Source organism: Tachysurus vachellii, chromosome 7 (assembly GCF_030014155.1).
Source record: "Tachysurus vachellii isolate PV-2020 chromosome 7, HZAU_Pvac_v1, whole genome shotgun sequence".
NCBI lineage: Eukaryota > Metazoa > Chordata > Actinopteri > Siluriformes > Bagridae > Tachysurus > Tachysurus vachellii.
Genome location: NC_083466.1, coordinates 18,815,293 through 18,887,381, shown reverse-complemented (window position 1 = coordinate 18,887,381; position 72,089 = coordinate 18,815,293). Strand labels below are relative to the sequence as shown.

At 40.4% G+C, this 72,089-nt stretch overlaps 1 protein-coding gene, 1 long non-coding RNA gene and 1 pseudogene across 2 annotated transcripts; all 3 read right to left on the bottom strand.

The window, feature by feature from the left end:
• Positions 1–28,709: 28,709 nt before the first annotated feature.
• LOC132848779 (interferon-induced very large GTPase 1-like) lies at positions 28,710–34,070 on the bottom strand. The gene is made up of 2 exons (XM_060874775.1): positions 33,810–34,070; positions 28,710–33,700 (listed from the first exon to the last, which is right to left on the bottom strand). The coding sequence occupies exon 2, from the start codon at positions 33,540–33,542 to the stop codon at positions 29,019–29,021; it is 4,524 nt and encodes a 1,507-aa protein (XP_060730758.1). The 5' UTR covers positions 33,543–33,700; positions 33,810–34,070; the 3' UTR covers positions 28,710–29,018.
• Positions 34,071–43,687: 9,617 nt separating this feature from the next.
• On the bottom strand, positions 43,688–47,160 carry LOC132847979 (uncharacterized). The gene is made up of 4 exons (XR_009648689.1): positions 47,127–47,160; positions 46,562–46,932; positions 45,898–46,009; positions 43,688–45,743 (listed from the first exon to the last, which is right to left on the bottom strand). It is a non-coding gene; the product is annotated as an uncharacterized LOC132847979 (long non-coding RNA).
• Positions 47,161–57,563: 10,403 nt separating this feature from the next.
• On the bottom strand, positions 57,564–58,386 carry LOC132847978 (ufm1-specific protease 1-like; annotated as a pseudogene).
• Positions 58,387–72,089: the final 13,703 nt, after the last annotated feature.

Below are 72,089 nucleotides of genomic sequence, written 5' to 3'. Positions count from 1 at the left end.
TGATTATTAATTTTTTTTTACTGGACAACTCATCACATTCTTCAAAATAATGTGTCATACCTAGTAAGAGGGTTTAGCCTTGCTGCAATTGGTCCTGAATCACTCTTAAGATAAGATTCCTAGTTAGGAATTTTTAAGCTAAGTTAGTAGCTCCATGAGATCATTCTTAGAATCATTATGAAGATGGACCCTGATATTTTGTGATTTTTACACACAACAGTTACTATAGAGCAATAAAGAAAAAATATGCAAAGGGCTCTCTCACTCTGCCACTCAAGGCCTCGATTGGCCTTCCGGTACCTATCAGCTGCCTCCTGAGTCCCCCGAGCCAACCAGGCTCGATAGGACTCCTTCTTCAGCTTGACGGCATCCCTTACTTCCGGGGTCCACCACCAGGTATGGGGATTGCCCCCACGACAGGCACCGGAGACCTTACGACCACAGCTCCGAGCAGCCACGTCAACAATGGAGGTGGAGAACATGGTCCACTCGGACTCAATGTCTCCAATCTCCCTCGGGATCTGGTTGAAGCTCTGTTGGAGGTTGGAGTTGAAGATCTCTCTGACCGGAGACTCTGCCAAACGTTCCCAGCAGACCCTCACAGTACGTTTGGGTCTGCCAAGTCAGTCCAGCTTCCTACCTCGCCATTGGATCCAACTCACCACCAGGTGGTGATCAGTTAACAGCTCCGCCCCTCTCTTTACCCGAGTGTCCAATACTTACAGCCGGAGGTCAGATGAAACAACCACAAAGTCAATCATTCACCTCTGACCTAGGGTGTCTGGGTGCAACGTGTACTGATGGACACCCTTATGCTTGAGCGTGTAGCAGCAGCAGCGGGTAGCAGCAGCAGCGTGTAGCAGCAGCAGCGTGTAGCAGCAGCAGCGTGTAGCAGCAGCAGCAGATTTGGAGCTCTCGCATCTTCCAAGCTGCGAACTTGTAGCTGTCCTTGAATTTTTTTGTTGGTTTTGTGTTATGCCATACTGAACCGGGGGCCACTGAACCTGCATTAACGAGGACAGTTGGGGCTCGCCGACAGCCTTAGCTACCGGGTAGGCTCGTATGGTTGTGTTGCGGTTAGATTGTTGGTTTTGTGTTATGCCATACTGAACCGGGGGCCACTGAACCTGCATTAACGATGACAGTGGGGGCTCGCCGACAGCCTTAGCTACCGGGTAGGCACGTATGGTTGTGTTGCGGTTAGATTGCAGCATCTATGGTCATATAACGCAGTGTTTGAATTGTTTGCGCGTCGCATTTGTTTGCTTGTCTGAGTATTTTTATTCAATTCCAATTTATCTTGAGTTAATACTTCAACTCCTTACCTTTTGATATCTTTATTTATTTGTTTTCCCAGTGCCCGCTGCTAGTGGGTTAGCATCACTAGCCTGTTAGCCCGGTTCCGCTAGTACACATTACACTCTGACTCCATACTTTCAACAAGGGCGAACACATCGGCAATACATCTTAAACCTAGAATAATCGCTTAATATACGTTTTGGTATTGCCACATCCTATTTATTTGTTTTCCCAGCGTCCGCTTCTAGCCGGCTAGCATAACTAGCCTGTTAGCCTGGCTACTGCTAGTACACTTTTTCACATCAGTTATCTCTGTTGTCCTTGCTCTATAACATCATGTCGGTTACGTCTCTGCCTTTGAGTGCAGGTGAGGACACATTCGAGCTGCACTCGGTGGAACTGGACCTGGAGGCCATGGAGAAGCAGATCCGTGACCTACAGGTGAAGCAGGCTGAGCTGCAGGAGCGTAAAACCGCGCTGGAAGCTCCCCGGTCGGTCGCTCACCTGTCTCAGGTAAACTCCCGGCGTGTAATTACTACTCCTTCCACCTCTATCCCAGTGTTTCTCTGTCCAGGCCCAACGCACCCAGGAAGTGGCCTGACCAGGCGCTGTTCACTTCGGCGCCAGGGCACCGCGGATCCTGGGTGCAGCAGCGGAGGACGCGTGCCAGACCCCAGTCGAGGACCTCTCCCCCTCCACCACTGCCGGTTTTCCAGATCCCCGGAACCGCTTCGCCCGGAACCGCTTCGCCCCCCTTCGCGAGTCGGACCACGACACTGTGATCATCGGAGACTTCATCGTCCGCCACATCCGTGCTACTGTGGCTAAAGGTAAGGCCCACACTCACTTGTGAATAGGGACTTCCTATTCACAAGTCCTGAATAGGGACTTCAACACCCTGGTAGAAACGGTTTGCACCACAGCGCCCACCGCGAGGATCATTGTGTCCGGACCACTTCCACTTCCAGTTGGAGCAGAGATCCTCTCGGACCACATCTCCAGGGCGCTGCACACCCTCTGACTGGTAAACTACGCTTTAAATCCAAAATTCTATAGCCATCCTTCACCTCAACACACTGACACAAATGCACACATAGCTCATCCGATAGAAACTGTGTCTGTTCCCCGAGTAGTGAGATCAAAAATTAAATACGTGAGAAATTCTTGAAATAATCTTACTGCAATCAGACCAGAAAAATGCCAAAGAAACATACAAAAACAGTTACTAAAGTTTGGGCTCCTGAACACAGATCACTTGCACCCAAAGCCCTTATTGTAAATGAAATCATCTCAGAAAATAGCCTTACCGCACTCTGCCTTACCGAAACTTGGATTAAGCCAAATGACTACATCAGTCTAAATGAGTCTACGCCATCAGGATATACCTATAAGCATGAGCCTCGTCAGACTGGTCGTGGAGGTGGTGTTGCCACTATCTTCAGTGATTTTCTCACCGTTACCCAGAGAACACAGTATAGATTTAATTCTTTTGAAGTGCTTGTCCTTAGTGTTACAATATCGCACATGCACACAAAAAAATCCCTGATGTCTCTTGCTCTAGCGACCATGTACAGACCACCAGGGCCCTACACTGATTTTCTTAGAGAATTCACAGATTTTCTTTCAGACCTATTGGTTAACTTTGATAAAGCATTAATTGTAGGAGATTTCAACATTCACGTTGACGACACAAACAATGCTTTAGGACTCACTTTTATGGACTTACTAAACTCATTTGTTTAGTCTCAAAGACATGCATGGTAGGTTGATTGGCATCTCTGGAAAATTGTCCGTAGTGTGTGATTGCGTGAGTGAATGAGAGTGTGTGTGCCCTGCGATGGGTTGGCACTCCGTCCAGGGTGTATCCTGCCTTGATGCCCGATGATGCCTGAGATAGGCACAGGCTCCCCGTGACCCGAGGTAGTTCGGATAAGCGGTAGAAAATGAGTGAGAGTGAGTGTTACATAAAGCTGGTGAGCCTCTTCTTTATATTATTAACTCCTCGCTGTCTTTAGGTTACGTCCCTAAATCCTTCAAATTGGCAGTCATTAGGCCACTCATCAAAAAACCTAATTTAGATCCAAATGACCTATCAAATTACAGACCTATTTCACATCTTCTGTTTATGTCTAAAATAATTGAAAAGGTAGTGTCTGTTCAACTGAGCTCCTTCCTACAGGAGAACAATATCCTTGAAGAGTTTCAATCAGGTTTCAGGCCCCATCATAGCACAGAAACTGCACTTGTGAAAGTCACAAATGACTTGTTCTTAGCTTTGGACAAGGACTGTATGTCACTATTAGTCCCTCTTGACCTTAGTGCTGCATTCGACACTATAGATCACAACATTCTCCTAGATCGCTTACAAAATTACACAGGTATTCATGGACAGGCTTTAAGTTGGTTTAGATCCTACCTGTCTGATCGATACCATTTTGTATCAGTTTATTACCAGTTAATCATGGGGTCCCTCAAGGATCAGTTCTAGGACCTCTGCTTTTCTCGATATTATTGTGGATATTATCGATGCTTCCATTAGGGAACATTATTAGAAGACATGGGATTAGTTTCCACTGCTATGCTGATGACACACAGTTATATATCTCATCAAAACCAGATGAAATAGCTAAAGTGTCCAAATTACCTCAATGCCTTAGAGAGATAAAAGACTGGATGAGCTGCAATTTTCTGTTGTTAAACACTGATAAGACAGAAATACTACTTATAGGTCCAAAAACCAGTACAATTTAACTTCCATTTAGAGGGATGTACTGTTACTAGTAGCTCGACAGTGAAAGACCTGGCTGTTATATTAGACAGCAACCTGTCTTTTGAAAATCACAGCACCCATACCACAAAAGCAGCCTTCTTTCACCTTAGAAATATTGCCAAGCTGAGAAACATCCTGTCTGTCTCTGATGCTTCTCAGCTAGTTCATGCTTTCATGACCTCTAGACCTCTAGACTGGACTATTGTAATGGATTACTAGGTGGTTGTCCTGCATCTTTAATAAATAGACTACAGTTAGTCCAAAATGCAGCTGCCAGAGTTCTCAATTCAATTCAATTCAAGTTTATTTGTATAGCGCTTTTTACAATGGACATTGTCACAAAGCAGCTTTACAGAACATAAACATAAAACAAAAGATAAACATAAGGAGAAGTATAAAGAATTAATATAATAAAAATTCAAGATATATACAGTTCACAGTGTGTATGTATGTATGTATGTGTGTATGTGTATTTGTCCCCAATGAGCAAGTCTGAGGGCTCAGGCAACAGTGGCAAGGAAAAACTCCCTTAGATTGGTAAAGGAAGAAACCTTGAGAGGAACCAGACTCAAGGGGAACCCATCCTCATATGGGTGACACTAGATGGTGTGGTTACAAATATACAAGTATCACAGAGTCCAACTGGAGCCGGTAGATCTGTAGATGTCTCAGGGTTCTCACAGAGTCAGCCTTGTCTCAGTGGAGGTCCAGAAATTTCAACGCGCGGAAGACGATCTTAGCATGGGTGTCTCAGCATGGGTAGAAAAAGAGAAGAGAAGAGCAGTGCATAGTTATTAACATATCTGCTGTTCATAAGAATGCAAGTCTAGTGTGATAGTGCACAATATTTATGGGATGTATTATGTGTACGCCTGACTAAAGAGATGAGTTTTCAATCTACATTTAAACTGTGAAAGTGTGTCTGAGCCCCGAACACTATCAGGAAGACTATTCCAAAGTTTGGGAGCTAAATAAGAGAACGCTCTTCCGCCTTTAGTAGACTTAGATATTCTGGGGACTACCAGGAGTCCTGAGTTTTGTGATCTCAGAGAGCGTGAAGGATTGTAACGTGTTAGAAGACAAGTTAGATACATGGGAGCTAAGCCATTAAGAACCTTGTACGTAAGTAGCAGCAGTTTGTAATCAATTCTAAACTTAACAGGTAGCCAATGTAGAGATGATAAAATTGGGGTTATATGGTCATACTTTCTTGTCCTAGTGAGAACTCTGGCCGCTGCATTTTGGACTAACTGTAGCCTATTTATTAAAGATGCAGGACAACCACCTAGTAATGCATTACAATAGTCCAGTCTAGAGGTCATGAAAGCGTGAACTAGCTTCTCAGCATCAGATACAGACAGGATGTTTCTCAGCTTGGCAATATTTCTGAGGTGGAAGAAGGCTGTTTTTGTGGTTTGGGCGACGTGATTTTCAAAAGACAAGTTACTGTCTAATATAACACCCAGGTCTTTCACTGTCGAGCTACTAGTAACAGTACATCCCTCTAATTGGAAATTAAGTTGTGAGAGTTTCTGTGTACTAGTTTTTGGGCCTATAAGTAGTGTTTCTGTCTTATCAGAGTCTAACAACAGAAAGTTACAGCTCATCCAGTCTTTTATCTCTCTAAGGCATTGAGTTAATTTCGACAATTTAGTTATTTCATCTGGTTTTGAGGAGATGTATAACTGTGTGTCGTCGGCATAGCAATGGAAGCTAATCCCATGTCTTCTAATAATGTTCCCTAATGGAAGCATGTATATCGAGAAGAGCAGAGGTCCTAGAACTGATCATTGAGGGACCCCATAATTAACTGGTAATAAGCTGGAGGATTCACCATTTAATTCTACAAAATGGTATCGATCAGACAGGTAGGATCTAAACCAACTTAAAGCCTGTCCATGAATACCTGTGTAATTTTGTAAGCGATCTAGGAGAATGTTGTGATCTATAGTGTCGAATGCAGCACTAAGGTCAAGTAGAACTAATAGTGACATACAGTCTTTGTCCGAAGCTAAGAACAAGTCATTTGTAACTTTAACAAGTGCAGTTTCTGTGCTATGATGGGGCCTGAAACCTGACTGAAACTCTTCGAGGATATTGTTCTCCTATAAGAAGGAGCTCAGTTGAACAGACACAACCTTTTCTAGTATTTTAGACATAAACGGAAGGTGTGAAATCGGTCTGTAATTTGAAAGTCCATTAGGATCTAAATTAGGTTTCTTAATGAGTGGCCTAATAACTGCCAACTTGAAGGATTTAGGGACGTGACCTAAAGATAATGAGGAGTTAATAATATTAAGAAGAGGCTCACCGGCTTTATGTAACACTTCTTTCAGTAGTTTAGTTGGAATGGGGTCTAGTGAACAAGTTGTTGATTTAGCTGTAGTAATAAGTTTAACTAACTCTTCCTGACCTGTACTTGTAAAGCAATGTAGTTGTGTGTTTAGAACCTTAGGTGAGACCGGGATGCTAGTTGCTCTTATGTGTTGAGCGTCACCTATTTTATTCCTGATACTTTCGATTTTATCAGTGAAGAATCTCATAAAATCGTCACTACTGAACTGTGATGGAATTGTGTGTTCAGATTTTTGGTTTTTTGTTAGTCTAGCTACTGTGCTAAATAAAAACCTGGGATTGTTCTGGTTATTTTCTATGAGTTTGCTCAGGTGCTCAGCCCTGGCTGCATTTAGAGCCTGTCTATAGCTGGACATACTTTCCTTATATGCAATTCTAAAAACCTCTAATTTAGTTTTTCTCCACTTTCGCTCGAGGTTACGGGTCTCTCTCTTGAGGGTGTGAGTATGACTATTATACCATGGTGCAAGCGTTTTATCTCTAACCTTCTGTAATCTGATTGGGGCAACAGTGTCTAGTGTGCTAGTGAATATAGCGCCTATGCTGTTAGTAATTTCATCTAGGTCGTCTGTGTTTAAGGGTACAGTAAGAAGTCCAGACAGATCAGGCAGGTTATTTGTGAATCTGTCTTTAGTGGTCGGAATAATAGTTCTACCGAGACGATAACGTGGTGAAACGCAGTTAGCCTGTTATACAGGTAGTGTGTACATTATGAGATAATGGTCTGTGATATCATCACTTTGAGGAATGATATCTATATCAGTGACATCTATTCTGTGTGATATTATTAAATCTAGTGTATGATTACGACGGTGAGTTGCTCTAGTGACGTTTTGTTTGAGCCCAAGTGAGTTTAGTAAGTCCATGAATGTGAGTCCTAGCGCATCATTTGTGTCGTCAACATGAATGTTAAAATCTCCTACAATTAATGCTTTATCAAAGCTAACCAGTAGGTCAGAAAGAAAATCTGTGAATTCTCTAAGAAAATCGGTGTAGGGCCCTGGTGGTCTATACACGGTCGCTAGCGCAAGAGACATCAGGGATTTTTGTTTCGTGTGCGATAGTGTAACATTAAGGACAAGCACTTCAAAAGACTTAAATCTATACTGTGTTCTCTGGGTAACAGTAAGGCAATCGTTAAAGATAGTGGCGACACCACCTCCACGACCAGTCTGTCGAGGCTCGTGCTTATAGATATAACCTGATGGTGTAGACTCATTTAGACCGATGTAGTCATTTGGTTTAATCCAGGTTTCGGTGAGGCATAATGCAGTAAGGCTATTGTCTGAGATTATTTCATTTACGATAAGTGCTTTGGGTGCAAGTGATCTAATGTTCAGAAGCCCAAATTTTAGGAACTGTTTTTGTTTGTTTCTTTGGCATTTTTCTGGTCTAATTACAGTAAGATTATTTCGAGAACGTCTTACATAATTACTTTTTAATCTCACTGCTCGGGGAACAGACACAGTTTCTATGGGGAGAGGTATGTGTGCATTTGTATCGATGTGTTGAGGTGAAGGATGGCTATTGAAATTTAAATTTAAGGCATAGTTTACCAGTCAGAAGGTGTGCAGCGCCCTGGAGATGTGGTCCGAGAGGATCTCCGCTCCAACTCTGCTGGGGTGCAGGCCGTCAGCGCGGAACAGCCTAGGACGCTCCCAGAAAACATTCCAGTTATCAATAAAGTGTAGATTCTGAGCCGGACACCATGACTGAAGCCATTCTTTAAAAGCAAAAAGTCTACTAAACCTTTCAATTCCTTGCTGGTACGTTGGAAGTGGTCCGGACACGATGATCCTCGCCGTGGGCGCTGTGCTGCGAACCGTCTCCACCAGGGTCTTGAAGTCTCTCTTCAGGATCTCCGACTGCCTCAGGCTGGTGTCGTTCGAGCCGGCGTGAAGAACCACAGCTCCGGTGTTTCTGCTCACGACCCTAGGTACCTGTGCAGCGACATCAAGAACACGGGCACCAGGTAAGCAGTGAGTGCGAGCCTTACCTTTAGCCACAGTAGCACGGACGTGGCGGACGATGGAGTCTCCGATGATCACAGTGTCGCGGTCCGTCTCACGAAGGGGGGCGAAGCGGTTCCGGGTGGGGATCTCGAAGACCGGCGGTGGTGGAGGGGGAGAGGTCCTCGACCGGGGCCCGGCACGTGTCCTCCGCTGCTGCACCCAGGATCCGCGGTGCCCCGGCGCTGGAGTGAACTGCCCCTGGCCAGGCCACTTCCTGGGTGCGTTGGGCCTGGACAGAGAAACACACGGAGTAGAGGTGGAAGGAGTAGTGATTAAATGCCGGGAGTTTACCTGAGGCCGGGGGGCTTCCAGCGCTGCTTTCCGCTCCCGCAGCTCGGCCTGCTTCACCTGTAGGTCGCGGATCTGCTTCTCCACAGCCTCCAGCTCCAGTTCCACCGAGTGCAGCTCGAACGTGTCCTCACCTGCACTCAAAGGCAGAGACGTAACCGACATGGTGTTATATAGTAAGAGCAACAGAGATAATTGATGTAAAAGGTGTACTAGCGGTACTCGGCTAACAGGCTAGTTATGCTAGCCGGCTAGAGGCGGACGCTGGGAAAACAAATAAATAGGATGTAACGATATCGAAATGTATATCGCGCGATTATTCTAGGTTTTAAGAAGTATTTGCAGACGTGTTCGCCCTGTGTAAAAAAAAATAGGTAGTTAGAGTGTAGTGTGTACTAGCGGAAGCGGGCTAATAGGCTAGCGGTGCTAACCAGCTAGCAGCGGGCACTGGGAAAGAGGACAAGAAAGTATGACCATATACAGTAACCCCAATTTTATCATCTCTACACTGGCTACCTGTTAAGTTTAGAATTGATTACAAACTGCTGCTACTTACATACAAGGCTCTTAAAGGTTTAGCTCCCACGTATCTAGCTAGTCTCCTAACATGTTACAATCCTTCACGCTCTCTGAGATCACAAAACTCAGGACTTCTGGTAGTTCCCAGAATATCTAAGTCCACTAAAGGTGGTAGACCTTTAGCTCCCAAACTCTGGAATAGTCTTCCTGATAGTGTTCAGAGATCAGACACACTTTCCCAGTTCAAAAGCAGATTAAAATCTCATCTCTTTAGTCAGGCATACACATAATACATCCCATAATCATGTGCACTATTACATTAGACTTGCACATTTTTATGAACAGCAGATATGTTAATCCCTCTCCACTGCTTCTCTCTTTCTACCCATCCCGAGACATCCAGACATTGTACCAGCTCCGATCGTCTTCCGTGCGATGAAGATCTCGGACCTCCACTGAGATGAAGCCGACTCTGTGAGAATCCTGAGACATCTACAGATCTACCAGCTCCAGTTGGACTCTGTGATACTAAGAGGAGATCTGAACTCCATGTGATCCTTACACCAATACAGCATTTTTTTGACTGTATATTTGTAATCACACCCTCTAGTGTCACCCATATGAGGATGGGCCCCCTTTGAGACTGGTTCCTCTCAAGGTTTCTTCCTTATCAATTTAAGGGAGTTTTTCCTTGCCACTGCTGCCTAAGTCACCTCAGACTTGCTCATTGGGGATAAATACATATACATACATACATACATACATACATACATACATACATACATACATACATACATACATACTGTGAACTATATAATGTATATCTTGAATTTTTATTATATTAATTCTTTAGCTGCTTTTAGACAATGTCCATTGTAAAAAGCGCTATACAAATAAACTTGAATTGAATTGACTTGAATGCTTGAACATGGTGTTCGTTATGGACAAACTGTGACTAGCACAGAAGTCCAATAACAGAACACCAGTCGGGTTCAGGTAGGGGCGTTCCTCCCAATCACGCCCCTCCAGGAGTCACTGTCACTGCCTATGTGAGCGTTGAAGTCCCCCAGTAGAACTACGGAGTCCCCGGTCGGAGCACTTTCCAGCACTCCTCCTAGAGACACCAAGAAGGTCGGGTACTCTACACTGCCATTTGGCCCATAAGCGCAAATAACAGTGAGAGACCTATCCCCGACCCGAAGGCGCAGGGCAACGACCCTCTCGTTCACTGGGGTAAACTCCAACACATGGCGGCTGAGCTCGGGGGCTATGAGCAAGCCCACACCAGCCCGGCTCCTCTCACCATGGGCAACTCCAGAGTAGTAGACCTTGATTTCGAAATCTTCATAAGGGGGTATTTGAACCGCTCTTTGTCTGGCCCATCCCCCAGGACCTGTTTGCCTTGGGAGACCCTACCAGGGACAGAAAGCCCCAGACAACATAGCTCCTAGGAACATTCAGGCACGCAAACCCCTCCACCACAATAAGGAGGGGTGGCGGTTCAAGGAGGGATATACACATATATACATATATATACACATATATACAAATATACGTATATATATATATATATATATATATATATATATATATATATATATATATATATATATATATCAAGTAGTATTGATTGATCTTTATTTTAAGCATAGTCGTGCTGAAGTGATCTGAAATAGTTTTATGAACTAATATTTTGAAATATACATTTTATAATGGCATTTTATATATTGCCAGATGTGCAAAACAAATAACGTTTCTAATCATGTTTTATAAGCCTTCGAATCACCTGTGACCCTGCCTTTCCATCTGACTTTTCACCTGCCTCTCCACCTACCTCTTAACCTACCTCTCCACCTGCCTCTTCACCTGCATCTCCACCTGGGCTACAGTTTGACGAGACTGCTTCTGACACCTGATAAAATCACAATTGGTGCATGGCTTCTGAATAATTCAAAGCTTTTATTTCAAACACACCCTGAAGAACTATACTGTAGATTGTCAACTTAACATTTGTCACAGTAATAAATTTCACAACCAACATACTACCATGTCATTGATTGACCTCACCTGTGACCTCACCTGTGACCCTGCCGCTGGACAACAGGACTGCTTGTGTCACATGACCTCACAGAAACATGCATTGATGCATCATTGCATATGAACACCGAGGAAAACATTTATGGCTTAGCTAACTATAATCATTATAAAAGCCATAAAGGTTACTTTGCTTTGTTTTAAAATAACTCTGAATGTCTAGTGTTCTTCTTTTGGCCTGCAAACAGCATCAAATCAACTACAGTAATTACACTAATTGGCAAACACACATACAGATAAACACACACATAAATAAACACACAAACTGGTGGGACACAAAAAATGCCAGTATCCCATATATATGGGATACTGTATCCCATATATATGGGATACTGCTCTTCTGTGTGCTTAAACACATTTTGAACACCGGATAAAGTTTTTAAATCAAGAGTCTTGAAATATATTCTCAGGACGATATATTCTCAAATATATTCTCAAGCTGAAATTCTCCCCTAAGATGACGTTGAGAGTCTGGATGTAAAGTGTTAGGACAAGAACTGGACAATTGTAATGAAAAGGCAATCGTTTAGATGTAATGTTCCTTTAGCTTCCAGATTTACATTTCTGGTATTTAGCAGACGCCGTTATCATGAGTAAATTACATTTTTAAGTCAATTTATATGTAACCCTCTCTCTCTCTCCACGACTCGTACTGGTCTCTAGCACCACCGCTGGTACTCTGCGTTGTGTTGTGTATGGTTGTGGGTGGTGGTAGAGGAAAGAGGATGCAGACACAGAGGGGTTTGGGATTGTGGCTTGACCATTTATTCCACAGCACTGCATCTATATTGTTGATAACATGAACTCAACTTAAGGATAGCTTAATAGATAGCTTTGCATTAGCTATGAAACAATAATCACATTTAAGAGAAAGAACAAAACATTTTAACTCTCAATATTACTCCGCATCTAGGTCCTTAACAGTTTAAAACACAAAATATCTCAATAAATTAGGTCATGTTTATAATAATAAATTTTTTTTGTCCTATTCTGAGTTCTGGGAGTGAAAGGGTGGAGATATACACTTTTGTCTACAAGCTTATATGTGGATGAACTTATTGACTGCTGTTGTAGCTAACTGAGATTATAGTGTGAAACAGCACAGTGCATTGTAACATATAGAAATGTCCATAGCATTGCCTGAATAGCATATTGGTGATCCTGTATGCTGGACAACATATTGGATTCAGTTCATATTGGATTCGAACTTAGAGGCACACAAAAACATCAATACATAAAATATAGCTGCAAGCAGCGATTGCGGGCCCTCGCACGTTTTTTTTATCGCTATACGGTGCCTCCCAGAAAACAATACACGGTGGGCAAGTGCATCAAGTGGGTAAATATCATTGGACTATTTTATGTTGTTACTAACCCATTTGGGGACTGTAGGTAAATGAAACCCCACATTTTAGACAAACGGGAGCGCTAGTGAGCCACTTAAGAGACACACCTTTGTCTGACCTTTTTGTCCACACTTAACAGCAAAAAGCAGGAGAACAATGGAGCTGTAGGGGTCCTAGGAGGTGTGAGGTCCAGGGATTTTATGCAAATTTGCGCAGCCTTAGTAAATCTAGTTTAAGAGACACACCTTCGCCATAACTTTGTCGCCTCGCCATGGCAGCACCGTTCGAGATATCAAAAATGCCTTCGCAATTTAGCAAGTGCAATGTCTCGGCATCATGTTCACCACGTTTGATGTCAATCGCATGAATTCCCTAGGAGGAGTATTTAAAAGTTCACCGCATGCACTTATAAAACAATCCAAAATGGCTGACTTCCTGTTGGGCGGAGCTCATAGTTTAGAGCGCGAAAGTTGTTCGGGTCGATGAGATCTATATGCGTACCAACTCTCGTACATGTGCGTACATAATTGCCCGATCTGTGCACCAATGTTTGTTTTTGCATTACAGGGGGCGCTACAGAGCCCCCCTATTATGCCCGTATTCCAGCCTTTGCCCGAGCCTGGCGTCGCACGACTCTGACGTGTGTGCCAAATTTCAAGAGTCTTCGAGCATGTTAAGGGACCCCAATTGGCCAATGTGTGGAAAAAAAATAAAAATAAAAAAAATAATACTCCCAAGGAAAAACAATAGGGCTTCTCACCATTCGGTGCTCAGGCCCTAAAAATAATACTGCCGAGGAAAAACAATAGGGCTTCGCACCATTCGGAGCTCAGGCCCTAAATATAGCTGCAGGCAGCGATGGCGGCTGTCGCACATTTTTTTAACGCTATACGGTGCCTTCCAGAAAACAATGGGCAAGTGCATCAAGTGGGTAAATATCAGTGGACTATTTTATGTTGTTACTGACCCATTTGGGGACTGTAGGTAAATGAAACCCCACATTTTAGACAAACGGGGGCGCTAGTGAGCCACTTAAGAGACACACCTTTGTCTGACCTTTTTGTCCACACTTAACAGCCGACAAATGTGATGTATGTGTCAAATTTCAAGTTAATCTAAGCATGCCAAAAGCCTTAAATATGCCTGAAATAAAAGTAAAATTTGACACGATGCCATGGCAACAGTGTTTGAGATATCAAAAATCCGTTTGCAATTTCGCATCTGCAATATCTCTGCGTCATGGTGGCCAAGTCTGGTCTCAATTGCATGAATCCCCTAGGAGGAGTATTTAAAAGTTTACCGCATGCAGCTGTCAAAAAATCCACCTTTATGACTGACACACTTCCTGGGGCCTGTTGGTGGCGCTATACCCGGGACTCACAATAAGCACATCGATGCGATCGGAATCCTTGGCCGAACATACACACCACGTGTCATCACAATAAGACATTTTTTGTTTTAGATATTAGACACTTTCTGTTTCTCTGAATTCGCCATAACTTTGTTAAGGGACCCCAATTGGCCAATGTGCGGGGAAAAAAAAATAAATAATAATAATACTCCTGAGCAAAAACAATAGGGCTTCGCACCATTCGGTGCTCGGGCCCTAATAATGACCGTTGGACCGTTCTGACCATGTGATCATTATTTGTGGTAGGAAACATGGCCAACCTTAACAAATCACACCAGAGTGGAAATGGACATGAGGTATACAAAAAAAAACACTGCTTAAAAACACTAAAAGACTAAAAAAAATTCTACTTTATGCTGAACCACTAGAGGGCGAAATTGTGAACAATGGAGACTTTCTCCTCCTAATGAAGCTCCGGGTTTTCAGAAAGCATATACAAAGCAAAGATCATATACAGAGAAGAAGACTTAACTGTACATTTTCAGTGTAAGAAATAAATAAATAAATAAATAAATAAATATTTGTAAATATTCCGTTTATTGTTTGTTTGATGAGTGAATGAAATGCTTAATTTTTTGAACAGGACAACAGGTTCAAGTTTAATTCAGCCACCACTGAGATCAGCATATAAATCTTTTCTGATCTTTTTTTTTTTTTCAGTTTAAAGATTTAAAGAATTTACAAGGAACAGGAAGGTTGTCTGCTCTTTAGAAAGAACCAAAATGTCCAAGCCCTAACAATCTTATTCTGGCTGTTCATTCAGTAAGTTATAGTCACTGGTTTCAGGTGATGAGTCACTGTGTGTAATGAAGGCAAGTATGAAGTCCTCTTGTTCTTGGGCCTCTTGCAGTGACATTTAAACTAAAAAGCAGCATGGTGAATGTGATTGCCTCCATTTCATTAAAAAACAGAATGTATGTTACCACTGCTTTAAGCACTGGCCAGTTTTGTTCATCTCATTTTAGAGACACTCATCTTCATAAATTAATAAACCTTTCTGTTTTCCTTTTCAAAAGCAACTGCAGGATTTTTACCATATTTCTGACTACTATTTGGTAAATACTTAAATTTTCTACATTAATAATCATGGCAGCATTATGGTTTAAAAATGGGTTTGACTAAAGAAGCACAAAAATTCACATTAGGGAAAACTCTTTTTTTTTTTTCAGATTAAATCTGCTGTGTACCAGAGCTTACATTCTTTGTTGAAAATCAGAAACCTGATAAGATGAAAAAAGTGTATTAATAATGGACTTAAAATGATTATTATAGATGATTATTTAAAAAAGAAAGAAAGAAAGAAAATATATAAATAAGGAGATGATATTTCTGTTTGATTTAGAAATTATTCCACACTGTATGCTGTGACTCTGATCTTGAAACATTAAATACATTCATAGCCCCTTACTCTTCACTGTTTGTTTACTGAATATCCATGCTTCCTAATCAGCTTGCAATGTCAAAGTGCAGATTTATTTACACTACACTGGAAAAAGTGAAACAATTAAAAACACATCATTCTATATGATTTGGTTTTAAAGGCTAAAACATTTATAATAAGGTTTTCTCAGGACATGACATCAGTATTTAAAATGGGGGTCAGGACAGGAAAAGGGGATTGAAGAAGAAATACAACATACTGTAACATGAGGGAAGGGAGGAGAAAAAAACAACCCCCAGACTATGCTCTTGTGGGGAGTACAGTATGGGAACAGGAAAAACACCTCAGCAACATAAACACATAATCAGTACACCATAAACACACAACTTGCAACAGGGGAGGGTATTGGGGGTGGAGGTAATCCAGCACAGGCAAGCAGCCATCCAGTCCTACAGCCATTCTCAGCACTGGTCACAGACCCACTTCTGCCTGCATAAATATCTTAACCCTTCAAACTACTCCTTGCTACAAACTATTTGCTATGTTTTGCTGCAATGACAGTTTTAAGTGTGTGAGCTCCTAGCAGCTTTGCACACAGATTTGGAGTCGTGTCACCCACTTTTTCTTGCAGACTTGATCCAGATTCTTGATTCAAATTCAAGCATTCAATTTTGAATGTTTTTTTTTTTTTTTTTTGGTTTTTGCCCCAAACAGTACCACAGAATCAAATCTGAACTTACAAAGTACAACATTCATTACATGTATTACATTTTTATCTTTCTTTAATTTGTGCCATCCATTTTCCCTTCTATTTTAACAAGACTTTCAGACTCTGAGACTGAAAATTAACCCAGAGCATGATGCTTCTATCACATATTCACTGTGAGGATGATGTTAATTGCATGGCCTGTGTTAATTTTGCACCACACACAGCATTTTGAAACTCGCTAAAATAAAGTCATTACTGGGTCACACTCAAGCTTTATACGGCTTTTGTATTTTTTTCGTGTTGATTTTTGAAGGATGGCCTTGTCTAGGCAGTATTATTAATCAACTGCCCTAATATTGTAATTTTCCTTATTTAACCCTAAATTTAAATTTAAAACTAAAAAACGTATTAAGTATGTATCCCGGTTCCCTGAGAAGGGAACGAGACATTGCGTCATGGATGATGCTATGGAAATGCTCCTCGCAGAAGAGTTGTCTGAAGCTCTGTGTGAAATCATGCCAATCTATTGGCTAAGGAGGTGATGCAACAAAGCAGAGTGCACCGGCAAGACCCTAAAAGGTTATCTACGTAACATTACTTCATAGCTTCTACTTGTCTGAAGGAAGTGTGACACTTCCGGAGTGTGTCCAGCATCACAGCTTGTTCCCTAATTAGTGAACCAGGTTACATATTTAACCTAGTGTAGTTCCCTTTCGAGGGAACTACACTAGGTGAACCAGGTTACATATTTAACCCTCTGGGGTCTGACCATTTTGTGATACTGGCAGAGGTTCTGACATGCGCTTACATTTCGTCTTTTTTCAGTTACTTCAAAACATATTAATGGCTAATATCACATAACACTGTATTCAGCACAAACTGGGCTACAATATTTTGTAAGTAAAATGTATGTACATGTTTGTATTTTTAAGTAAATGATGTTTATGCGTGGTTAGTAAAAAAAGAAAAAGAAAAGTTGCTGAAATAAGGCCAAGAAACACATACTAAACATTTGTTCACAAACAATAAAGTTCTCTACTCTTGTAGAGTTGAGAATTTGCTACAAAAAGATGTAAAAACCATTTTACCCACTCATTCACATGAAACAATACATTGATTTAACTTTTGTAAGACAGTTTTTGTTGTGTAAAGGCAATATGCGAGGGCGGGTCAATGGTCATGAATATTGATGATTCACACCTGAGGAGGCCCAACCCCCTAATGGCTTAGTCTGGATTGTGTTGACAAAAGAATGAGTGTGGGGAGACTCAAAGAGAAAATCTTTTGCTTGTAGTTTAATAAAATAGTGTACAATAAAGTACAAAAGACTTTTATATCTGTACTTGACAAAATAAGACTTTTATTTTACCAATGGTAAAAAAACATGAACAATACAATAAGAGTCAAGAAGCTTTATTGAGTCAAGAGTCAAGAAGCTTTATTGTATGGAATGATTCTTTACAATATAAAAAATAAGATATACATTTGTAAGCCATCACACACTGTGAATCTTTGAGAATGGAGTTTAAATGTAGTCATGCCATTGCTCAAAACAGTTCCTATTTAACTGAACACACATTAGTCTCAGTTGCTTTGAGAACTGAAAGAGACCTAAGGTGTGTGTGAGTAGCAGGTGATGGTAAAGGTAAAGGTGATGCAGACACATTCCTAAAAAAAAAAAAAAACAACATAATTAGTCTCATCGTGTATTTTCCAAAGTACTAAGCAACACATTAGTAATAATAATATATAACTAGTATATACTAATATACAATATAACAGAAAAATGGGTACATTTGGACGTACTCTTTTTTGTTCCCAGTTGCGTTGCTGCGTACCCTCGTGCGAGTATCGGACGAAGGAGAACGTGTTGCAGCCACATTCCTAAAAAGAAATATCATAATTAGTATCAATGTTTTGCAAAGTACAAAGCAACACACCAGTATTACTAATACTGAGAACATAAAAAAGGGTAAATGTGGCTTACACTGGATGAATGTCGCTCGCGTTGCTGCGTGCCCTCGTGCGAGTATCAGACGAAGGTGAACGTGTTGCAGCCACATTCCTAAAAAAAATCATAATTAGTATCCTGTATTTTCAAAGTACAAAGCAACACAATTAATATAATGTATTTTCCACATCAGTAATACAAATATTCTGCACGCATAATAGAAAAAAATGGTTACATGTGGACGTACTCCTTATTGTTCTCGTTGCTGCGTGCCCCCGTGCGAGCATCAAACGAAGGTGAAAGTGTTGCAGCCGGTGCAGGTGAAGACAAGAGTGATGCAGCCACATTCCTACAAAAGTTTTTAATAATTTATATAATGAATTCTCCACAGTAACAAACTTATAAAGCAATAACTAAGGCAGTTAAGCATAGCTGAGATAAAATAATTGGGTACAGAGATGCGCTGTATATGTTTGTTAACGGGCCATTACCGGACATATTTATGGCTAAACATTAACACATGACATATCTCCGAGCACATTTACAGCTCATCGACATGACATCGATACATTTACACCCAAACAGATAGTCAGGTAAAAAAGACTAGCTGAGGCATAAAAACTAGTCAAAATATATTATAAATAGTGATATTGCCATATAACATATTGTATATTCACATTACATTAATCAGCATACAGCTTAATAAGAACTAAGATTTTAAGGTAAATAAAAGTTGCCAATTACAAGACGTTTCTATAAAGTCACTCTTAATATCTGCTTGCAAATAGTCTGTATACAATACAGTATATATAATTTTACATCACACAAGATTTCAACAAATGTAAGTAAAACTTACTCTTCAGAAATTATATCCTCAGCTGGATCAAGTCGCTCTTCAAAATACAAACGTTCGTCGTTGGAGTCCTGCTCTTCATCTGAGGAAACTTCCTCAGCTGTAAAGCGTTTCATCTTCCCAGCGCGTTGATAAGTGAATGAATCTGTTAAAATCTGTTTGTGCTTCTTATAGCATTGTTTGGGGGCGTTGATCTTATTTGCATAGCCCGCTCAGGTAATTTTCATATGAATGGTGAGCACGGTGGTAGGTAGGATCACATTAGTGGTAATGAGGTTGAGCCAGAAAAACTGTACCTCTCTTTACTTACATACAGATTACACAAAAAGACAATATTTGCTTTCGATTTTAATTACCTCATTTAAAAGTAGACATTTCATGCTTTCATTAGACATATGTATCATGTTCGTGTGATAAGTATTGGCGGAGTTATCAGTTCATGTTTGTAACGTGTTTCAGGAAGAAGGGCAAGTTCACAGAGATGTCTGAATGCACAACCAGGATATTTTCTTTATTTGCCAAAAGCACAGCGTTTTGTTGTTAATATGAAGGCACTCAAATAAAAGTAGACACTTCACAGTTTCGAATGATGTATTACATGTATGTGTATGACTATGAATGACGGAGTATTTTAAGTGGACTTCACGTTGAAGAGGAAAAAATGGCCTAGAAAGATGGCCAAGTTTAATCCACCTGAACATTTCAGCTTTTACCTTCCGGAAGAATGGCCAGCGTGGCAACAGAGATTCTCACATTACAGGACCGCTACAAAACTAAGTAAAGAGGATAAAGAGGTACAGATACTGTAAGTACTCTAATATATGCTTTGGGCATTGAAGCAGAGAATATTTTCAAATCATTTACATTTGCGGAGGGAGAAAGTGCAGAGTATTATGAGACTGTTCTTGGAAAGTTTGACAAATATATCATGCCGAAAAGAAATGTTATACACGATCGGGCTTGCTTCCATCAAAGAGTACAAAAGCCTGGGGAAAACGCGGAGTACTACATCAGAGCACTTTACGAGCTCAGTGAGTACTGCGAATTTGGTGCCACCTGAAATGAGCACATAAGAGACAGACTCGTAGTAGGAATCAAGGATAAAGAACTTTCCAGAAGAATGCAGCTTATGACAGCACTTACCCTGGAAACAGTGGTGCAGATGACACGGCAGGCCGAGGATGTTGCAAAGCGGATCAGCCAGGAAAAGGGTCAGTCAATGAGCAGCGTGCAAGAAGTGACCTCCAAACAGTCAACAAAGGCAGCAAATAGGCCCTTGTCGAGAGAGAAATACAAAAGATGAAGTGAGAAAAGAAAAGAAGATACAGAGTGTGGCCGTTGTGTGATAAAACAGGACACACAGATATCAGAAAATGTCCAGCAACAAGCTCAGAATGCAAAAAGTGCAAAAGGAAAGGACACTGGGCAAGAATGTGTAAATCAAAAACTGGGAGACAAGTGACAGCAAGAGAAAGCAACGAGAGCTTTTACCTGGGCGCAGTGAGTAACATAAATGAAAGTGAAGAAGCTAAATGGACTGTGTTGCTTAATATTGATGATACGCCAGTTAGGTTTAAGATAGACACTGGGCTGATGTTAATGTAATAAATACAGAGACATTTAAAAAGCTTCAGCGAAGCACCCAACTCCAGCACTCAAACATAGTACTAGATAGCCCAGGGGGACCACTGAAGTGTACAGGACAGTTTACTGCAAAAGCTGAACAGAAAGGCAGAAAGTATGACATTATTGTGTACGTGATCACAGGAGAAACTGTTGGTAATCTTCTGAGTAGAGAAACTGCTCCAGAAATGGGACTGGTTAAAAGGATAGAGCAAATAAGCACAGTTTTTGAGGGAGGCAGCACTATGAAAACAGAGCCTGTGAAAATTCACTTGAAAGAAGGTGCAGAGCCATATGCAATACACATGAAAAGAGAGAGATACATGCTTCCCACTACAGAAGAAAGCTGGGCTAAATTAGCAGGAGCAAGCGTCTTCACGTCCTTGGGCGCAGCATCTGGATTCTGGCAGATTCCATTAAGTCATGAAAGCAGCCTGTTGACAACATTCATCACCCCGATGGGATGCTACTGTTTCAAAAGACTCCCGTTCGGAATTAGCATAGCTCCAGAAATCTTCCAAAGAAAAACGTGTGAGCTTCTGGGAGACCTAAATGGAGTGGCTGTGTATATGGACGATGTTATCGAGTACAGGAAGGATGAAGCAGAGCATGACAAACACCTAAAGGAAGTGTTAAAAAGGATGGAAAGTGTGGATCTCAAACTCAATAAGGAGAAATGTGTGTTCAGGAAGGCAGGGTTGAGTTTTCTGGGGCACATAATGGATGCACAGGGTGTCAGGGCAGATCCTGAAAAGGTATGTGCAATAAGAGACTTGCAAGAGCCTAAAAATGTAAATGAACTGAGGAGAGTGTTAGGCCTTATAAACTATATGGGCAAATACATTCCAAACCTGGCAACGGAAGAGGGTACCTTTGTATGAACTGCTCAAGAAAAGTAGTGCATGGACATGGGATCAATCACAGAAAAGCGCATTCAGCAACCTCAAGAACGCACTCATTAAAGCACCAGTTCTAGCACACTATGATCCTGGAAAAGAAACAGTGGTATCAGCAGACGCTAGCAGTTACGGAGTCGGCGGCGTGTTACTGCAAAAGGACAATAACGACTGGAAGCTGGTTGCATATTGTTCCAGACGACTCACAAGTTCAGAAACAAGGTACGCTCAAATTGAGAAGGCTTCTGATGAGACTCATGAGGTTTAATGTAAAAGCAGAGTATGCTCCTGGCAAAACCTTGGTGGTTGTGGACGCATTATCACGCAGTCCATTAAATGTCACAGAGGACTTCTTAACAGCCGACATAAGTTGTCATGTGAATGCAGTCATCAAAGGTTTGCCGGTATCACAGCGGAAGCTGACAGAAATAAAAACAGAGACACAAAAGGATGAACAGTTACTGATTGTGGAGAAATTCGTAAAAGAAGGATGGCCAGAATGTACAAAAAGCATCTCTAACAGCATACAGTGTTTTTACAAATGGAAGAATTTCTTATCAGTGAGTGATGGACTGTTAGTGCTTGGGAATTGCATAGTCATTCCTAAAGTAATGAGACATGAGGTCCTTAACAGAATTCACGAGGGACACCAAGGATTGTCGAAATGCAGGGCAAGGGGTAAAGAGACTGTGGTGGCCTGGTATTTCTGAAGATCTCAGGAAAAGGATAGAAAGATGCAAATTTTGCATTGAGAATAAACGTACACAACACAAAAAAATCTGAGTTTTGATGTGTAGCCATAGTATCAGGTACTGTTGTGGTAATGTTATTTAGGGTTTAAAAGAAACAGGTATAAGTTATTAACAGTACAAATATTGTGTTGTAAAGTTATAAAAAAAAGAGAAAAGAATGTGAATGATGTTAAATTCATACAGTTAACAGAAATGTCCCTGAAGTATTTGTCTAAAAGGGGCAGGTGTGAGGGTATTACATGTTATTGTATGTGTTACAACATCCAACCATTAGGGGGCCACATAGAGTGACAGAGGCGAGAGTCCAAGGAGACGAAGAAGAGAGACTTCGCGTGAGATGAAGCACATGTTCAGTTCGTGTTATATTTATACTTGCGTATATGTTCACGTGTTTAATAAAAGAGCCAAACTGGTTAATGCCTCCGAATGGATATATACACAAGACATAAATTGCTCTCAGTGAGAGAAATCTGGTCTATATCTAGAACAAGATCTGGTGAGCCAACCTGAAAAGAGGGAGCAAACTGCCCTAATGATTGATGTAGGAGACATCAATGTAGTAGCCCCTGAGTTTCAGGAGGAAGTGTTTCAGCAGTAAAAAAACAGCTCCCGTCTTCAGGCAATCTGTGTGAAATGAAAACAGAAGCCCTATGGGCAGGAAGGCTGTCTAGGACCACTTCTCCACCTGAGAGGGAGGCATCCATTGGAATAGCCTTGTAACAGTGATATGCCTAAGATGGGACCGAAGGTGAGAACTGGGGATTGTCCACATTAGAAAGGTACGAATCCCAAACTGTCCACAAGAACGTGGCTCTTTGAAAAGGAGAAAGCACACACTTCATTGGGTTGAGCCTGAGGCCTAGAGACCTCATGTGGGCAAGCACAGCCTCTCAATACCTGGCTGCCATGTCCCTCAATGAGCCAAGATGAGACAGTCATCTGGATAATTGAGTACATTGATGCCCTTGGATGCAGTGATGCCATAGCAGCCTCCACCAACTTTGTAAGGGTAAGTGATAAGACTAGGCCTAATGGGATAACCTGGCACTGGTACGATTTGCTTCTGGAAGTGAACCTGGTGGCAGCAGTGGTGATTTCCTAGGGCCATCTATGGAAACCCTAGGCTTCGGGTGTAAGGATTCCTTTCTTACAGCAGACAAGTTTCTTTAGCAGGTCAAAATGGCCATTGTGTGCAGCACCACACCAGCTTAACCTGCAAGATAGTAGACCTTCGATATAAGGCCAGCGTGGTGAAACAGGGTCTTAATGGGAGAGCAGACTTTCTTCATGCAGTCAATGAAGCATAAAGATAGCTTGTAAGTGTCTCTTTAACCCTTGGCATATCCATGTTCATCTTGGCCCACGATGGCTGAGTAGTCAGGAGTGGCTGAGGAAACACAGGCAGAGTAAGGATTATTCCACAATCTCGACACCTCAGTGTGGAGGGTTTGCAAAAAATGGGAGACAACTGCATGGAGATGGAAGGCGGTGTGAAGTTAGCTAGCGATTGTCAAGCATCAGACCAATCTAAGCTAAGTTTAGTAAAAGCACGTATGATCACGTTGAAAACCACACAATGTGTTGGCAATTTGACTGGTGCTTGATCCTCGTTGCCCACATCAATCTCCTCAGAATAATAATAATAATAATAATAATAATAACTCCACAGTTGGTTCAGGAGAAATCACAAAGCGAGCTCCCAGAGCCAAAGCAGAATCAGCGAAGAAGATTAGAGAAAGAATTAACTCGTCTCCCATATCATTTCCGCTAGCTCATTTCCTTACATTGATTTATGTTACTCACTCACTCTCACTCATTTTCTACCACTTATCCGAACTACCTCGTGTTATGTTCTGCCTTCTGTTATACTAGAAGTCACACATGAACATTTATGCAGGAATCTATGTTTTATTTTTATAGACTTCCACAGCATGTTATATTCGACAACTTCCATCTTCTTGTTCGTCTATCCACACCATAAGCAAAAGCTATACTGCCACCTTGTGGTTACATGATAGAATGCCTATCATTACACCTCGGGTCTCAGGGAGCCTGTGCCTATCTCGGGCGTCATCGGGATTTATGTTACGTGTTACGTTATTCTGTTGTTAGTGTGGTCTTTAAACTTATGAACTGTGTATGGACTGACAAAGGTGGTACATGAGGAAGCAATTTGACAACAATGCAGTAAATAATTTAGGTGCATCAAAAAGCGTGCTCGTTAAGATACCAGCAGACAAGCTAATCCAGCACAAATTAGTGCATAAAAGGTCACCAAAATGAAGTATTTGAACCTCATAATTAAATACAAAAGGAGGAGAAAAACTGCAAAAAGGCCCACTTTTTGAAAAAAAAAAAGCCTTTCAATAGGCTGGCTACAGACCTGACTTAATTCTTTTCAGTCAACTTTGTCATTGTTCACAGTACAAGTACAGACAGAGAAACAATGGGTAATATCTGAATGTTTATTTTTGATAGAAAATATTGCATACTATGCGTTTAAAAAATAAAAGTTCATTTTTCTAAAAAAAGTAAACCAATTAGTTGTTCATTTTAAGAGACTTGTCTTATTTTCTCTTGTACATTTAATATTGCTCTTTAATTAAGCAAAAATACATTTTATCCGATTACTCAATTAATCGATAAAATTTTCAGTAGAATACTTGATTACTAAAATATTCGATAGCTACAGCCCTACATGCCACAGTCAAAATCACTGATGAAAACACATTTTTCCTCATTCTGATGGTTCATGATTACCTGATTAGTCTGTATGGACTGCACAGACCTACACCACACACACACACTGACACATCAAACTGTTTACATGCTGCTTAAATCCATCAAACTGTTTACATGCTGTTTTGCACACTTTTTTGCTCTTTTGCATAAACTGTCCAATATTCCAGTCATTTTGCACATACTGTACAATATTTCAGTTGTTTGCTGTTTTTGCACAATTCTATACATTATCTCAAGGACCTACTGCTAAGAAACCTGCTGTGTTCATTCTAGTATTACTGCATGAAATATTGTTTGAACATTCAGTATTTACATACAGTATTTACACTGGTCAGTACTGTTTCTGTTTACTGTTTATTGTCTTTTGTGTATTATATTTTTTGTACTTTTTGTATTGTCTTGTAACTTTTTGTCTACACTGTTTTTTGTCCTGCACTGTCTTTTGTCCTGCACCAGGGGCGTAGCCATCATTTAAAAAGTGGGGGGGGCGAAATGTCTAGTGTTATCTGTTTTTTTTTTTGTTTTGTTTTCATTGTCGGTTATCGTCTTTACTATGTTGTATGTATGTGTGATTTACCTGCACCTTATTATTAAAATGACATCTTTAATGTCACTATTCGTCGTCCTCGTCTCTGTCGTGTACATACAGTGACACATACTTGAAATCTCAGTTCAACATTATCTTTATTCTTATTTGAAGGGTTTTGATAACACACTTGTTAAAACAAAAGACGTTATAAAAGAGTTTATATAACGTTTGTCAAAGCAGCTATTTTTCCTTATAATCCTTTAAATTAAAACTTGCTAATTATTCAACAAGAGCAACAGGCAGAGTTACTAAACATTGTGCAACACAATTCGGATACCATATGCCAACTTGCACTGCTTGACATTTTTATAAAAAAGGAGTGAAGCGTTTTTTGCCGCTTTGAGCTCATCGTAACCGAATGCTGGATTCGACCAAATTTTTGCCTTGAGATACGAGCAAATTTTTGAGATACGAGCATCCGAGCCGCCGCCGAAACAAAGATCCCCAACAACCATGTGTGCTCTGTTTCCCCCGCCTCAGCTTCCCGCGTCTCACTCGGTTAAAGCCACCTTTCCACTGCACACGACAAACGACGGTCGATAAACCGAAAGTCATTCATTTCCTATGGAGAGTCGCAAAGGGGCTGCGTGAGGTGCCGACCATCTGCGGATCCGTAATTTTCGGATCCGTTTTGAGCGTTGGATCCGTTAAAAAATTTTAACTTGTGCGACTACACCGCATCCGATATGCTGACTGGACAGGTTTTTATTAAAACGACCGGCAGATGTTAGTGAGGAAAGAGTGACAAAAAAGGAAAAAAAAAGTGAAGAGAAAAGCGATGAAGAAAATTAAGCAAAATTAATGTAAAGAAAACAGAAATTGTAGCAATTATTTCAGTTAAGAGAATTTCACTTAAGTTCGTTAATTTTAGTGAAGTTTAGTTAAGTTCCATGTAAGTGTAAAGTAGCATTAAGAGTGTACAGTAGCGAGTTTACTCCGCCTGTTTACTCCTCCCTCAACCTCTGTTCGCATCTTCCTTAAAGTAAAAACAGTTTATTTTTTTTAACTTTCTCTTTTATTACTGTATGTTTTTATACAATATTTGTCATTTATAAATACAGGTACTGTACATTTTTTCAAAACACATAAACAAAACAACTGGAGTGGAATTTTGCAAGCTGGAATGGATTAATGGGATTTCAATTAATTTAAATGGGGAAAATTGCTTTGAGATACGAGCAATTTGAGATACGAGCAAGGTCACGGAACGAATTAAACTCGTATCTCGAGGTATTACTGTATACACACCTGTACTTACATGCTTCTCTAGAAGACATGATTGACAGCAGAATCTTTTCAAAGAATTACCACATGCCTTTATAACCCTCCTTTATATAGGATGTTCTTGAAGGACCAATAAATGTTATCTTAGTCCACTATCTAAGTTTTCGTTTCTGAGAAAATGAAAACAACTTATTGGCTAACTTAGTGGTAACCTGTATCAGAGCGCACATCGCTCTGAGAAGTAATTGCTTGTTGAACAAGGAGTTAACGCTTTTGTGCTCATCCCCGGCTGTTTCTGCCACGCCTTCCAGGTGTAGCGGTAGAGCTTTAGTTCCATGATTAGGAGAGCATAGACTCCACGGATCGAACCTCGCTTTGGGCATTCCCCGTCATCAAAAGCATTTCTCCTTCACTTATTATTTTATGGCTCATATATATATATCTCACAATCACAAGCTAACCCCTGCACTTTCCCCTTATTAATATTGGCCCTGTTTTTGATCCTATCCTGTCATCACTCCCTACCCAACCACACGCTTTCTCTATCTGCTCTGGACGCCTGTCCCATTTCCTATGCACTACTCAAGTGGATAACGGGCCGGACCCTGTACCCCCTTCTCCGAGTGGAACCGGCATCCCCCACGTAACATAAAGATTTTACTAAGAGGTTGTTTGTGAAGTTCTGAGCTTCTGTATGCAGGACTTCTAGTTGTTTGTGACGAGATGGCGAGACTCAGGCACAAAAACAGCTTTGGCAGATCTTGGTAAGGTTATCCTTGGTAAAGAGATGACCATTTGTTGTAATGTAGCCAATGATTGACAATGTTTTCCCTTCTTTAATTTCTGCTTGAATCATGCTTATAAAATCTCAGTGTAACAAATGATTGGGGCACATCCTCTCATATGGTACATGAGCGTTGGGTCATGTTGTGCAGCAAAACACAAACACAACACACTGAAAGTTTTAATCTATTTTGTGTGCAGACACGTAACTCTAAAATAACAATTATACATTGAGTTTTTTATGAATTAAACATCAAATAATAGGTAGTAAAATACCATGCCAATTTCAAATACACTGGGAACATGACATGCATTATTCCTCAATTCTTCTCATTATTAAGCTGTCAATATAGGTTTCTGATGTTTTGCCAATGTCATAGACCTACAGACTGGGATTTCAAGATGTGCTTTTTAATATATTTTAAAGAAGCACAAAGGAATTGGCAATGTTGAGGACCATATGCGCAGTGGTCAGCGAAGGAAACGTAAAGCAGCAGACTAAAGATACAACAGGGAGGTGTTTGATTGGCCCCAAATTTATTCAGCAGCAGGATAACGACCCCAAACATACAGCCAATGTCATTAAGAAAACTCTTCAGTGTAGTGAAGGTAGACAGGGTAGACAAGGAGTCCTGGAAGTTTTGGTTTTGCCCCCACAGAGCCCTGATCTCAAAATCAAAAGTCTGTCTGGGATTACATGAAGAGACAGGAGTTCCTTCAAAAACTGTGTACAAGTGTAGCTAGAAGTGATGCTGCTTTGCAGGCAGAGGCTGGCCATACCAAATGTTGATTTGATTTTGATTTCTCTTCTGTTCATTTGCTTCTGTTTTTGTTAATTAAGAAAGATAAAGTATTAAGACTTATGCATTCTTACGTTACATGCATTTTTCACACTTTTGCAAAGCATGACATTTTCATTTTACAATTGCTCTTGAGCCTTCAACAGAGAAACTGAGGTAGAGAAAATGATTTGAACTTGTAAAATAAAAAGATTTACAGAGACATAACAGTGTTGCATGAATATACTTAAATGAATGGTTACTAAAACTGGTTTGGATTTTAAAGATTTATAAGAAATCAACATTCACATAAACATCCAGTAAGTAGAATGTAGAAATGTAGAAAGAAGCAAATTAAAGAAACAGAATCATTATTTTTTTAAGTTTCACATCCAAATACATAATTCTAATTCTTGAGCTTTTCAGTGTTATTTAAATGCACAGTATTCTCTTTGCTGGTTGGAATTTTAAAAGAGAAAGCTAAAGGAACTAGAAAAGACAAGTTGTCAGGTGGTGTCATGGGATGTTCTAATGGCAGAATAAAACGAAAGCATACTTTTATACTCTAATAGCATTTTTAAATCAAGCATTTCTTTTTGAATTTCTTTAACCTCCCTTGTCCTGATGATTTTTCACAAGTATTTATTTGATAATAAAACACTCCTTCAGACTATTTTCTGCTTCTTCCTTTGTTATTTCTTCCCACACTTGAGGAATATCTGCAGGCTCTGCCTCATAGGCTTCTGCAAACTGATCATTATATTTTGCCATAACAAATTTCCAGTAGTCTGAGGCCTTTATGCTGGGATCTGCAGGGATGTGCCAGTCCGGAAAGATCTCCCTGTATTTCTTGTAAGGATGGAACACATGGTTGGTCTCTAGGCATCTGAACCGGGCTTCAGTGTTCACATCAGTAGAGCAAATGTTGGTGACTAATTTCACAGAGTGCTCATCCCTGTATAACCCAAGTCCTTGAGGTCTGTGTACAGAAGCACAGTGATGTGTATGAGCTTCTCCTCCTGCCTCACATGGTGCTTTGCAGAATGGACACTGTTTCCCACAGCCAAATACACGCTTGAACAGCTCATCCTGTGGTTTGACTTTGAGTGTTTTCAGTTTTCTCAGAATGTCTTCCTTCTTAAATTTAGTCTTCAGTGATTCTTCCATTTCCTCCACAGACTGTGTGAGCCAGTCGGAAAATTGTTCCTGTTTGGCGTTGTTCAACACCATGACTGCTTCCAAGACATTTTTTGGAATGACAAATTTTTTTCCAAGCTTTCTGCAAATGTTCTGAATAAATCCCTTAATGCTTTCATTTTCATCTGTCTCTTGTTGTGCTTTTCTGATGGCCTCTTTTATCTCCATAATAGCTCCTTTGAGATGCTGCACTTCCAGCTCAAAAAGTTTGTTTCCTTTAGAAAACCTGTCTTCAATTTGTTTTAATATCCACTCTTTAACAAAGTGTTCATAAAAACGTATGTAGCTCACGTAGTTCTCAAAATGACTGTCATCCAGAAGTTGTTTTAAAATAGAGTACTGGAAAAATGCACGTGTGCTGAATTGAAATGCATGTTCCCCTTGCAGCATTGTGTCAATAATGTCTAGTCCAAGTGAGTCACAGATGAATGTCTCAACTGCAGGGCTGAGGCAGAGCTGTGCGAATTCTGCAGCCTTCCTCTGACACTGATCACGATTACTGAACAGATCTTTAAAATCAGCACGGTACTTCTCTTTGAATTGTTCGAGGCATCTGCGTGGGTCGTTCTCTTCAATAAAACTGTCATGCATGGCCTGGAATTCTCTCGCAGAAATAGCACAGATGTGCAGCTTTAGGGACAGTTCAAATTTGTCAGAAAAATTTGATTTCTTGCCTGAAGTCAATTTATCATCAATTGTATGTAGGATCTCTTCTATGTAGTTGTCATGATAATCTGATTTTCCTTCTTTCTTGTCATTAATTAAAAGCATACATGCATCAATGGCACTGTTTGCGAACTCTTGCAAATTGCTAGTGTACTCCTTGTAAAAAAGTCTTTCTACAAAACTTTCAGGAGAAACAGTGAAATTGTCTTTGCCATATTGATCCAGATTCACTTTGTTTAATTTTTCAGAGACAGAGCTTCCTTTTTGTTTCATGTTCAGTCGTAACTGGCTACAAACACTGTCAGATATGATTCGTCTACGCAAGCCAGTAAAGGACAGCTCTTTAACGGTTTCCTCCCATATTTTTTCAAAGATGTTGTTAAGCTCCTCTTCAGACACACTTTCTGAATGTCTGTTTTTCCGGAGATCCTCCAGAAGTTTAAGTACTTTACTTTCCATTTTGTCAGTATGTGTCTTCCTGATGTTGTCCAAATTATTCTTTCCTTTCTTAATCTCAATAACTGCCACCAGTTTGTTCTGCACTGAGTTTTCTGTTTCCCTCCTAAGAGATTTTGCACTGTTTACAAAGTCTTCTTTGTACTTTTCCACCAGATAGACATGACCCTTTGTTTGCTCATAGTATTTGTTGAGATTTTCCAAAATGTTCTTTTCCAATTTATCAAGTTCTGAGGAGGCCTCATCTTTCAGGGTCCTCAGTAAATCTTGCAGGTTTGTCTTGTCAGATTGGGATTTCATTATCTCAAAATTGGACACGCTGGTTTCAGCAGAGGTTAACCACTTATACATGTCCTTTTTTAAAGACCATTCCCATTTATGGAATTCAGTGCACAGCTTCATGTATGCATCAGCTACCAAGCTGTTCCTAAAGCTGAAAATGAAATTTTCATATTTTACTGCATTCCATAAGCTTTTTGTCCACTCCAGAAATCCTTCAATGTTGTTGGTAGATTTATTTTTGTTAACAAGAACGTTGGTTATGTTCTTTTTGAAGTCATACACAGCCTCAGAGTAGCCTGCATTCACTGGTGCCATTGGTGGGTTTCCGTGCCAGAGCCCAGGTATATACCAGTTACCAGTCTCTGGATCATACTCCATTACATCAGTAAACTTCTTGTACAGTTCTTTGTTTTCCATCTTGGCTGCTGCCTTGGTCATCTCATTCAGCTGCTCTAAAAGAAGCTTCCGGTCTCTCATGTTTTTGTCATGTGCTGATACATCAGCTACATTCTGATGCACGAATGCACACACGGGTTTTTTGCCTACTTCCTTCATCCTGAGGAATGCATGCACCACAATCTGCAGAATGTCTTTCATTTCTGTGGAGTTCTCCATGGCAATATTGATGATGGTAATATCACTCAGCCCAACAACAAGTGTAGCCAGTTCATTGTCATGTTCATAGCTGTCATCAAGCTGTGCCAGCTCAGGCGATTTCAGTCCCTCAGTGTCAATGATCACTAAATGATCACAGTTAAGTGTTTCTCTGAAGCTGTCAGTGACTTTAATCATCAACATGAACGCTCCTCGTGTGCATCTTCCACTGCTGACTGCAAACTGAACCCCAAACATGGTGTTTAATAGGGTGGACTTTCCTGTGCTCTGCACTCCTAATACTGTGACTACCATGATCTTATTCTTGGGCTGCACTAAAGTATTCAGCTCTTTCATTACATCACTAATCCACCTTAGGGGTATATTTGAAGCATCTCCATCAACTAGTTCAAGAGGGAATCCATCTAAAAGGAGCTTAGCACACAGTTTAGGTAAGTGTAGCATTTGTTTTCCTGATTGTATATTTTCTGGAAGGGAGACAGCAGCTTCATACAGCTGACCCATTTCCCTCAAAAAGTGTTCAGTTCCTAAAGCACTGTTTGAGATCTGCTTGTCCAGTATTGCAATCTCCTCCTTCTTTGCTGATGCTTGTTGACATTTCTCCTTGTACTTTTCTCTAAGTTTGGACAGATTTTCACGAGATAAATTGTCCAAATACATTCGCATCCATTTCAGGAAGAAGGATCTCTCAAGAGTTGAACTTGACAGTGCACTTATGAAGCAGCACATGGCTTCTGACATTTCATAGCTGCTTTGCTGCTTCCTGAGTTTCATCTTCTGTTCAATAAGTTCACCTTTATATATCTCAATGTTCTTATCCCCAGCTTTACGAAGCCTACACTCCTCTTTCTCTATTTTTCCCAGTTTCTTCCAGATCTCACCCTGCAAAGGGAGCTGTTCTTCTTTAAACTTTATTGTGTCCTGAATCTTGCTGTTAATTTCCTTTGCATTTTCTTTTGCATGTTGGCACTCCTTGTTGTCTTCATCAATCAAAATTCCAAATTCATGTGCAACTGTGGTCATCTTCTCAAGTTGTACAGTTATAGAACTGTTTTTAACAACATCACTCACAGCACAGCACAAATTTGTGACAAAATCTGCATCATTTTGTTTGGTCTTTAGAATGATGTTTTTTTTCAACTTCAATGCAGCAGCTGTTCTTTTCAACAAATCCAGATTGAAGGCTTTGTTGTGTGCATTTCCCACCAAAAACAACTGTCCTTTTACACATGTATTAGTGAGTAGCTGATAGTTGGTTTCAAAATTGTCAAAGAAAACAAAAACTGCTGTAGAAATCTGACACAGGAATGAGTACTGCGTCTCAAATGTACTTATGTCCCCTCTCAGGTTTGCAATAGCCAAAGGTTCTGGGAAGAGGTCTATGTTTTTACTTCCACAAGGTAAATACCAGCTGATCTCCACCAAACCATTTGATATTTTTCTTGGGATGTCTCCACAGTCCATTTCACGGTGCACAAATGTGTCATGATATTGCTGTGGATTACTGAGCAGTTTGTTCAAGATTTGAGATTTGGAAATGCTACAGTCTCCAAGTCTTACAAAGGACACCAAAGGTAATTCAGCAAGAACAATCCTGTCTTCCACAAACCCTCTTGGATCAGACAAGGAGTGTGGTCTGTATTTCTTTACAATATCTCTTAAGGCCCAAAGCATGAGCATGCTCTGCTGTGTGTCACAATTAGGAAGCAGTAAAGGCACAGAGAACTGGCACATAGACATTTTGAAGGCAATCTCTTGTTGAAGAAAACTGTCTGAGCAAAGGAAGAGTGCAGTTATGATGTCTAAAGGATTTACTTTATGACTAAGGTCCTGGTTGAGGTCAAGGCTCTCCAGATCTCTATACAAATCCAAAATACAAAAACTCAAATCTTCATCGTCAGTATTTGATGGAGCACATTTGACACTTCTTGCAGTCACATTCACCATCATAATTTTCTTGAGGAAAAGCCAAGGTAAATCTGATCGAGTCTGTGCTGGATCATCTGTCACTGTGCTCTTGTCTATCTGTAGTACAGAACTCAGTGAGAGTTTATCAGTGAGGTGTTGTTTCAGCCCCAAGTCCTGAAGAAAGCTCTCAAGATTGCTTGCTATTAAGAAAAAACATAAAAGAAAACATTTCAACCACCCCAATCAAAGGTTAAGGTAAAAACTAGTTGCCATTAAATATGATGATTTGCAAAGCGTATAAATACTTACAAGTACGAGTATCTAACACAGCTGTCTCACTTGTGCTCCCATTTTTGAGCAATGTTGCAATGTGGAAGGAATATGTTTTTCCTGGAGACAGGTTATCGATAACTAGTGTGTTAGTTTCTGCTTCTTCTTCATGAACAGTTGTACCATTGTGAGAACACACCACATGGTACCTCTGCTCTAATGAAGCAGGTGGATGCCAGGATAGTGTAACTGATGTAGTACCAATATTCTCAACCGTGATGTTTTCAGGTGGGTTTGGAACTGTAATAAAAAAAGAGTTTTAGTTGAAATGGCAAGATAAATTAAATGGAGATGTTATTAGACATATGTCAATTAAAAAAAAACATTAGACTGGTTATTACTTGTATATGCAGACACTTTGGCTGCAGAACTCCGGTTTCCTTTTTCTGGGACTGCAACCACAGTAAAAGTGTACTCGGTGCCTGGGCACAGTCCTGACACTTCAGCATAATGCTGTGAAAGGGTCTGGATGCTTGAGGATGTGCTGCTGGAGCACCTCAGCTCAAAGGCTGATATGCTGTTTACACATTTCCATTGAAGTCTAGCAAAATCAGTCCCAGTGGACTGCACTGAAATGTCATATGGTGCAGGAACGTCTGTGGAACAAAAAAAAGAAATATTTCAACTCAGCAAACATGATCAACTGTTGTGTTTGTGTCAGAAAGTGATCTAAAGATTTTATAAAAATACCTTCTGAAGTAGCTGTATCCTCTTTTAGCTGTTTTTCAGAAAGATTTATTTGTAGATCTTTGTCCAAAAAGTCTTTGGCATCTTCAAACTGCTTGATTTGGGAATATTTAAACATGTTGAATGATGAGTTCAAACAAATATCTATGTCTGGCATGTCTGGCATGCCAATCAGGAAATCAAATAGATAAAGAGAAAAGCTCAGTAGATACCTCTTTATCAGAACTCTCCATTATGAATCATATGATAACAATCAGTCTTCAGGGGCAAACTGTACAAACCAAACAAGATATATTTGAAGTATTTAGACACAGGGAAGTCATTTGTATAGATGGCAACATGTATAGAAAATATACCAAAGATTGAAAATGTTTCTTATTACATATTATATGGCAGAATGTTCACAATACATATCATTTTATTCATTTTAAACAGGTCATAACAGTTGTCATTACCCATGGCATTAGACAGGACTAGCAATACACATGTCAAACTACTGAAATTTACATAAACCCTATAGCCTGACAGAGATTCTGGACGTTGCCAATAGCACACACTGCGTTCTAAACTTTCTGATTTACTTTTGTAAGTGGATTTATGCCTGAAATCTTGAAATTAACTTTGGATTATCTGTATATGAGTTTTATATATATATATATATATATATATATATATATATATATATATATATATATATACGTATATATATATATATATATATATATATATATATATATATATATATATATATATATATATATATATATACGTATATATTATATATAATATATATATTCATAAACTAAAGTCAGGAATCTTTTCAGCGGAACACATCAACCTCTTATCTTACAATTCATAAAATGTTCTATATGCTTCTTTAAGTCACAGATAACAGGTTCACAGATACCACTACAGTACCGTTACAGTGAACCAAAAGAGCACAACCTGATACAACACACCATTAATGCATCAAGAGAACCTGTAAGCCACTGTTTGGCTCCCCATGGATGACTTTCTCTCATGGCACCACAAAAGGAAGAAACTTAAAATTATAAATGATACAATGGGATTTCAGATAAAATGGGATATGAAACTCAATTCAATTTACAGCATGTAAATTGCTGATATTTACCTTGCATTTCTGCTCCTTCTACCATATATTTAGTCAGGTGAACGAGTGAATTCATGTTCTGGGAAATTTCAGTGTCTCATCACTCAATAGGACAATTTACTACAACCTCAACTTAAACAGAAATTCTCTAACTAGATTTGTAAAGTTTGTCGCAACAAACTTTGATGTTGGCTTTGATGATGCAAGTATTCGCAACGGATGGTGCTTTTTGGAGGCAAGTGGATATAAGGGTTAGTGTTGCTTTTGGAGGCAAGTGGACAGAAAGCTAGGTTGCCAAAACATTTGGAGGTAAGCAGAGACAAGCATGTGACATCATCCAAATACTGAGGAAGTTCCCCTCATTGGGCTGAGTGTTTTGATATGTCACATGTTCATGTTGTGCTAATTTTTGATTTTCACGTGACATCACATGATGTCACGTGACGTCATCAGAATACACGTGAGGAAGTTCCCCTCATTGTTGTGAGTGTTTTGATATGTCACATGTCCATGTTGTAAAAAGTTTTTTGATTTTGCATATTTTGGGGCGGGGCTGTGGCACAACCGGAAGGCCAGTCGGTACACCAATTTAAATTAAAATTAATAAATTAATTTGTTCAGAGTATCACCCTAAAGGAGCTGGCCGAGTTTGGTGTAGATATTTCAAAAGCTTGCCGAGTTATAAACCTCCAAAGTTTATAATGGGAGTCTATGGGAAAAAAGGCCACTTTGAGACTCGGCTCGCTTAGAAAAGTAATAGCAACAAACTTCAGACCAGGGTCTACAACATATCCGGATTTGGTGCATGTGGCTCGAAAGCTCTAGGCCGCATTAAATTTTATAAATTTTTGTTTAATCTGAAATAGGAAAACAGAATGTTGGCTTCTACAAAGCCAAAGGTCAATTTCTTATTTTTTCACATATCAATGCTATTGGTCAGTCCCCACGTGGATCTGTTATTTTTACAAGTTATTTACATTTACATTTACATTTACAGCATTTGGCAAACGCCCTTATCCAAAGCGACGTACATAAGTGCTTAAATCTCTAACATTGAATACATTAATGCTGGCTCACTAAGTTACATACTTAAGATACCATGAGTTTAAAACATTTGTTCAAAGTTACAATGAAAGTGTCAAAGGTGTGTTTTTTTTTTTTTTTTTTAAAATGCTAGTTGAAGTGTTTCCTGAATAAGTAGGTCTTCAACCGCCGCTTGAAAATAGCCAGTGACTCAGCTGTCCGGACCTCTAGGGGAAGTTCGTTCCACCACCTTGGTGCCAGTACAGAGAAGAGTCTTGTAGTATACTTGCCTCTTACCCTGAGAGATGGTGGAACCAGTCGAGCAGTGCTGGTAGATCGGAGGGTGCGGGGTGCAGTGCGAGGAGTGATGAGGGCTTTGAGGTAAGAGGGAGCTGGTCCATTTTTGGCTTTGTAGGCCAGCATCAGTGTTTTGAATCTGATGCGTGCAGCTACCGGAAGCCAGTGGAGGGATCGCAGCAGCGGGGTGGTATGCGAGAACTTTGGCAGGTTGAAAACAAGCCAGGCAGCTGCATTTTGGATCATTTGCAGAGGACGGATTGCGTTCATAGGTAGACCTGCCAGCAGTGCATTGCAGTAATCCAGTCTAGAAATGACAAGAGACTGAACAAGTACCTGAGCAGCCTGTGTGGACAGAAATGGTCGAATCCTTCTAATGTTGTAGAGAAGAAACCGACATGAGCGAGTCACATTAGCAACATGAGAGGAAAAGGACAGTTGATTGTCCATGGTTACCCCAAGATTAGCTCTCAGTTTGCATGGGTCTGGGCACTGTATATTTGTGTAATGTGTAGTATAAATTTATGTATTATTTTTTCTACAGCATCAGCACTTTTTGTTTAGTTTATATTCTATGCAGTCTGGTGACTGAAGAGGATGAGATCATGGGTCTGGTAAATGGAATCCTAGAAATAGTGGAACAAGTAAAGGAACCTCTCCCAGCATTCAACAGTGTTTCCATGGTGATTGAGGAAGAAGTGGTGGTCACCTGAGTGACATACCTAATGGTGTATGCATTGAACCTTGACTATCCAAAGGAATTAAAATTTATATTTGAAGTTATACAGCAAATGTACTGTACAGTGCCTGAAGACTCCACTGCCTGAAGAAAAAGCTACTGCTTTAGAGCAACTGGTTTATTTGTTCCCCTCATGGTATTTTTTCTTCATTATTAAAAAGCTAGGTTTCACCATTTTGAGACCTCTGCATCCAAAAGACATTAAAAATATGTTTCAACACTTGGATAATAAGAATTTGTTTTGTGCCAGCCAAGAACGTCTGCATTGAAATGAACATGAGCACCACAACCAAACTAGACAAACACATTGAGACACTGGTGAGATGGATTTGTACCTTTAGAGAGCTTTAAATTTTGCATCCACATGCTCTTCTCATGTTTGTGGAGAGGCAGTACTTACTTCCATGTAACGCTGAGGTTTTTAGAATATTTTGACAAAGAATCCTCTTGGTAATGTTTAATGTTTGTACTGGTACCTTTTTTTTCATTTCTTTCTTTATTTAACCAGGTGAGTCAATTGAGAACCAGTTCTCATTTACAATGATGACCTGATCAAGAGGCAGCATAAAAACTAATACAGTACACATAAACACAGCTATAAACAATGACATGTAAAAACAAACAAATAACTAAAAACAAGTACAGTGATCTTGAGTTAGTGACTGAATTGAATTTTTAAAGGAAGAGAGCGATAAAATGAACTAAGCTTAAGAGTCAGCTGCAGATGATGCCAATCATATGCAGCAGAGAACTGAAAAGAGCAACAACCAAAGGAAGTACGGACTTTAGGAGTGCAGAAATTAAAGAATCGGCTAGAGCACAGATTAAGACTTGTACTACAAACAGTAAGAAGGGACTGTAAATACGAGGGAGTTTTACCAATAAGAGTTTTATAAATGAACAGAAACCAATGAGTTTGTCTATGAGAATGAAGAGAAGACCAATTCAATAAAGAATACAGGAGGCAATGGTGAGTGATAAATGAAGCTCCAGTCACAAAGCGGATTGCAGCGTGATAGATAACATCCAGTTTATGAAGGAGAGTTTTTGAAGCAGACCTATAAACTACATCACCATAATCCAATATTGGAAGTACTGTCATTTTAAACAAAAGCTGTTTAGAAGAATGGGTAAAAGAAGATTTATTACGATAAAGAAATCCAATACAAGATTTAACCTTTCTGACCAGTACATTTATGTGAGTTTCAAATGACAACTTGCTATCAAGCCAGATACCAAGGTATTTGTAGCATTAAACATAATCGAGTTCAGAATCAGAAAGGTCTTTATTGCCAAGTATGTTTTCACATACAAGGAATTTGTTCTAGTACAGGAGCTCTACAGTGTAAACAGAATGGCAATGATAAGAAATTAACACATACAGTATATAACAGAAAGTAAAAATGTACTGTACAGTGGAAAAAAATGTGCAAATTAAAATATAAATGTGCAAATTGAAGTATATATGTGCAAATTCAAATATAGCCGTGCAAATTGAAATATAAATGAGTATGTGTAAACAATGTAAGAATAGGGTTTGTTGAGGGGTCCAGAGTGATTTTCTTTGCCCTTTTGCTCACTCTGGAGAAGTACAGGTCTTGGAGAGTGGGGAGAGTTGTGCCAATGATTCGCTCAGCAGTCCGGACTACCCTCTGTAGTCTTCTGAGGTCGGATTGGGTGGCTGAGCTGAACCAAACAGTCACTGAGGTGCAGAGGATGGATTCAATGATGGCAGTGTAGAACTGTTTTAGCAGATCCTGTGGCAGGTTGAACTTCCTCAGCTGGCGAAGGAAGTACAACCGCTGCTGAGCCTTTTTCACAATGGAGTCAATGTGAATGTCCCACTTCAGGTCCTGGAAAATTGTGGTTCCCAGGAATCTGAATGACTCCACTGCTGTAACAATGCTGTCCATGATGGTGAGTGGGGGGGAGAGCAGGGGGGTTTCTCCTGAAGTCCACGAACATCTCCACTGTCTTGAACGTGTTCAGCTCCAGGTTGTTAAGACTGCACCAGACAGCCAGCCGTTCAACCTCCAGTCTGTAAGCAGACTCGTCACCGTCCTTGATGAGGCCGATCAGTGTGGTGTCGTCTGCAAACTTCAGGGGTCTCATTTATAAAGCGTGCGTACGCACAAAACGGGGCTGGAAACGTGCGTACGCCAGTTTTCGCGCAAAGGTTGTGATCTATAAAAAACAAACTTGACGGGAAAATGTGCGCACCTTTAAGCAAACTTTGAGACGTGCGTACGCACATTCTGGAGACAAAGGGAATTGGTGACACAGATGGTGAAGTTGTGAACTGAAGTTAGATTGTAGAATATACATGTGAGAAGAACGATTATAAGAATTAATGACATTTAATTTTCACTCCATTTCATACGTTATATCCACATTATCATGAAGATTAAATCCAACAGTGTTATTTGTGCCGATTGTTTTAGGCTATATACATCTAGTAAAATCCAAACGTAATTCAAAATGTATTAAAAATAAAATAATAATAGTAATAATCAACGCTACTCCGTCCAGGGTGTATCCTGCCTTGATGCCCAATGATGCCTGAGGATAGGCACAGGCTCCCCGTGACCCGAGTAGTTCGGATAAGCGGTAGAAGATGAATGAATTAATGAATAATCAGCGCTGCCTTAGTCACATTGTCCACAACAGGAGCGCAGGAGGAGATGGCGCAACTACATGTGATACAGAATAGCATGAAATACCATTTTATTAGAGAACTGCAGAGCAGTGTAAAAACTAAATATTTTCCTTAATGTACATATAGCTATCATAAAATGTCAAAGTCTGCAAATACAGTCATGAAGCACAATTGCTACTCATCATCGGTCCTATTAGCTACGGTGTTCATTACAAAACCATCATGAAGAAGCATGTGTTCACTATAACATTTTTGTCTTAAATTTTCGACCACAAATTAATTCTGTGACTTTGTCAAGGTGTTAATGATCAGTCTAATTGCTAGAAACATATAAATCCTCCGGTGACCCGGGTGTGTAATACTTCATGATGGCACTGCTGCCACTGTTGGAGGATTACGCCAATGGCAGAATAAGGAGAGAACGAGATTTCAGCGACCATGATGATTTCCTGGCCCATTATGTTGACTGGCTAATAAGCCGATTTAGATTCCCTAGAGCTGTGCTCTTAGATCTATGTGCTGAATTGGGTCCAGTATTAGAGAGGGCAACACGCCGGAACCATGCCATCCCAGTCCAAATACAAGTCCTCACCACTCTGGGGTTCTTGGCAACCGGCTGTTTCCAGCGGGAATTGGCAGACAGGTAAATTATTTATATTAAAAAACTATAAGTAATCCTCAACTTTGTCTCTAAGACCTTTTTGTATATGAATAATTCTAATGGAATCTATCATCTCACCCTATAGGTCTGGTATATCACAGCCGTCCGAGTGCCATAATATCTGTCATTTTGAATGGTATACTTAATATGGGTAGTTGATACATCAGGTTCCCCTACACTGTGCGAAATTAAAATGCAATTTGCAGCAATGTCTAGTTTCCCAAATGTAATCGGCGCAATTGACTGCGCTCATGTTGCTATAAGGGCACCATCTGAAAATGAATTTGCTTATGTTAATAGAAAGCATGTGCATTCTATTAATGTGCAAATCATATGTGACTCCAACATGACCCTCACAAACATTGTGGCACGCTGGCCTGGTTCAACACGATTCCTTTATCTTGACACATAACTGTAGGGAACAGACAAATGCAGGCGCAGTACGTGATGGCTGGCTTCTTGGTGAGTTTAACAATATTAAAAAGTAGAAACTGTAACAATTTTGTTTTTAATATAATTATAACAATGTTGCTTTTAATATAATTATAACCTGCAGTCGACAGTGGCTACCCTCTGAGACGCTGGCTCCTCACCCCATTTTTAAACCCGCAGAGCGAAGAGGAAACTCATTATAACGAGGTCCACTCTCGTGCCCGCGCAGTGATTTGCATTGACTATTTATGATTAAAAATGGGCGTGTACAGGGCGGGATTTAAGGCTGGTACACGTACGCACATCTGTGGGTGATCTGTGATTTATAAAGGGAACATTGCTTAGAGGAGTGCGTACGCACCGTTTTATAAATCGGATTTTTGGCTTTTGGGCGTACGTAAACTTTTAGTAGGGCTCCTACGCACAGTTTTATAAATGAGATCCCAGGAGCTTGACAGAGGGGTCATTAGAGGTGCAGTCATTTGTATACAGAAAGAAGAGCAGTGGGGAGAGACACAACCCTGAGAAGCACCAGTGCTGATGGTGCGGGTGCTGGATTTGAGTTTTCCCAGTCTCACTAGCTGCTGCCTGTCTGTCAGAAAGCTGGTGATCCACTGACAGACAGAGGAGGGCACAGAGAGCTGAGTTAATTTTGGCTGGAGGAGTGATGGGATGATGGTGTTAAAGGCAGAGCTGAAGTCCACAAACAGAATCCTCACATAAGTCCCTGGTCTGTCCAGATGCTGCAGAACATAATGCAGTCCCATATTGACCGCATCATTCACAGACCTGTTTGCTCTGTAGGCAAACTGCAGGGGGTCCAGTAAGGGTCCAGTGATGTCCTTCAGATAAGCCAAAACCAGTCTTTCAAATGATTTCATGACCACAGAAGTTAGAGCCACAGGTCTGTAGTCATTAATTCCGGTAATGAAATGATGGTTCAGAACCACCCAAAGATACAATTTTAGGCAGATGTTCAAAATGTGATAGATTTCAATCAAAAACCATGCATTTTGTTTTAGTTGTATTTAAAATCAAATGAAGATTAGAAAAAGCATGTTGGATACGAGTAAAACTGGCCTGCAGTAAAGACAATGCGATGGTCAAGGAAGAATGGAATGTATAAATGATAGTGTCATCCGCTTATAAATGTACATGAGAATCACCTGCAGCAAGAGCAATATCATTAACATAAATATTAAAAAGTGTAGGCCCCAAAATGCTTCCTTGTGGGACCCCTTTAAATAGTGGCAGGGGATCTGACAAAACCCCTCCGTGATTGTGAACGACCAGAGCAGTAACTCTTGAACCAAGCCAGACAGCTCTCAGAGAATCCAATATCTTTTAGCCTATCCAGCAATACTTCATGGTCCACAGAGTCAAAAGCCTTTGCCAGATCAACAAAGGCAGCTACACAGTACTCCTTGTTGTCAATCACACATATGATATTGAAAACCTTAAGTGTAGCAGTGATAGCCAGACTGAAACTGATTATGAACATTATAAATATCCAAATGGTGCATAAGCTGCTTATTGACCAACTTCTCTAATACTTTAGAGAGACAGGGCAAGATGGAAATAGGTCTATAGCAATTTAAATCTGAATCATCACCCCCTTTAAAAAGTGGGGTTACAGCAGCAGATTTCCAGTCCCTCTCTAAAACACCAGTATGGAGTGAGAGATTAAAAATGCAAGTGATAGGCGCGGCAATTATATAAGATGATCTTTTTAAACATAATGAATCTAATTCATCCAAACCAGCAGATTTATGAATATCCATGTTGAGCAGTACCTCGATCTCTTGTATTGACTGAAAAGAGGAGGGAAGCCCTGCGGCTGGTGAATGCCTAGCAGATGCCAAGTTGACAGGAGAAAAAGTAGAAGTACCGGACCTATTCTCGTAGGCACAGCCAGCATTAACAAAATGTCCGTTAAATTGATAAACCATTTTGGATTTGTCTGTAATAACCACACCATCATGTTTAATTACAGTGGGTAAACGGAGTGAGAGATTTTTGTTTTTTGCCTGTCTAATGGACTGGGTACATTTATTTCGTATAGCCCTGTATGCTTGCCAGTCAGAGATATTATTAGAAGCCTTTTCTCTACACAAAAAAAGTGTGTTTTTGACAAATAAAGTCTGATAGATCAGGACTAAACCAAGGGCTGAGACAATTTTTTACTCTAAACCTTTTAATAGGGGCGTGTTTGTTCAAAACAGAACAAAACAAGAATTTAAAATATGCCCAAGGATCTTTAACATCAGGAATAAGCCCGATTCTGTACCAGTCCATAACAACCAGGTCATTCATAAAAGCTTGTTCATTAAACTTTTTCAAAAAACGTTTAAAAACAGGCACCGGAGGATTTCTTAAGGCGGAGCCCTTACGGACACATGCTGTTACATTGATCACTAAGGCTTTGACAGAACACTCCAGATGTATACCTCTCTGGCCTGTTAGTAAGAATAATATCAATTAATGAGCCAGAATCTATAGTCTTAATATTAAATCTTGTAGGGGCCTGCACAATCTGGGACAAGTTTAGTGCATTTAGTTGTAGTTTTAAGGATGATGGTGGATCAAACATATTCCAATTCAGGTCCCCTAACAAAATAAATTCAGAAGAGATGTGAGGAGCAATTATTTCACTTAAAACAGTCAAAGCACTTACTGCAGCAGAGGGTTCCTGGTTCTACTTTAACTCATGTGTGTGAAATCATGATGCATTATAATATAATAATATACATGATGCTTTATAATTTTCAGCAAAATAAGGTATATTACATGTATGGAGTCTCTAGAGTGCTTCATATCTGTTAAATTGCATATAACTACTTGCAAAAAGAAAAACATTGCATGGCCAAGAAGCATTCCCGAGGTACATTTTGATATTGTTTTTGAGATTTATGTAAATATATTTTTTTTTATTATACGTAATTGTGTTCAAATCAGGTCTAGCATAGGCTACACACTGACAACTCCTCCGATCGTATAGTTAGCTGTTAAATGGTCTTAAAGATAAACCAATTTTACTGTAATTTTTTTTATAATACCGCCTCCGTATCTGTAAATATAATTATGCCAGAAAGCATTAATATTTATTCCATTATAAAATGAACATTTCAAATTTTTTTGATTTATTTTATTTGCAATTAAAATTTTACTATTGATTGCAGACAATGAAACTCTGAATAAAAATTATTACTGTTAGCATAGAGAAGGTCATTCTGAAGTGATCCGAGTTGGGTTGATCAACCAACAACTTAAACTGTCCATTTAAAAATGAATCACATTTGGAAATGAATCAAAATTTGAATTACATTGAAAGATAGACAGCGAGCTTGAAGAGCTATTACTTCAAAATCCCACAGTAAAGTTGTTTATTGTGATCTGATTTGGTTTCATCAACTAACCTGAAATGTTCATTTTATAATGGATTAAAATATTGCCAGATGTGCAAAACAAATAACGTTTCTAATCATGTTTTATAAGCCTTTGAATCACCTGTGACCCTGCCTTTCCTCCTGCCTCTCCACCTGCCTTTGCATGGTGCATGGCATCTGAACAATTCAAAGCTTATTTCAAACACACCCTGAAGAACTATACTGTAGACTCAACATTTGTCACACTAATAACTTTCACAGCCAACATACTACCATGTCATTGATTGACCTCACCTGTGACCCTGCCTCTGGAAAACAGGACTGCTTGTGTCACGTGACCTGGCAGAAACATGCACTGATGCATCATGACATATGAACACTGAGGAAAACATTTATGGCTTAGATAACTATAATCATTATAAAAGCCATAAAGGTTACTTTGCTTTGTTTTAAAATAACTCTGAATGTCTGGTTTTCTTCTTTTGGCCTGCAAGCAGCATCAAATCAACTAATTACACTAATTGCCAAACACACAAACAAATAAACACAAACAAATAAATAAATAAAAACACAAACGTTTAAATTTGTAACTCATCCGGTTAAAATGGGATTGTCATGTACTAAAAAAACATTATTGCTGAATCAACATGTGACACAACGTGTCACGTGTATATTTTGTGCATAAATCTGCTGGTATAAGAATGATTTCATCCTCAATTACTGGTAGCCTGTATAATAACCGAATATAGCTGCAGCCAATCATAATGTGACGTGGGTTAGAGAGACTGGACACAAGACATAGACATATACACTAGATGTCGCATTGGCTGCGGCAGTTCATTGGAACGTATGCGTCAATAGAGCCGCCATCTTGGAAAAGGGGAGCCCCTCCTCTGCATCAGCATCAATGTAGGCAAAGATCTAATGGAAATAAAATCACCATAAATCGTCATGAATGCGATTTTCTAGTTTCTTTGGTTCGTTACAACAGTCAGACATGTATTTATCATTAAGTCCAGAGATATTGATATTACGATAATCTACTTTTTCAAAATATAATGCATAGTGATAGTACATCTTCAGGCCGAAAATGACAGCTGCACAGTAAGGTGCGGTCTTTTGGCTCGAACTCCTCTCTACTGAGTGCTATTGTCCATGACTGACGTCTCTGTTTATCACTTGGGAATCTACAAACAGATTCAGATTATTTTATTTAATGCCATGTCAGCAATCAACGCTATTTCCATGGCAAAAAAATCAATTACAAAAACACAAAAATCATATAAATACAATAAAAACAAAACAAATATAAACAGCAATTCATATTATAATTTTTTTTTTAAATTAACATACGATAACAAAATACAAAACTTTTTCAGGCATAATGTCATTAAATATGTCCTTAAGTGAAGTAACTTGATAAAAGAGCATTCTGCTTGTGGGGACAATCTAATAAAATATGTTTGACAGATAAGGGAATCTTACAAAACATACATAAAGCTGGGTCTTTAACCAAAAAAACCACAGACCACAAACCAGATAGACCACAGACTCTGTACTACGTTTAACAATTATTAAAAACAGGCACGTGCAACCTAGCTAGCAGGTGAAGAACTTAAACAACAAAATCACCAGCTAACTTACTTTAAATTTGCAAGAACTATAGACTAATACAATAACAGGATGAAATGAACCCAACAGGCTTAAATAAACCCAAAACATACAGTAAGTCCACTTACAGTTCTCACGGACACGCGTTTTATCAACTGGCTAGTTGTCCTCCAGACAGTGACGGACCACGTCTTTCTCTCATTTCGGCCGAGTGGCGCGCGTGCCCGCTCGCGGTGTGAAGCGCGTCCGCCTTGACGGCCTTTTGTGCAGCGAATTTTTTTTTTTTGGACGACCTAGTTAAGGCGGTAGAGTTTCCCAGCTTAGGCGGGCCGCCCGAACTGCAAAGTGCTGCTGGAAACCCTGAGTATGTTTGGATAAACTTGTTCAGATGGACGTTTTAACTTAAGACTCATCTCCGTTAGCCAAGAATGCTGAGCGTAGCATGCTAGCTGGAAATAGACGGAGACTGAACTCGGCCACACAGCACCAGTCGGAGAAACTATTAAATAGAGACCAAAACAACTGTCCACATTTCCAACATCTTACGATCATATTACATTGATATAAATACATTCTGTTCATTGCCGGTTTTCCTAACTGTCAAAAACTAATGGGTAACTAGCATGGATTAACAAACCAACATAACCAGAAATATAATTTCGTAACATGCAATATCATATAACACATTCTCACTTGTGAAATGTAGTGATGTTACCAGTGACACCGAAGCTCCGATGCGTGTGTCAAAAAAAAATGAACCGACTTTCACTGAAGCTTTGTATCGAAGCTTGATTCGTTCTGGCAAAAATCACGTGACCAATGACGTCCGAAGCTTCGTTTCACACCCACCCACGTGACTGCTTCGTTATCTGATTCAAAGGTTTAAAATCGTGCGCGGCGCGCCCTCGTGGGTTGTATTGGAGTATTGCGTTACACGGAATCTATTACTGTATAGCGAGTTCGGGAGAGCTTATTGTTGCGAGTCTTTTTTTTGGAGCCTTTACAAAAAGATCGCGTTCTGAAATGTTAGAACACTTTCATTTGATTTCGCCCAATAAGGTGCATATATATGGTTTTGTTGTGAAGCCTATATTTATAACTTAAATATCACTCATCATTTGCCAATTATACGATTCAGTGTAATATTTCATGCCGTATATTTTGTCATATATATATTTATTGGATAAAAGTAATAAGTTAAAAAATATAGGAATGCAAGAAAAGCCTTTTCTGCACCGCTTAATACCATGAACTTTTTTAAATGGTTCACACTTTATACTTTTGAGACAAGGTCTATCCTTAATCTGTTTTGAGGTCCAGTGTTTGATTTGCTCCCAGCAGCTGGTCTATAATAATAATACATCATCCATGTCGAGGCATTTTCGTGCAAAGCATGACAGAGCCAGATCCTCTGTCCAAGATGTAGCCAACAGCCAAGGTTAAAGCCTACTTTTAATTTCATTCAATTGTTTCAGTTTTAATTATTATAATAATCAAGTGGTTTAAAAAAGTGCTGCTGTTATTTTATTATTATCCAAATAGGAACACAGTCTCTCTCTCTCTCTCTCTCTCTCTCTCTCTCTCTCTCTCTCTCTCTCTCTCTCTCTCTCTCTTAATTTCAATGTAAGTGTGCTTTATTGACATGACAAAAACTGTACATTTGTATTACCAAAGCATTTGCAGCTGTGATGCATACAAATAGTACAAAAAGTTAAATTTAAATTTTAAAATTTTAATTTTCAAATCAGTCTAGAATATAAGCCAGTTCAGAGCATACACTTCCTATACATACATATCTTGTTCATATACATACTCTTTTGCAGAAGTATGTCTTTCTGTAACACTTACAAAACTATTTATTTATCTCTTTTATATATAGAGGGTGTTTGAAATGGATTCCATGTAAAGGCCCCATGAATATATTTTTGTAGATGAAGCAGGGTTCAATCTGGCGAAGAAGAGAAGGAGAGGCTGGAACATAATTGGCCAACGTGCCATTGTGGAAGTCCCTGGCCAGCGTGGTGGTAATGTCACCCTATATGCAGCCATAAGCAATAGGGGGGTTCTCCACCGTCATGCAACCCTGGGGCCATCTTCTTACATTTCTGGGTGGTCTTTGGGATGTTTTGTTTGAACGTGAGCAGCAGGATCATCAGCAGGCAGTGCATCAGGTCTATGTTGTGGTTTGGGACCATGTCAGCTTTCACCGTGGTGTCAGAATACATGAGTGGTTCAACATCAACCAGCGATTTTGTGAATGTTTGCCTTCCACCATACAGTCTTTACTTAACCCAATAGAAGAGTTTTTCTCTGTGTGGCGATGGAAGCTCTATGTCCGTAACCCATATACAAGGGTAAATCTTTTACAGGCAATGGAATTGGCCTGTGATGACATACTGTAGGTGTGGAGTGTTGTCAAGGCTGGAACCGGCACATGAGAAGGTTCTTCCCCCATTGCCTAGGAAGGGACAACATTGCATGTGATGTGGACGAAGTCCTCTGGCCGGACCCAGCACGAAGACGGGATGCTGAGGCAGAATGAGTCTCTCATTGTCTTTGATTTTGCAATTGCACAATATTTTTTGTAATATGCTTTTCATTTGGAGTTGTCTTTGTTCTTTGGGCTTACTTCATTTTTATGCTGAAAATACAGAAATTCAATACTGTATTACTTGTAGTACTTACAGTATGTAATATATTTGCTGTACTGAGTTGTGAATTATTTACTTTTATTTATGGCAAAATTATTTTCTAAATGCAATAAACATTTTTTCTCTGTGACTACATGCCCTGGACGCTGTGTTCTCAATTTTTTGATGTATTGTCTAATGAATGCTGATGAGTGTTTATATATTGACTGGCTGTGTTGATGTTCTGAGGCAAGTGTTTGATTTTGCCAGAAGAGTCTGCGGTTTTGTGAATGTAGTTTAAAGACTGGGTTTTGTATTTAAAGTTTTGAGAATATGGGTGAAGGTTTCAAGAAATGTGTTTTAGCAATTGTGAAATACTGTAAATAATAAGAACTCTCTCTCCCTCGCTTGCTCTCTCTGTGTTGTAGGAAACAAAAAAACACAAGATTGATGAGGCTCTTGTGAACATGATTGTCCAAGACTCACAGCCTTTTACCATTGTGGAGGATGTTGGCTTCAGAAATTTTGTCAGCCTCTTGGATCCTACATACATGCTCCCATCAAGGCCAACACTGAAGACAATGGTGGAGAAAAAGTTTACAGAGGAGAAAGAGAGAGCTAAAGATTTTTAATCGTGTAAAAGTGTGTACCTTCAACATTCATGAGTTTGATTTTTTCTAAAAACAGTCAAAATGTCCACATTCACCAAAAAGTTATCTTTATTACATTTTTGTTTCAAGTTACCATGCTATCTATCCTTAATTTGTCAATCCATTAATTTTTGCTTCTAAAATTAATACGTTGTTTGGTTGTGGAACATTCTGTGATAGCGCTTTCACTCAGAGGTCCTCATCGAGTTCTGATTTGAAAAGCTACGAGTAATGAACCTTTTTCTGATACAATTGGGTTGAAAGCTTCACTGCTTCAAGAAAGATCCACTTCGCCATCACTAGTGAAATGTAATCCCTTGCTGTATTGTTTTTAGATTTCGTTCATTTGAACATCCATACGCAGCACAAAAGTCCGGCATCGTCCATGAATTCGAAGTCCAAGACCCCTGCTCCAAGATGGTGGAGGTTTTGACGAATTTTAGCTGGATTCTACGGTGGCTGAGAAGTGCAAAACACATTCGAAAACAAATGAACAAATCTGAAAACACATTATCAAATTTGAAAACAAATTAACAAATCCGAAAACAAATTAACAAATCCGAAAACACATTAACAAATCCGAAAACAAATTAACAAATCCGAAAACACTAACAAATCCGAAAACAAATTAACAAATCCGAAAACAAATTAACAAATCCAAAAACACATTAACAAATCCGAAAACACATTAACAAATCTGAAAACACAACAATTCGGACAACCCGGAAACGGTAGGTATCGTTTGTGAATGGAAACTTACTGATCATCGGACGAGACACCTGTCACTCAAGATATACAGGTATGGAATCTTATGTGTAATGTGTAAAGTTCTCTGTTTAAATATAAGAAAATAACAAAATTAATCCACAGTAACCCATTCCATCCATCCATTCCAACTTTTCCCTGCGGCAGACTGTTGAACTTCATGTATACCTTGAGTGACAGGTGCCTTGTCCAATGATCGGTAAGTGTTCGAATCACAAACTATACCAACCTCTTCCAGGTTGTCTGAATTGTCATTGTGTTTTCGGCTTTGTTAATGTGTTTCGTGCAACGATTCAGACAACCTGGAAAAGGTAGGTATAGTTTGCAAAAGGAAACTAACCGATCATTGTACGAGACCTGTCATTCAAGATATACAGGTGAATGACAGGTGACTTGTCCGATGATTGGTAAGTTTCCATTCGCAAAATATACCTACCTTTTCTGGGTTGTCTGACTTGTCATTGTGTTTTCGGATTTGTTAATGTGTTTTCAGATTTTTTGTTTTGTTTTCTTATTTGTTAATGTGTTTTCGGATTTGTTAATGTGTTTTCGGATTTGTTGTTTTGTTTTTGGATTTGTTAATGTGTTTTCGGGTTTGTTAACGTGTTTTGCACTTCTCGGCCACCGTAGGATTCAGTTCAGTGTTCACCAATAAAATAACACCTCCACATTCCACCCTAATCACTGCTCATAGTACAGATATAATGTTATTTTTATATTTTATTGTCTCACATTTTCATTGTATCTCTTCTTTGCACCCAATTTACTGCCTTTTTTCCTTTATAGTTATTAAAGATGGGCCGAATACTCGGCGGAAACGAGTATCCGGTACGGATAAAGCACTTCTGCTGAGTAGGAGTATTATACGAGTAATACGAGTCAATATCTGTGCTCAGATTGAATGAAAATCATCATTGGGTAGCTGATTGTGTCAGCGTTCTGTGATAGGCTAGTCACAGCGCCCCTCCCCTACACACATAGAGATTGTTGTATTGTGTTCCTGTGTCTTGCTCTGCTCACTCACAGTCACACACAGAACAGCTCTCTGTCTCTCCCTCAGTCACTCGGGTTCGCGGGTTTGACTTTTCCGTTAACTTTTCCGTTTGACTCGGGTTTGACTTTTCCGTAAACGTTTAGGGTTTCTTCAGCTTTTTACTTCGGGTTGTAACGTTAATAATACGTACTTACTAACCAGTAGAGTTCTGGTAAACGTGGGTTCATTCAGACGTGGTGCTTGCTTGGTAGAATGCGACTCTGCCTGTCGGAGATTTTTTTCTTTTTTAAACCTTCAGCTGTCTGTAACCAGTAACCAGACACTGAGTGTCTGACACGTTTTTATTATATATATTTTTTTAACTGCTCATTTATAACCTTATAAGATATAAAAGTGCAGGTACACACACGTCCTCATTTATACATGTAATAAGTATTTAAGCAATTTGCTTTTTTTAGACCATTTAGTACCTAAACAACTTGTCTGATAATAAACCAGATATTTAAACAGATAATAAACCAGATGTTTAAAACAGATAATAATCCAGATATTTACCAGGTCTGTAGACTACTCACGTGTTTGTCTAGAAAAAGTGATTGAAAGCAGCATCATTTTAAAGGATCACCACATGCTAGAACTGTAGCAGATCCCATCCTAATAACGGCCAAAACTTTACTGATGGTCTTAATGAAGATTTATTGAGCCTCGATAACTCCAACAAATCACCATAGTGCAGTGATGCTTTTCACAACCGTGATCTGTGACTGCAATGTATGCTGCCGCTTTTACAGTTTTTTCCAATTGCTAACTCACTAAAATGACATGCACAGCACAATTATTTAAACTGACACACAGAGAGCAAAACTTCTTCTCAAGTCTCCAAAAGTCTAAACACATTTTCTCCTTTACACACATTTTGCATTTCAAAATGGCACTTTTTAAATGCACTGAACACAGTTCTCTGCATAAGACACAACAATCTGACATAAAGTCACATGTTTGCCATTTCAAAACACTGCCATTCAAAATGACACTACATGAGCTAATTGGCCAATTACATGTGCCACCTGGCCAAACGCCTCAATGGTTAATTGTTAACGTTTAGACTGGAGAACAGGTACAGTATGTAACCAAAATGTCATGTAGTACACATGTAGTATACCCCATGTCATAGTGTATCAGTTGGGTGACACCTGTTTACTTAGTGTATGACATCAGCCATTCATGAACTGTACAAGTTTCCTGTACAATGTACTCTACTGTGTGGGAAAATATTTAGGCTGCATTGTCCAAGCCCTACTGTATATATATATTTATTTTATTTTTTCTATAGGACTGAGAGTAGACACCATGGTGGAGGAAGGGGCCAAATGTTCACCGGGGTACAGGAAGCTGCCATTGTAACCTTGGTTTTGGAAAATAATGAAATCAGATTACAAGAAATTCAAAGCCACATCATCCAAGACAACACCTTATTCAACAACATTCAACGAGTCAGTCTGTCCACATTGGCTTGCATTCTCAAGCGAAACCAAATCAGAATGAAACAACTTTATAAGGTGCCGTTTGAGAGAAACTCTCAAAGAAACAAAGAGTTCAGACGAGCATATGTGGATGTAAGTACTATATTGACTGCAGTACACTACATGCAACATTGTTTCCCAGTGTACTGGATAACACCATATTGACTGATTTTTGTTCTTTGTTTTCAGGGAGTACTGGAAATTGATGCTCATGCAATCCCACATGAGTTCATCTTTATAGATGAGGCTGGGTTCAACCTAGCAAAGACCAGAAGAAGGGGGAGAAACGTCATTGGCCACAGAGCCATTATAGATGTTCCTGGCCAACGTGGTGGGAATATGACCTCCACCGTCATGCCAACATTGGACCATACAACACAGCCTATATTCTCACATTTCTGGACAGACTTCACAACATTCTCATACCACCAGAGTGTATGAAAGATGCAGACCATCAAAGAAACCGGTACGTTGTAGTATGGGACAGCGTGAGCTTTCATCGTGCAGCCCCAGTCCAAAACTAGTTTGCTGACCACCCAACATTTCTCGTGCAATAACTCCCACCATACTCACCATTTCTGAACCCCATAGAAGAGTTCTTTTCGGCATGGCGGTGGAAGGTATACGACCGACAGCCCTTTGTGCGCATGCCTCTTGTGCAGGCCATGGAAGAGGCATGTGATGAGATTGATGTGGGTGCAATTCAGGGATGGATAAGGCACTCAAGGCACTTCTTCCCTCGATGTCTGGCAAGGGAAGATATTGCCTGTGATGCTGTGGCCAGTCCCGGCTGTGAAGCAAGATGCTGCCTAATTATTTTTCTTTTTTTTTTTTTTTTTTATTTGTTCAGTCCCATGTGAATATATCTGCTGTGCATATGTTGCACTGACTTGTTTACTGTAGTGAAAAAATAATAATGTTGCAACAGCATGTGTGTGTATCTGGAAATATTTCTGTGCATGTGAACAATCTGATACATATTTTAGTATTATGGCAAAGCATACTAAATATGGGGGTGCTTTTCCTTATGCCTAACAGTGTGTAGTTGGTTCGGCAAAAATCTGGTAATATGAATGAAGTGTGTGCCATTTCATGCAAAAGTTTGATTTTGATAATGCTATGTGTAGTTTTGGTTGCAGTGCTTCATTTTGCAGGATATATGAGGTATTTTGCAGTTTAGGTGTGTGGTTTTGTGAATTGTGTTACAGTTTTTACCAATTGCTTACACATGTTTTCAAAACCAAGTCTCCTTTTTTCAAAACTCTACACACAATTCTCAAAACTGCACACACAAAATGCAAAATAGCTCACATCTCTTTCAAAATGCAACACTGCATTCAAAATGCCATAAAAACATGTCAGAATGAAGCGTTTGCATCAAATGGCAAACACCTCTTTCATAATAATACATTTCTGGATATACCATGTAAACACTGCTATTCTAAATCTAAAGCTCTTTGGACTTTCATAGGCTTATATCTACATTTCAATACAATGTTCTACAGTGAAAGTAATCCCCAGTGCTAGGCTTCATCTCTTCTCCGAGCTGGGTCTGGCCACAATACTTCGTCCACATCACAAGCTACATTTTCTCTTGCCAAACATTGAGGGAAGTATCTCCTAGCATGGTGTATCCAACCTTGGACAGAGGCAACCTCTATGTCCCCACATGCGTCCTCCATTGCCTGGAGAAGTGGCATGTGGGCCAAGGGTTGGCGATCAATGGGATTTAGAAAAGGTGAATATGGGGGTAGGTACAAGACTACAACTTGTGGATGGGTGGCAAACCAGTTTTGGACCAGAGCAGCCCGGTGAAAACTAACATTGTTCCATATAACCACAAACCTAGCAGGTGCCTGATCCGGATCAGGGACAAGCATTGTGTGAATTGCATCCAGAAAAGCGAGTATATGGCTGGTGTGTATGGACCCAGTGTGGCATTGTGATGGAGGACCCCGTTTTGAGTGATGGCAGCACACATGGTTATATTACCCCCACGCTGTCCAGGAACATTGGTAATTGCCCTCTGTCCTATTACATTTCGTCCATGGTGCCTGGTTTTGGTGAGGTTGAAGCCAAAATCATCCACATAAATAAATTCATGACGAATTACATGGGCATCCATCTCGAATACTCTCTGGAACAGAAAAATTATATACAGATGAGTAAATATGGTATGTCTGAAGTACTGGAAGTAGTGTTGCATACATACCTCTACAAAGTCATGTCGCAGATTCTTGACTCTGACAGAGTTTCTCTCAAATGGCACCTTGTAAAGTTGCTTCATCGTCACTTGGTGCTGTTGGAGGATGCGTTGTATGGTCAACAGGCTTACAGCATTGATGTTGTTGAATATGGTGTCATTACTCAAGATATGCTCTCTCTCGAATCCTAATTGCATTGTTGGCCAAAACCATATTTATAATTGCAGTCTCTTGTACATCTGTAAACAAGCGTCCTCGTCCTCGATGATGTCTTAGCCTTTCCACTCTGTACAGAATTCAAACACAGTATGTGTCCAGCATAGGAACTGTAAGCCATTTACAAAAAAATGTAGTACAGCATGATAACCAACCTCATTCATTCAAAGCAGTGTAGTAAATGGATGGCTTAGAGTTACAAATGTTTATGCAAAACTATGCAGTCATACATATTTTACAGTACATTACTATAATGCTAAAATAGTCATTACATACAGTAGTTGCATACCTGTTCTCATTTCTGAAGGTTCGAATTATGGACACCACTGTAAATCGACTCAAGTTGGGCTGGACTCTCAGTTCAGCCTCTCTCACGGTCAAACCATGGTTGATTACATGATCAACAAGTGTTGCCCTAATTTCATCAGAGATGGCTCTCCTTCCTTCTCTTATTTGCCCTTGTCTTCCTCTTCCTCTTCCCCTTCCTCCTCCTCCTACTCCTCTTGCTCTCTGTTCATTGTTAGCATCCATTGTTCAAAACAGGTAATCTGATCTTTGAACTATTTATAGGCCTATCTATACTACTGCAAAGTAAAGCAGTGATTGGTTAGTGATCAATTAAGCAATTAGTGTTTGCAGATGTGTCTGTGTGACCTGGTGACAAAAGCACTATTCAGACGGGACTAGTTTTACAGGGGGTCGTTAGAGAAATTTCAGTTTCACAGACGTACTTTGTGATTTTAATCCCGTCCGAATCTTCCATGTCTGTCTTTTTCTCACACGACCTGTGTAAAAATTCCAGAGCAAATTACCTACTGTTTTTCACCAAAATCGGCGCTCCTCTGAGAAATCTAATCCCGTGTGAATACAAATGTCTGTGATTGCCGAAAATGTTTTTTTTTCCAAAACGCGTTTTCTTGTCTGTTTTGGTCAACATGAACTACCGTATTAACCCTAGCGCACCGGTATTCAAGTTTCTGCTTTCTGCACACCAATAATGGATGTAAATGTGTTTGCTACCTTGCGAAGAAATAAAAAAAAAATGAAATCAACAAGAAGAGCCAAATCACGTAAATTGTTAAGACTGGCTACTGTAATATCAGTTTCAGGTAAGAGTACTTTCATTTCTATAGTCAATTACATAACGTGAAATTTATATAAAAACGTATTTATTCCAGTGGGTTTATAAGAAGTTCTATATAAAACCATATGATGACCATAGGCAATCCACGCATCCTGGACATGTGGTCTTGTGCAACGCCCACATGTAAAACACAGACACTCCTATCGCCGTAATAAACACAGAGATGTTAGTCCCGTCCGAATCCATACATGAAATGACAGACGTCGGCTAAAAAAAATTGTAACTCTAACGTCGTTTGGAAAACTAGTCCCGTCCGAATAGTGCTTAAGTGTAGCATTTTGATAGGTTGTGTTTGGAAAAAGAAAGCAAGTCACTTCCTGATAGATCTTTGTGTTTTAGGTAGAGAATTGTGTGTAGTGTTTTGAAAAAAGTGTTTAATGCAATTAAAAACTGAGTCAAAGGCTGAGAAATAGCTTATGGTTTTGAAGATTTGGCAAGTAGTTTTGCACTTTGAGTGAGAGGTTTCAGAAATCGTGTGACATGAAAAGGTTTTGTGTGTAAGCAGTTGGTAAAAACTGTACTGTAAGTATTTTGATAAAACCAGACTAGTTTGAAAAATTGTGTTAGCAATTAATAGCAACATAATAGAACAACATAATATAGCTCCAAAAACCCAAAATATGCCAAAATGTTATTTGAACAAATAAAATTTATAATGAACAAAATATTCAAATACGTCTGCTACAATAACCCTCCTTTATACAAGCTTATATGATCCTCCTTAATACTTAACACAGTTGCTCTGGTTATGGTTTTGTCAATATCGAAAGTACATCCAGTTACAGTATGTTCCCCTGAAAGTGAAAATAAAGCGCGTGCACGTGACACACTCCCTGAAACCCTCTCGCGTGAACGCGCACAACTCATGAGGATACACTGAGTGTCATGAACAGAATATTGTTTGTATATTTATTTTTACCAGATTTCAAATAGATAATAAATAAAATAGGACATCAAATTTGAATACACTCGGGGACGTGACATGTCTTTATTCCTTCCTTTATTTTTCTCATTATTAAGCTTTCAATACAGGTTTCTGAGATTTTGTCAATGTCATGATGGCAATAAGGAGAATCATTGTTATGTTTGTGGCAAACAAAGATTATAGAAGGAGCTCAGATCGAGAGATTGAACTCTCCTCCATGCCACCCAGCCATTCTTTTGCAGAAACTCCTTGTCCAGGACAGAGCCGTAATAGTGAGGGTCCATTATAAGCACGTAGCTGCCTTCTTTTCCGGTGCACACACCCAGAATGGATTTGGATGAGTTGTCCCTGTCTCCACCCATCATAACTGGTGATCCATGAGTGATGAAATGAAGGTGCAGGTCCTGAGCTGCCTGCTTGAGATCTGTTGCCCCACTGCGCACGTACATCATACAGTACATCTGGTCCAGAACCAGAGCAGCCTCACAAGTCCCTATCCACTCTTTAGAGCCCAGAAACGAGGCTGGTTTGTCTCCTACTGTAACTAGTGCTTGCTGGATTTCATGGAGACTCGGTGGTGGTCTGCATTTCCCACAGTGAGATACATTATTGATCCAAGAGCACATGGTCTGAACAGTATCCACAACCCCAGCCTCTGTCGTCCTGTCCATCACAGCAGTAACGATAATACACACATTGTGCTGATGTAACTGAACATCTCTCATACACTGTCAATGGTAAAGCCAGTCCTTCATGTGCATTCTTCACTAGAAAGTCTTTAACACTTTTGTTTACATTAAGCGGATCCTGTCTGTATCGCTCTCCCCAGTCTATATCTTCTTCCTGATTCCTTTCCATGAAGACAACAACAAATTGAAAATATTATGCAGTCTTTTTCGGGATGTATAAGGGCATAACCCTTAATATTGTCGGGTGGTTCATCGACAAATTATGTCCCTACAGAGCAACGGGTTGTTCGGGTAAATGTTACTACAAGGTAATAGTTCAGAAAAAATAAAGTAATACTTCAGAAAAACACCAGTATGTGTATGTATATATATATATATATATATATATATATATATATATATATATATATATATATATATATATATATATATATATATATATGGGATACTGCTCTTCTGTGTGCTTAAACACATTTTGAACACCGGATAAAGTTTTTAAATCAAGAGCAGGGCTGTTAAGTATCACGTATTTGGGTCTCCAGAAAAATTACTATTTATCATATATTCAATGCCGCAGCGGCCAAAATGTATCAGTCCGCACCGCTGTCTCTATGGAACCGGGCAGAATTCAAGCGCGTCTGCCCTGGAGTGCTTAGTCGAGCTGACACTTATCAGCCAATCAAAAAAAAGGCTACACAATAGCCAATCAGAAAATAGCACTATCTGGGTAAGATTTAAAACCATTCATCAGAGAGGGTATTTTCGATGCTTGGTTTGAACAAAACCTCAACACGATACAGCTTGTCTCTGGACGGTACATTGTCCTCAATTGTGACCTTAAAAATGTCTGGGCTTGAGCCGAACTGTTTTAAATGGGAGCAACATTACAAATGATAAAGGAGTCCAAAAAGGCAACAAACACTTACAATAAACAACACCAGTCATAATCTCTCTCTCTCTCTCTCACACACACACACACACACACACACACACTCTCACACACACAAATTAATAAATGGAAATTGAACAAATACTTACAAATACTTCTTCTCTTTTGTGGAGAAGAACTGGACAATTGTAATGAAAAGGCAGTATTTTAAATGCAGTGTTCCTTTAGCTTCCAGATTTACGTTTATGGTATTTAGCAGACGCTATTATCAAGAGTGACTTACATTTTATGTCAATTTATATGCAACCCTCTCTCACAGATGTTCTTCCAAGTTCTCCAAGATCAGAGCAGTTGTTGTTATTGGAAGTGAAGCTTGCTGGAAGTTCCTTGAAGGAAGATGGAGTCGTCTCCAAGCTGTTCCGAAAGTCTGACCACGGATTGGTGGTGTTTGTGACAATTTAAAGGTCCCGAACTCCACCCATCTTTGGGGAGATGGCCAATACTACGGCCCGGATTTCGGAGGGAAAAACTCCCTTTGTTTCAGGTGTCTGTGGGTGTGGTTTAGCTATCAAACTTTTAGATGACTTTAAAGTTTTTATCCAAGGTGTATTAAGATGGTATAGCGCCTTTCGTGCTCAAATAAAATACACCATTGATTGAAAAATGAGAAACTGATAATTTTGTGGTCATTTGGATACTAAACATGAAGGGGAATGACGGTATAAAGGCATCGGTACGTTATACACACAGATCAGTAATCAAAGTGTAACTGATGTTACTACGATATTGTGTTCTGATAAAGGAGAAAGAAACAAAAATGAAACACAAAACAAAATGCATTTGCATTAAGGTAGTGAAAAAAACATAATTTTGTATACATCCTGACATCAGACCTTAAAAGGACATACTGTCAGTGAACGCGGGATAAAAACGGACCCAAACGCAGGACAGCTTAACAAAAACGGGGATTTAATAAATTAAAGAAACACGAAACAGGACACAGACATGACGACGACAGGAGACAATAGACAAGAGGATTCCGCGCTGCACAATGCAACGCGGCTCAACTAAATAACACAAATAATTGATTAACATGAGGGACAGGAGTGCAGAGGCGGGGCAGAAAAGACAAGGGCGGGGCAGACACGTGAACATGAAAACATAAACAAAAGGCACATGGCCAAAGTCCAGGCAGAGTCCTGACACATACAGCCTTAGAACAGGTATACATTAACATGCCAGGATCGGTAATCAAAGTATAACTGATGTTAATCCAGTGTTGTGTTCTGATACCTAAATAAAATACACCCTTTTCAGGAAAGTAAGGAGCAAGTAATTTTAAGTCAGGCAAGCCTTAAAAGAAGAAACACATTACAACAGGGTTATAAGAATAAGAATCTTAGAGTATCCTATCTACAGTATCCTATCTACTTGTTTTATTAGTAAAAGGAATGTCCCATTGTGTTGTGTGTGTGTGTGTGTATGCGTTTGCAGGGGAGTGTGTGTGTGTGTGTGTGTGTGTGTGTGTGTGTGTGTGTGTGTGTGTGTGTGTGTGTGCGCGTGTGTGTGTGTGTGTGTGTGTGTGTGTGTGTCTGGTTGAGGTCCCTATGAGTTCAATCAGAGAAACAGCATGGTCTTATCTGGTCTTTGTGTAGGAATCCAGACCTTCTGGAGCCAGGCGTGTGTGTTTGACACTGTGGAATGTGGCCATCAATAAAACCGTAAAACTGGGTTGCTCATTGGTTGATTGAAGAGTAGATGCCGAAGTTTAGGGTGCCTGGGATATGAAATCTAAATGACTTGTACCAGACGCTACACTGTTTTCCTTTTCAAAAGCAACTGCAGGATTTTTACCATATTTATGACTACTATTTGGTAAATAATTTAATTGTCTACATTAATAATCTTGGCAGCCTTATGTTTTTAAAAATGGGGGAGACAAAAGAAGCACATAAATTCCCATTTGGGAAAACTCTTTCTGATGATTAAATCAGCTGTGTATCAGACCTGTACCTGTTGTCTTCTTCTTACTTTCTTTGTTGAAAATCAGAAACCTGATAAGATGAAAATGTTTTATTGATTTAGAAATTATTACATACTGTATGCTGTGACTCTGATCTCTGAAACATTAAATACATTCATAGCCCATTACTCTTCACTGTTTGTTTACTGAATATCCATGCTTCCTAATCAGCTCGCAGTAGCAAAGTGCAAATTTATTTACACTACACTGGAAAAAGTAAAACAATTAAAAACACATCATTCTACATGATTTGGTTTTAAAGGCTATAAACATTTATAATAAGGTTTTCTCAGGACATGACTTCAGTATTTAAAAGTCACTAGATTCAAGACACTTACACTGATTTTGATAGCTGCATTTTTTTATTGCCCTTAAAGTAAATTTTCAAGTCAGAATGATTATTTCTCAGCAGATTTGTTTTTAAATTAGATACATTCTGATTGCATACATACTGTATCCTAACCCTTCAGATTACTCCTTGGTAGAACCAATTTTTGTTGCAATGGCAGTTCTAAGTGTTTTGAGGTAAGATCATAGCACTTTTTTTTAGTGGTGTCACCCATTCCTATTTGCAGACTTGATCCAGATTCTTGATTGAAATTCAAGCATTCAATTTGGATGGTTGGATGTTTATTTTTGTTGTTTTTGCCCCAAACAGTGCCACAGAATCAAATCTGATCTTACAAAGTACAACATTCATTATATGTATAACAGTTTTATCCCTCTGTAATTTCTGACATCCAATCTCCATTCTATTTTGATAATCCTTTCGGCTCTGAGACTGAAAATTAACCCAGAGCATGAAGCTTCTATCAACATATTCACTGTGGGTATGATGTTAATTGTAGCATGGCCTGTGTTAATTTTACAACACACACAGCATTTTGAAACCATTTAAAATCATTACTGGGTCACACTCAAGCATTTTATGGCTTTTGTATTTTTTTTTTAGTGTTGATTTTTGAAGGATGGCCTTGTCTAGCTAGTATTATTGATCAACTGCCCTAATAATGTCATTTTCTTAATTTAACCATATATTTAAATTTAAAACTAAAAAACTTACTGTAACCCCATTCAATGAAAAGGAAAGAGACTCTGCATCATGGATGATGCTATGGAAATGCTCCTCTCAGAAGAGGTGTCTAAAGCTCTGTGTGAAATCATGTGTAGGAGAAAATCGCCTCCACCCTACATTGGCCCAGGCTAGCTCCTGCAATCTGACTATAAGTTTAAACAATAATTCTAAGTTGAAATTCAAAGAAGAAATGATCAGCCAAACTCACGAAGACTGGATTCAGTTGAGGTAGGTTTATTGACAGTCGTATAGACAGCAATCAACCAGCTGGTACCAGGGATACAAGTTTGTCCAGTAGACGAGACTTGCACCGAAGCATTGCTGATCACAGCAAGCTTATATACAGTTCTGACATGCCCCCCTTTTCCTCGTCATCCAATCATAATACAGCTCACGTACGCAGTTTTTGCTCGCTTTTGGAAAAATACCATTATCTCCAGATGGTCAATGTTTACCTATGCATTAGGCTATGCATTAGGCCATCTCAATTCCCATTATCTTCTAACCGAGGGGCCCCATTCCTATGTCTCTTAGCTCACAGCCTACGTCATCAGGTCATAAAGCTTTTAAGTTGGTTTTCTGTGCTTTTAGACTTTATTCTGCTTCATGAGGTCTTTGTCAACACAACTCACTTTCACCATGGGTACGTATGGGTTTCTTGTACTTTTGTTCTGTGTGCATTAGCCATTAGTTTACTTATTAACCCAGTGGCCAGAGGCTGTATGTGCTTACTGAGGCCTTATGGACTTGTGATGTGTTCTAGCTTCAATCTCTGCATGGGTCGCCCAACTGTTGGATGAAACCAACCTTTCTACACCATCACCAACTGCTGATCTTCTCACTGAGGTTATTACTCACTACATCCAGGATATGGAGAGTCGTGGTCGACCCAGTGACACATCTGCTGTTAAGGGGGTCGATGTCTCAACACAGACTGCTACAGTTGTTACCAAGTCTACTCAGACTCCTTCAGCCTCATCCACACGCACACAAGCTACTCAAGCTTCATGGCGTGTTAACAAGAAGACTCAATATCCTCCTTGTCATGCTGTCAAACCATTTTATATTAAGAGTGACTCTTTTTTGATTTTGCATCTTCTTATTAAAACTCAGTTTTGGGCCTTAACATTGTGTGCACATGTACCCTTTCTGCCTTCCTGTGTGTGTGTGTTTCTGTGTGTCTTTAGCCTATAGGTGTGGTTAATTATTCTCTACCTATGTCTGGGACCTGCTCGCCTCCAATGGCCTTTTACCTTTCATGGCCTGTGCCTAAGACCTGTGTGCGTCTACTGGCCTGTTCATAATGTAACATTTGCCTAAGACCTGCGTGCGTCTAATGGCCTGTGCATAATATAACATTTGACTCTTAATGGAGGCTTCTTCTCCCTCTCTCACCTTTCCCCTAGTTCGTGGTGTATTTAGCATTATTTTATTAAAAAATACCCACATAATACCCCCCTTTTGCAAAGCTACAAAACCCAATGGACTTAGTGATGGGTGGCAAAGGGAAGCATGTCACCTTTTATGCTAGCACAGTATACATACATCATTCATGTTTAAGCCTTGGTCCAGAGGTGAGCGAAAAAAACACTCTCATATTTGCCAATCGATAGGGAAAAATACTCACCTTGCCAGCGTTTTGTGCTCGACAGTGTATTCATCACCTGGACTCTACACACAAATATATACATCCTGACATGCTATATGCATTACATATTATATTGATTATCGATTACTGATAGGTTACATTTGATATAGATTAATGACGTGCTCTATAAATTATATATGTTATAGTGAAGGTTATTTATCACTCGTTGTGTGTAAGTTCGTTCCGTTGTCCTCTGTCGTCCCTTAGAACAGTGTACTTCTGCCCCTGGTGGCTTTGCACCACGTAGAGAGGCGTGGTGGGGAACAGGGGAGAGATTACTAGCACTTCACCCCATTCCCTAGGTTGCTTTCCAGTCCTTGCGCATGGCAAGGCCTCCAAGAGCTGTTCTACCTTTACAGGTAGGTTAGCCCACAGTCTATCAGTCCCTGCACAAATCGTGATGATTTCCATGTTCTTCCACATGGGTGTGTTCAAGAAAAGCCACTCTAGTCCTTCCGCCTTGAGTCCATATGATATCTCTCGCATCAGGTGATATTTCTTGTTTGTTACCCAGATCTGGACACCTTCCTTGTTCAAGGGCCCATACACATGTTTCTCCTGTGCAGCTACCCACTGTCCACTGTTCATCTTCTGTCCATGGTGATGTAGTCTGCCTGTCGGGGAATTGGGTTTTCCCAGTGGGTCAAACTCCACTCTCCAAGGTCATCCATCAGGATGTCCTTTCCCTGTCCCATATTCGTCATTTTCTCTCCACACTTTCCCTGTTAATTATAGGACACAGAGAACGGGACAAACAACACACAACCCCATTCTTGTTTCTAGATTATAAATAGTTCTACACAGTGTGTACTACTTGATTTCTAACTTAAGGTGTTTTATATATATTTTATTTTTATTATTTTTGTTTTATGTAATTTTTATTTATGTTATTTATTTTTGTTTCAGCTTAACATAACATACCATATTTACATTTTATTTACAGGAATCTTATATTGTCTGGGCAAACCTGTGCCTTTCTAGGGATGTCATATACCCCGAAGGTTTTCATTTCCATGTACTCTGGTTCAATATTTTCTACAATCTGCAGATTCTGTCCAAACATAGATTGTGTGGCATTAGAAATCATTTTACGAATCAAAGGTATCACACAGCAAGTAATCAGCATTAATATTAACAAGAATGTCGCTAGCACGTCCCCATTCGTGTTAGAATAGCTCTCCAGCTTCCTGAAAACAACCAGTACCACCAAGTTCCTCCGGTTACATCTGGTTTGTTTGTGTTTCGTACATGCTCCATGCACAGATCTTCCAATGCTTTGAGGGCAACGGTAAGGTTACCTCCTTCCCCTGTATGCATCGGAATTACTGAACAACATTCGTCTCCGATCAGACTACACACTCCGTGCTCTCATTGTATCGATGGCAAGTCTGTTTTGTAATGCCATTACCGATACTGGATGTAATTGTCGCTCGATTCCTTGAAAAGCTAGGATTGTGGCGTTTACAAATTGCTGCTGATTATACCATATGTAGTTGATCCATTCCGCGTTCTTCTTTAATTGTAACCATGGAAAAAACACTACGAGGTTGTCCACAGCGGACTGTCCCTGTGCTCTGTACTCATCCGGGATGCCTACCGGAATTCCTCCCCAGTCAACATAGACAGATTTATCCTATGCATAGCTGAATCTTTTCCGTCTTCTTGGCAATTGAGTCGGCACAAGATTCTTTATTTGTCCTATGGGAAGAGTCGGCACAGGATTCTCTATTTGCTATTGGCAGCGTTCCCTTCTTAACCAGGTCTGAGATTGTCCAAATATGCTTCGATATTCTTCCGTCTTCCCCCACAGTTGCTACCCGTGCATTTTTATTGGCTTCCCACACTTCCTCACAGTTTTTTACTTCTCCCAGCTTTTTATGGCCATATCCTCGGTAGCAGTGGGGAAACCGTAGGTTGTGTGCTATTTTTATGTTTCCAGGTGGCTTGGAAACTGCCGGTCTTGTTATTAGGGAGGCTATGCTTTCGCAGCTTTCTTCGTACAAATGTTTATAGCCATATCTTATTGGCTTTTCTCCAGGCTTACTTATTGGTCTTTTCACTGATGGAACGGTTGGGTCAAAGAAACGATTCAGACAGAATGGGACACATCCTTGGTATGTGCATGCTGACATAAGTTTGCAGCTACGCATCTGGCACTTCGCTAAATTTCCTGGAATTGGGACCACCCTAACAGGTAAGTTCCTCTGAGCACATATTACACAGTCTGTCTTCACAGTTTCTTTGGCAGTAAACATTAGCCATTTCAGGTACAGATTTTCCGTTCCTTGGTTGACTTCTTCTATGTGTTCCAGTATTGTTTGCTTTGTTTCACGCTGTACCCGTGCTTGTTGGATACCTTCTGGGTTCTTCTCTTTCCGGCTCCTGCTAGTCATGTTGTGGGCGTACAATTTTACCTTACTGCCTTCAGTTTTTATCTTCCATATCTGGACCTTCGTTCGTTTTATGGTCCTCAGTAGTCCTGCTGCTATTATGAGTATGGCTGCTATTGCCATTGTTATTAATATTGCAGACAACTGGCTTACTCTTCTAGCGTCTCTTGGGGTCATTTTCAGTTGTTCTCTGGTACCACTTGGGGCCATCTTCAGCTGCTCTCGGGTTCCCGTCTGTTGCTGCGTTCCTGTTGTCGAGTTCTTGCTCTTGTTCTAGATGCTGGCCCACCCCTTATATCTTCAGGCACTATATTTTCTACCCCTCGATCTATGCTGTCCCACCCAGCAAGTATCTGTTCCCACTCTACCCTGTTAATGGTGGACGCTATCTCAGCCTCAGGTAATGTTGGACTGTCGGCCCGTTCCTGCGTTCTCGCTGCCTGGGGTGGTTCAGGAATCTGTTCCACCTCGCGTCTTAGTGCATCTAGTGCCTGTTCTACTCCTACCCTCCAGCGATTCTCCTGTTGTGGGCTGATCGCTGTCTGGGAGGTTCCTTCCTCAGGCTGCCCCAGCCTGTCGTCTCCCGGGGCTCCCACTGATGTTTCAGGTAGCACCTCTAGTGGTGCAGGACACGGATCAGATTGCTCCTCTGAAGGTGGTGCCTTTCCTTCTTGTGTTTCATCGGGCTGTCTTTCCTCCGGTGGTGGGTCCTCCGCTGGTGAGTCTTCATTTTCCTGTGTCTCAGGTGTTTCAGATGTCTCAGGTGTCTCAGGTGTCTCAGGTGTCTCAGGTGTTGGGTCTTGCAACTGCCTGGTGAATACTTCTGGGGCCGAGGGTGCAGTTGGGTCTCGTGCACGTGTGCAATGATTGAGGTGGTACCATCCAGCCTTACCTTCTACCTTTATGGCTGTTGGTGTGGCTAGTGTTACCTTGTATGGTCCTGTCCTTCTTACATCGTTCCACTTCCTTTTGAAGGCTCTGATGTACACCCAGTCTCCTGGTCCTACTTTTCGTAGTTCGCTGGGTAGTTCTATCGCTCTCGCTTCTGTTGCCCCTTTTACCTGTTGAAACAAAGTTCTGTGTATTTGGTTTAGATGTTTTACATAACTGGCCAGTTCTTCTTCTAATTGTTTGAGTGGGGGCCCTTTGTAGGGGCCTCTCAAGTATGACACCAGCATGGGTCGACCCGTAAGCATTTTGTGTGGTGTTAAATGTGTGATGCGATTTGTCTGCATGTGCGTGCTCATCAATGCCAATGGTAGTGCTTGTACCCATGTCAATTTGGTCTCTGCACAGATTTTAGCCAATTTTGTTTTTAGCATCCCATTAGCCCTTTCCACCATCCCCTGCAACTGCGGATGATATACACATCCAAATCTGTGCTTTATCTGCAAGGCCTGTGTCACTTTGCTGGCAACTTTGTTCAAGAAATGCATACTATTATCCGAACTGATTTTATCAGGAATTCCAAATCGGGGTATCACTTCTCTGCAAAGAAATTTCACTACCATTTCAGCGTCAGCATGTGCTGTCGGGTGGGCTTCCACCCACCTACTGAACCTGTCTACTACCAGCAAAACGTATCTTTTCCTTTCTTTCCTTTCAATCATGTCAATGAAATCAATCACTAAATGTCGAAATGGACCATCTGGCTGTGGGATGTGCTCTATTGGAGTGGTGAAGTTTTTCCTGATATTACGTGTGGCGCATATTTCACAGTTTGTTAATACGTGATCGATTGTTGGGCCTAAAAATGGTGACCACCATGTTCTTTTAAGCCTTTTCACTACCTCCCCCCTTGCGCAATGGTCCAAACCATGCGCAGTATTGATAAGGGTAGTCAAAAGTGATATGGGGGCAACAAAGTGTCCATGTGGCCCTCGCCACAGGCCAGTTTGCCTGTGCCTGCGTGCTCCCATTTCCTCCCAACGTGTAGTCTCATGGACCGATGCAGCATTCTGTGAGGCAGCTAAGGATGCTAAGTTGGTCTCTGGTGGAGGAGTGTCATGTGGGACAGTAACTGCTAGGATATCTACTCGCTGTGATGCCACCTTTTTAGCGGCTTCATCCGCTGCCGCATTACCCTTAGACACGAATGTACCATCCGTTTTGTGTGCAGCACACTTCACAATAGCTAGCTTAGCTGGAAGTGTGATGGCATGTAGTAGGTCTGAAATGGCCAGACCATGCGTGACCGGTAAGCCATCTGCCCTATGAAACCCGCGCTGGGCCCAGATTGGTCCGTATAAGTGACATACTCCATAGGCATATGCTGAGTCAGTGTAAAATGTGCACGTTTGTCCACTGGCCAATATACATGCTGCTGTCAACGCTTTTAGTTCTGCTAATTGGGCTGAACAGGGCTGACTCACAGGCAGGGCTTGGACGGTTTCAAAGGATGAGAGGTCACGGCTGGGGGCCACGATCGAATAACCGGCTACATTCCCTTCCGTTCCCCTAAAACACGATCCGTCGACAAAAAAAGTTAGGGTTGAGTGTGGCAGTGGCTGATTCTCGAGATCTTGTCGTGCTTTTAAATGCGCACTGGAGACAGCCTGACAGTCATGTGGCTCTCCTTCTAAAGGGTTCATCATTCTGTCTGCTGGATTTACCGTACGACACCTCTGGATTGTCAATTCAGGTGCTGACAGAATTACGTCATACCCCGTTTTTCGTGCATGGGTAATTACGAATCCTGGGCTAGTCAAGAGGGCATGCAGTGCATAGGTCGTATACAGGGTTGTTGGGTGACCCATAGTAATTGTGGATGCCTTTTGATAAGCAAAAGCGGCCGCTGCTAACCCTCTGTAACAAGGAGGCATTCCCTTTTCAACGTTATCAAGTGATGTACTAAAATAGGCAATCGGCTGCTTCCCCTGGCCCTGTTGTTGAGTTAAAACCGCAGTTGCAAAGCCTTGTTTCTCTGAGACATATAGGTGGAATGGTTTGCTATAGTCTGGTCCAGCCAAAGCTGGTGCAGAACACAGATCACCTTTTAGCAGCTCAAATGCTGCGAGGGCCTCTGAGGTCCAAGTAAGGGATGCTTTTTCATTTCTCTGATCAGCTGCATGTATCAGTGCACGCAGCTGTTTTCAACGCAAAGTCACAGATCCATTGTCTACTATAGCCCACCATGCCTAGAAAAGAAAGCATTTGTTTCACTGTTTGGGGTTTTGGGGCGGTGCGTACCACTTCCACATGAGCAGGGGTAGGAGACCTATATGTTCCTTGTAACACCCTACCAAGGTATTCAACTTTCTCTTTACAAAACTGCAATTTCTCTCTGCTGACTTTATGGCCATTTTCTGCAAGCATGTTAAGCACTGCCAGTGAGTCCTTCCTACACTGCTCTCTGGTTTGGCTACATATCAATAAATCGTCAACAAATTGAATTAAAATGCTAGAAATGTCAATCGAGGCCAAGTCTTCTGCCAACACACGGTTGAAGATCGACGGGCTTTCACAGTACCCTTGTGGGAGCCTTGTATATGTATACTGCTTACCTTCGTATGTGAACGCAAACAGATGTCTTGAATTTGGATGTAAGGGTACACTAAAAAAGGCTGAACATAAATCTATTACTGTATACCACTTTGAGTCCTCTGGAATATTTGACAGGAGAGTGTGCGGATCAGGCACTACAGGTGTCTCCGCTTGTACTACTCTGTTGACTGCTGGTAGGTCATGCACAAGTCTCCATTTGTCAGAGTTGGGCTTCTTGACAGGAAATATGGGGTGTTGCAAGAGCTGTTAGTTGGAATTAGGACACCTGATTCAAGTAACCCTTGAATTGTAGGTCTAATTCCCTCTCTTGCCTGTACTGACAATGGGTATTGCCTTTGGTAAGGTAACCTAACATTGGGTTTAACCTGAATTTGGACTTGACCTGCTGATTTAACTAATCCTACATCAGTCTGATGTTTTGTCCACAAGATATCTGGCACGCTTTCTAGCAATGATTCGTCTTCATTGGCTTCATTCTCTGTCCTGAGTGCTAGTGTATGTGATGACAACGGCATGTGCCTCTCTATCCATGTGTGTGTAGCTACCACGCTATCTACTGCCTTTTGTGAGATTCGTGTGTACTTGCCGTCTGGTGAGATGTGTATGTAGGAATTATGCGTCGGTTTCCACTCTCTGACCTGCGCTTCATCCCTAATCATTGGGCTTAAATCTTTTGATTCAAATGATTCTGCTACCATGAGAGGGATATGTGGGGCCGCGTTCGGAACGTGATGCCACGCCTCTAGCTCATCCTTTAGGATTACCATAGCGGCCACTCCTTGTGGGCCTATTATCACATCTGTTGTCGTTATCTCGAACTGTTTCGTCTCCATCAATCCATTCCACAGTTGTCCATATTCTTCATTCTCGCTTTCATAGTCATAGTATAAGGTACAATGCAAGGGGCTCTTCGGTGCCTTGCAGTCTGGCCGCATGGCCTGTATCCACATTTTCCATTTCATGTAGGTCTGGTTTAGTCCAGATGTGTCAGGGGTGATGTATTCCAGCCAATACACTGTATCCTGTGTCCTCTTCTTGTTCGTTTCTGTTAGTAAGTGTTGACCTGCCAACGTTTCATCTGGGAAAGTTACCCAGACTCCTGTTGGACTGCAGTGTATTTTTGCTGCTAGTCTGCACAGTAAATCTCTTCCCAGTAAGTTCACTGGGGATTGGGGTGAGTATAAGGGTGGTGCCACTATCGTGGTGTCTTCAACTGTTAAGGTCTGAGGCTCCGTGAATTTCAATATCTGTGTTGTCCCTGAGAAGCCAGTAGTTTTTATCGAGTTGCGTGAGAGGGGGAGTCCGGAGCCTTCCTGTCCTATACAGGAGAAAGTGGCACCAGTGTCTATCATAAAGGGAACTGATTTCATGCCGTTAATAGACACTATAGTTGTTGGTTCCTGCCTTGGATGCAGTGTGGTGACGTACTGCATGTTCTCCCCCTCCGGCTTCTCTGGGCATCCTCAACTCCAATTTGCTGCAGGCCCTGTCCAGGGTCCTGCTTGTCCTGACCATTGGTTGGGACCTGATGGTGTCCCTTGCTGACCTCTGTGTTCCAGCTGTCCTGGTTGACTTTCCCATGGATTGACCTGACAGTTTCCTCTAGTGTGTCCTTTTCCGCCACACCCCCAACATTCAAGTGCCTGTGCTCCTGGGTTGTTTCCACCAGCCTGGGGATTCCCGAACTGTCTTGGCCCTGGGCCTTGGGACCATCTTTGCCATCGTCCTGGTCCTTGTCTCTGGCCTGGTCCCCTCATAGGGCGGTTTTGTGGTGCCCCCTGTTGAGTGCGGAGGTGGACATGTATTGGGGGCATAGCTGCTTGCGATAGCATTTGTTGTTGCGCACTTGGGGATATTTGTGCTGGAGGCAGCATAGGCTGTTGCACATATGTCTGTGTCGTTACTTGGGGTGCTTGGGTCAGTGTCATCTGGGTTACATTTGATGTAGCAGGTACCATTACTGCTGCTTCCATCGTTGGGGCTTGTAGTGAAGCTTGTACCTTTCCTGATTTTTCTTTTTCTCTTCTGGCTTTGGTGAGCTCTCCCAGTTGAGTTTTGTATAGCTGTGTCATTAGTGCTTCAGTTGCATCTTTAGCTTGTCTCTTCTTTTTCCTGTGTTGTTCTATGTGATGTACGAGATGAGCTTGGAATGTTTCCCAGGGTAGGGTATTCAGGCCGACCACATTTTCTAGTGCTTCTTGCACTGCTGCTGACATGCATCTTTTTAGCATCATTTTGAACAAGCCTTGGTTTGTCTCGTTCAGGTTCCAGGCTGTACCCGTCTCTTCTAGCCATTTGGTCTGGAAGTTCTGGATGAATGCATTTTCTTCTTCGCCCATTGTTGTGGCTTCTAGTTTACCTGGGTCCATCTTGGTGGGGTACATGTC

Bases quoted from the DNA above. Each gene is read 5' to 3' on its own strand.
- LOC132848779 (XM_060874775.1), bottom strand. From the start codon at position 33,542: ATGATGGTGAATGTGACTGCAAGAAGTGTCAAATGTGCTCCATCAAAT.